The sequence below is a fragment of the Aotus nancymaae genome, unplaced genomic scaffold (assembly GCF_030222135.1).
Source record: "Aotus nancymaae isolate 86718 unplaced genomic scaffold, 86718_ANA_hifiasm-v0.15.2.pri h1tg000040l, whole genome shotgun sequence".
In the NCBI taxonomy this organism is placed as follows: domain Eukaryota; kingdom Metazoa; phylum Chordata; class Mammalia; order Primates; family Aotidae; genus Aotus; species Aotus nancymaae.
The window spans coordinates 45,753,093-45,825,181 of NW_026988454.1; the positions used below are offsets into that span (position 1 = coordinate 45,753,093).

Genomic DNA, 72,089 nt, shown 5'->3' on the forward strand with positions numbered 1-72,089 from the left:
CACCTGCTTTTATTTAATATCCAACTTTTATTTATAAAGTGAAAATGGGCAGGTGATATGAACTATTGGAAAGTTCTTACAATGGGCTAGGGAGTTTATTAATACAATTTTATTTTATCTACCCCCAAAATTTATGAGATGCAATTATTACCTCCATTTTATGGTTTGAGAAACCTTAAATAGCTATGACTTTATGATATAACAAAGAAATAAGGAACTTTCTCATGCCATGCAGCATTCTTTTTGTTACTATTATTGTCAAGCTGATAGAAACTTTCCCAATATGATTGTTTGAATCAATGGTTTCTGAACATTCAGTTTTTATAGCTCTGTGGAAATAATTCAAGCAAGTAATCAAAAAATATTTTGGAAACTGGCTTAATTTTTTATTGGCAAAGTTGGCCATTTTAAAAATTGTAATCTATCACAATTCCATTTTAAAATGTGAAAAAAGGTAAAAGACTAGAACCTCAGAATGAAAGACAGACTGTAAACTAATAAATGTAGTTTTAAGAAAATCAATTACATTACATTGTCCAATGCAGTCTGATTTCAACTGGACTGGTAAAAACCTGTTCTGGTCCTCAAATTGGCATCAGAAAAAAACACTGGTTCAGACTATACATTAGGAAAAAAAAAAAAATTCTAACATCTGACATTCTAATCGCTGCATTTTATAAGGAAAAAAGACCAAATTATTCTACATATCCAAAACTGATTTTAATAATCTTAACCTTGAACTGCTTAAAAGCAGTTTTTCAACATTCAAGAAGAAAATAAAAGCTCTTCCTGGACTGAGTAAGGGGCTAGAAAGAGTCAAAGAAAATGTCGTGTGTGTGCTAACCAGTTTTGCAAAAAGCAGAGGTCTGGAAAAACCACCCACAAATGTTTGAGTTAAATAACAAATGGCATGGGGTGAGGAGATCATCTCAGAGACACAGACACTGATGCCCAACAGCCAAGCTCAGGTGCAATAGCCACTCCTTGTACAGAGGCTAACCTAGACCAATAGATGGCACAAAGACCAGAGCCCTCTCTCAATACCAGCATTATATACCCACGACCATGGATATTAGATAACCCAAGGACAAGAGCAGGAACTGATATTTCATGACATTTTTTCCCTAGAACTATCTTAGATACTTAGAGGAACAGAGGAGAACAAATGCTTTCTGAAAGGCAAACTGTTCAATTATAGAAATATGAAGTTATAATTTAATATATCTAAGGTGGGGCCAACATTTTTAAACCACCCACAAATATTTGAGTTAAATCAATTATTAGAAAGAAGAATTGGAACTTGGTATCTTGCTTTTCCTATTCTGAAGAAATGTTTATGGTGAGATCAGTAAATAGCATAACAGTTTGGCTGGAAGTTAAAAGAGACTCAAAGAGAATTAGCTAATTATTCAGATCACTTATTTTAGTCCCTTACAAACATCAACCAATAGTAGCAGTGAATTTTTAGGATCTTTTCTCTGTCTTAAGAAAATTTTGGAAGAAAAATGGTAGTTTCAATTTCTTATAGGTTCTATTCAGAGAAGGGCATTAAAAACCTTAACCTATTTTTCACCAGAAGGAGAAAGGAAAGAAGAAAATTAAGTTCTGTTTGTTCATCTTTTGTAGTTCAGAATAAAGTATCAGTTACTTTTAAAATTCTATTCTACTTATTTCTCTTGCCTGATTATTCTCCTGCCTAGGACAAAGGAGGCTCTTTAAAAAGATGTCATCATCTGAGAAAAATCTGGGTTAAGGTAAATTGAATGTTGATCCTTAGTTTAGGTTTTGAATTGGCAAGTTTTAAAAACAGAGTAATTTCAAGCAAAAAGAAATGTTTCTAAAGGGCAAAATTTTTTTCTTCATGATAAAAGGGCCTTGAATGTTGTATTAGTTTGTTTTCAAGCTGCTAATAAGATATAACCGAGACTGAGCAATTTACGAAAGAGAGAGGTTTAATGGGCTCGTAGTTCCACACAGCTGGGGAGGTCTCACAATCATGGCGGAAGGTGAAAGGCACATCTCACAAGGCAGCCGACAAAAGAAGAGAACTTATGCAGGGAAACTCCCCTTTATAAAACCATCAGATCTCGTGAGACTTATTTACTATCAGGAGACCAGCACAAGAAAGACCTGCCCATGATTCAATTACCTTCCAGTGGTTCCTTCCCACAACATGTGGGAATCATGGGAGTTACAATTGAAGTTAAGATGTGAGCCAAACCATATCAAATGTTTAGTCTCTAACTTCTCTTTTTCCCTGTTCTGAAATGCTATACTTACTTCAAGGCAAGCACTGACAGACTGTACTACATGATTGTGTTAGAAAAAGAGCATAGGCCCTCAAAGCACAGAATCCTAAGGTAAAATCATTTCTGTATTGGCTGAGCATAACAAATAAAATACTTAGTCTTCTAGAGCTGATTTTAAACATTTATTCTCAACATTATCATAGACGACCCTTCATTCTGCCCCAGAGTTCCCACCGACAAGATGGAAAAGACAAAAACAAATGCAGTCCACAGTGTTTACAACTCTTGGCCAGCAAATTCTGTGTATTAGTTAGATACTGCTGTATAACAAATCATTTCAAAACTTAGTGGCTTAAAACAGCAACCCTTTATTATAGTTCACAAATCTTGGGAAAGCTGGGTGGTCCTTTAAGTCTTTGCTGGGCTCCCTCATGTGTCTTTCATCAGTGAAGTATTGACTATGTGTCAGCTTTGCTGATCTTGTATGCTCTATCCAATGTGCTTCTGTATGTGATGTGTTTATGGCTTTGCTTAGGACAACTGAGGTGGCTTGACTGTGATCCACCCACTCTCTCATTCTCCATTAGGTTAGCCTGGGCTTGTTTATATGGAAGAGGCAGAGATTCCAAGAGACAAGAGGAGAGTGACATTTATGTTACATTCTATTAGTTAAAGCAAGTCACAGGGCCAGCTGGGGAGAAGCTGTAAAGTTACATTTCAAAAGACATGGATATAAGAGAGCCAGGTACAGTGGCTCACACCTGTAATCCCAGTACTTTGGGAGGCCGAGGAGGGCGGATCACAAGGTCAAGAGATCAAGAACATCCTGAGAAAGGGTAGAGAATTGTATTCATTTTTATCATCAACTACAGCATGTGTTTAATATTTGGGAGAGAGGAGCAAGACAATACTCGTGCTGATACTATTAGCCATTGTGCAATGAATATTTATTACATAACAGGTATATGTGATTATGCTTCAAAAATTCTATGAAGTAAGTTTTATCACTCTTATTTTACTAATAGGGAAACTAAGGCAATACAAGATGATATTTGTGTTGGACAAAAAAATAACTGTGGACTATTATGAGTCCTAAGAATCAATTGTTAGAAAAAACAGAAAGAGGTATCTCCCCAGTTTGACTCTAATACTCAAAATAGAAATGCTGTCGCCAATTTCTGGCTCTCAAATAACTGTCTTTGTTTTAATAGACTATTATACTATTGAGCAGTGATATTCATACCTAGGTGTCTTCTTATCTACATAAGTGCTACAGCAAATTTCTACCCATGTACTGTCTTTCATAGATTTTGCCAGAACTTTTTGAGTGAGATTGAACAATGGTACCATTTGCCAGCACCTATTTTTGTTTTTGTGCAAAGTATATTTGCATCAAATATATATTTTTAATTGTTCTTATACTGATTGATTCACTTAGCTTCAATCAGTTCATATTCCGGAGGAATGAGAGAAGAAAGGAGAAGGCACAAAGTTACTGAAAGTTAAGTGGGTGATATATTAAGATAAGAATGCTGTAAACTCACTATCATAAAATATAGACAGTACCATGAAAAGAATTTATCACTGTTATTTAGTAAGAACAAGATTAATTTTTTAGTAGGTCACCTAGTTTGTCTTAAAATTCCATTGTTTGGCACACCATGATTAATTTTACCCTAAGGTTCATGGACACTAAGAATTAGAGATTGAGTGAAAATATCCTTAATTAGAAGTCAGAAGACAATTCTGAACCTGATTCTCCATTCCAAGCCATGTGATTTTTTTTTATAGCAAGCTAATTAATCTTTGAGAGTCTCATTTTCCTCATTTATTATATTGAAATAATGCTACCTGCCCTCCCATCCTAACTGCATTTTTGCAAAATTGAAAGTTGATAATGTGGGGATAGGGCTTTGTAAACTGAAAAGCACTAAACAGATATAAGGCATAGCTGCTGTAACAATGTGACATACACAAAGTTACCCCTGCTGCACTTGCCTCCATTATGAAAGTTTAGGAGGATGCCTTCTTCAAATGTGCACGCAACCTTGTTACTAATTTAGACAGTGTTCTGTCATGTTCATGGTAATAATATAGAGGAACAGATCAAAACATCTATATCATTAGATGTTAATAAAAGTAGAGCCTCCCTTTGTACAGGTCTGTGCTATAGAAATGGAATAGTTATGGATCACAAATAGATATAGATATAGGTATCTGCAAATTTTTGTCTTCTTTTGCAGCAGTTTGAAGAAAAGGGCATCATGGCAGAATTTATGACCTTCTAAGCAAGGTAGAATATAAGCAATTTGATAAAAGCAGAAAATACAGCATGTGATAAATCTAAGAGGGGCAGTTTTGCCCAGAGAATCATCTAAAGTTTCAGGGGTCTTGCTTAGTAGAAGGGAATGTAAGTTTCAGCTAAGAAAAAGTAATCCATCATTGATGATAATATCAATAGTAGCTGTTATGTATGAAGCATGTCCTCTGTATTATCTCTTTTCATGTACTGTCCTGTTTTTTCTTAACAATATCAGTATGGAGTATTATTCTCCCTTTACAAATAAAAAAACAGACTTACAGAGTTTATATATTCTGACCAATGCCATGCAGCTGTTCAGGAACAGGACTTCACCTGTCGCTGAATAGTCACGTGGGATTGGTCAGACTATGTAACCTCTAGAAGTCTGTTACAGTTTGAGGTAGTAACATCTCTACACAAAGATTCAAGGCATATTGAGAAAATATCTATCTTATATTTCCTTTACCAATTCATTCTGATATTATAATACCTAGAGTTATTACATGCCTTATATCTGTATAGTGCTTCTCAGCTACATAGTTCAGTGAAAAGAAAATTCTTCCTCCCATCTGGAGAAGTTTGCCTATAAAGAAAATTAAATGGTTTCAAGTGCAAGTGTTGAAGACTGTTCCTTACCCCAATTGTTTGCACATAATCAGTAATAATGTTTAAGATGTTCTAGAGACACTATTCAGTGCCTTCACTAGGCACTATAGAGAAAAGAAAAGGAATCATATTAATTACTCATTTCTGAGGAAGTATGGCTTTCTTGTTAAGAACACACACAAATAATACCAATGTGAGGCGATGTTTACTAAAAGTCAAAAAGAGAAAGGAAATTTCTAATGAGAGGTCAGAGAAAAGAATCAAGTAGGGAAAGAATGAATTCTAAAGGCTTGGCTGTTTCAACAGCATGACAGCTGACATTTCATGGATGAAGATGGAGGGAAATTATTCCTGGCAAAAAGACGTACTTGGATTATAGAGACAATAAATGGTGGAGCATCCTCATTTTTCAGGTGGAGGAGTAGCAAGCAGTAAAGTTGAAGAGATAGTAGAGGTTCTTAAAGGCTGTGATAAGAAATTTCAGTGGTATTAGTGTACAATGATAGAGTCTGAATGAGAATCTAAAAAGAATAGAACTATGCTTTAAAAGAACTCACCTGTTGGTATGCATGAAGGATAAAAGACCGACATGAGAGGCCTAAGAAATAATTTTTTTTTGAGGGATCAAGCAGGCATTGAATATTTGGGATTTGCTTCTCAGCATAATTGGAGTTGACTAACATGGATTTGGAAGTTACACATGGAATTGACTTTTTGAAGTCTTGGAAGAAAATAATGAAGAAAATAGAAAGGAAATGAAGATGAAAGAGGAAACTATTTGAAATACTTGCATATGGATGTGAGAAGAAAGAGTAGAGGCCATGAAGGAAAAAAGAAGAACGGCTTTTAAAATTCAAAGCACAGGATTCTACATTCTAAGGGCTAAAGTAAAAGACTATATTAATTGTTGTAAAGTGCAGCAGAAGTGCCGTACAAATCAGACTAGAAACTGGATTCTATCTTTAGGACTGGTAGTCTTTGAGGGGATATTTACAGTGCAGCATCAGAGCCAATTTTACTTATTAAAGGATGTACAGAGAGAAGAAAAGAAGGACTTTATGTAAAGAGAGCCAATCCAGCTAATTTGATTTACTAATTAGACATTTTTGGAAGGCTGAAAGATTGAGCACAAGTTATACTTTGCTAAAATCAAATAAATAATATCCAAGACTTCTTTCCTTTAAGCCATGTACATGTAGCCGAAGAGTTCAAGCCTGACTCAGAATCAGATTTGAATTAATAAAAATGCTTATCCAGTGAAACATTAGACATAAACTTGTGGTCTTTCGATATAGGAACAAGAGAATAAAGAAACCAGTCGAGTTCCAAAACCTGCCGTTTTTAATGCTGTTCCACAGAAAGGAAACAAAGAGTAAGCCAGTTTTCCAAAGTAGAAATAAAGGTGGAAGGACTTGCCCTAGGATGGATGTCGCAGGAAGTCCAGCATAAATATGGTAGAATTTATTGAAGAGAAACTTAAAGACTATAACCTAGTGTTTATTACAGATCATAAGTATAACATTTATTTTAAAAAAAAACAAAAAACATTTGTAAGGAATTCATCTTTGCTCATTTGAAGTGCAAAGCCCATAGGAAATTATAGAAAATTGGGGAAATTGCAGGCAGCTGCCATTTGTGGTCTTTAACTGACACTGTTGACCCTCTATAAAGGAATACCCAAATGTAAACTAAGAGAAGCAACTTGCCAAGTTTCTTGTCCTTTTAAAGACAGTAGAGGGAGGCTGCGTGCACTACAGCTTAAGTCCCTAAAATAGACTTGCAGATTATCCAAGAAATTCACAGTGTAAAACAGTTAAGTGAAGCATCAAAACAAAAGCACCAACGTGGCATAAAGATCGGAACCAAGCATCTGCTTGTTAGAGTGTCGTACCCTACCTACATGTGACTCTTCACATGTTTATGCTTCTCAGTTACATGACATCACAAAATCACACCACTGATTGAAAACACACATACACACAGTTTCCTTGATGGTCAAATTGATTATGTGAATAAAGAAAGAAAATTATTTTTAGCAAATGAGCATTCATTTCTCTGCCAACTGAATCATATTTCTTTGTGTCATAAGTACGTGATAGAACACCTAAATCACACTGACTTAAGTATAAATCAAATCTATTCATTAGTAGTTTAAAAATCCAGGTACACATATTTAATTCCATGTGAGATTTTATCCAGTGGCTCAAATGGTAGGCCCCATTCTTTTCCATCTCTCTCTTCTGCCTTTTGTGGTAATGATTTTTATCTTTAGGCTTCAAAATCAGTCTCACTAGCAGTTTTAGGTTCTCTTCGTAGAGAAGGTAGCATAACTTCTGCAGGTCCTGACTTCACCTGTTCATACATGCCTCTCAGGGGAAGAAATGGAGCCGTTTTCTACTGACTGGCCTCACCAAATGTCCTCATATATCATCAACTCTGATGGACTTATTTGTCAATCCAAGGTTTGGATATGCCAATGGCTTAACCAGGATCACTGGAATAGAGAATGGAATAGATAGTGAAATCAGTTTCACCACTATCACTTATCATGAAAATAGAAAAGAGTGCTTCCCCAGAGAACCACTGTAGTGTTATTTTACTTCTTTTTCTTTCAAACAAAAAACAAAAAATGAAAAAGAGGGCATGACTAAGTGACAAAAACACCATGTGTTCGCTGCAGTCTCTCTTAGATTATTTAGTTGAGGGATGGTCAATGTAAGAGTTTATCCCTGACCAGAGACAATTAGTTACTTTCATATTATACAAAGTAGAGATCACAGCAAATTTCAGGCTCACTTAATCTGTCACTCAGATAGTAATAGTGAATCAGAAGAAAAGAAGAGAGTTTGGAAGATGGAGTATTGTTTTCTTGGCATTCACCTAAAAATAAAGTTCCTACCAGCCAAAATAATGCTCTAGTAGGTTTATCTCCCAAGCCAGATACATTTTTTTCTGTTTCTGTGTGCTTTTCAGTACATCCCCATCAGGTTACAGTATTTAGTATATCAGTATACCTTTCAGACTGAGTTTAATTTTTATATCTGGGCTAGATGTCCCTAGCAAGAAAATATTTTTTATAGCATTGGTTATTAAATTAGTTGTCTGGAAAAAGTCAATATCTGGAAAAAGTGACTGGCCTAGGTTTTTACCTGGCCTAATCAACCTTTTACAATCAATACACAAACAGAAAGTATTACTGAATACTTGCTATGACTTGGCTGCCCATCTGATTTTAAGATCTGTATTGCTGAGAGGCTGGCCTATGTGGAACTCAAATGAAAGAAAAGAAATGAAGTCTTTTCTGACTTTTAACCTGTATGCAGCACTCCTGTAAGAAATGTTCTACCTCTACAGTAAGAAGTATGCTGAAAATTTTAGGAAATAGAAGAGCTTATATTTCTAACCAAAACTTTCTCAGACACTTATGAATTCAGCAAAGATTCATGAGGAGGAGGAAAGGATATTTGATAAGTGATGGTAACACTATTCCAAAGTAAAATTAATCTTTAAATATTGATTTTAATTTTAAATAATGCTGTAGGGAAATTGGGGAGGACAACTAATCTCTCTACCATTATAATAACCTGAGCAGAACACTCATTTTGAAAACTTAGTCTCATAAATATTGATTCTTATAAATCATGGGTTCTAGATTTCCTGGAGGAGTATAGAGTTGTTTTATGTCTTCAGTGGTTCAAAAAAATTAGTCCTAATTCTAATACCTGTTACCATCCCTTGATGATGATGCAGTAATGGAAATAGCTTTCTGATATATGTACAAAGTTTAACTATATATAATTCAAATGAGTAATATTTAATGGTAAAAATAGAACAGCACTAATATTCCAAGGTGATTCTTAAAAACCTTAAATAAAGTTAATAATTTTAGCACTTATTGTTTTCAACTTAAATAATATTTAATTTGATACTAGTGGGAGGCAAGAGAGGCTTAGCTATATTTTGATGAGGGCTTTGCAGAGAAGGCCTAAAAAAAATTTTTTTTCTATTATAATAAAAAATAAAGGTTTGTATATAACTAGCAAGATCTCCATGTCTTAAAAACAGTGTTTTGTTTTTTTCTTTATTACTTATCAACCATGGTGGCCTTTGTTTTTAACTGTGCTTATGTCGTATCTTTCCAGGACATGCTTCACTTTTCTATTAGTTTTAGCATCATATTCTACTTGCACATGCATGTTTATAGCAGCATAATTTTCAATTACAGAAATATGAAACCAGACCAAATGCCCATCAATCAATGAGTAGATAAAGAAAATGTGATATATTTATACCATGGAATATTACTCAGCCATAAAAAGGAACAAAATAATGGCATTTGCAGCAACCTGAATGGATTTGGAGACCATTATTCTTTTATTATTATTATTATATTTAAGTTCTGGGGTACATGTGCCCCAGAACGTGCAGATTTGTTACACAGGTTTACACATGCCATGGTAGTTTGTTGCATCCATAATCCCGTCATCTACATTAGGTATTTCTCCTAATGCTATTCCTTTCCTATACAACCCCCATCCCCATACCCCCTGCTATCCATCCCCTAGCACCCCACCCCCTGACAGGCCCCAGTATGTGATGGTCCCCTCCTTATGAGTGAGAACGTGTGGTGTTTGATTTTCTGTTCTTGTATCAGTTTGCTGAGAATGATGGTTTCTAGCTTTATCCATGTCCCTGCAAAGGACATGAACTCATCCCTTTTTATGGCTGCTTAGTATTCCATGGCATATATGTGCCACATTTTCTTTATCCAGTCTGTCATTAATGGGTATTTGGGTTGGTTCCAAGTCTTTGGTATTGTGAACAGTGCAGTAGTAAACATACGTGTGCATGTGTCTATATAATAGAATGATTTATCGTCCTTTGGGTATATACCCACTAATGGGATTGCTGGGTCAAATGGTATTTCTAGTTCTAGATCCTTGAGGAATCGCCACATTGTCTTCCACAATAGTTGAACAAATTTACACTCCCACCAACAGTGCAAAAGCATTCCTATTTCTCCACATCCTCTCTAGCATCTTTTGTCTCCTGATTTTTTTTAATGATTGCCATTCTGACTGGCATGAGATGGTATCTCAGTGTGGTTTTGATTTGCATTTGTCTACTGACCAGTGATGATGAGTTTTTTTCATATGTTTGTTGGCTGTATAAATGTATTATTCTAAGTGAAGTAACTCAGGAACGGAAAACCAAACATTATATGTTCTCACTCATATATGGGAGCTAAGCTATGAGAACACAAAATAATACATTGGACTTTGGGGCCTCAGGGGAAAGGATGTGGGTTGGTAAGGGGTAAAAGACTGCACATGGGGTACAAGACTGCACATGGGGTACAGTGTACACTGCTCAGGTAATGAGTGAACCAAAATCTCAGAAATCACCACTACACTTGTTTGTGTAACCAAATACCATGTTTTCCAAAAACCTATTGAAATACAATTAACTAAAATTTAGCATCATACTCAATTTATGTCCTTATTTTTCCCATATTTTATAAATAATGATTTCATATGGAATCTCTTTCATGCTCTCTATTTTCCTGGTTCCCATCATCAAATTTTTGGTTCTTTCACAATTAAATTTTATTCCAATTATGCCTGGCAAATCCTCTTTAATCTGAAGATTTAATAAAAAATTGGGAATAAAATTGGGATTATAGTAGTAATTTTATATACCTATATCTTATCATATTTATATCGATATATAGGTAGGTATACATATATATGTGTATATATATAGAGAGAGAGAGAAAAATGGAGATTTTATTTTCATAATTAAAAGGCATAATGAGCTTTTGTAATTAAATGCTAACATGAAATAAGCAATTAGTTTAAAGTAAGGACACACTTATTTAAAAACTCACCATTCTCAAAATAATATTCCTAAAAGAATAGTCTATGGCACACTCCCCAATCTCTCTCCAGAGACAGAGTCTTGCTTTTTCTCTCTCACTCAGGCAAGAGGCAGTGGTGTGATCCAGGCTCACTACAACCTCAACCTCACAGGCTTAAGTGATATTTATGCCTCAGCCTCCTAAGTAGTTGGGATTACAGGTATATGCCACCGTGCCTAGCTAATTTTTGTATTTTTAGTAAAGATAGGGTTTCATCATGTTGGTCAGGCTGGTCTCGAACTCCTGACTTAACTGGCCTGCCTGCCTAGGCTTCCCAACTAAAATAATATTCATAAAAAATAATATTCTATCACAAGATCTCACAAATTTCTAATTTGTATCCCCCAATGAAAGATCTGTGTTTTCCTAATGAGTAATGATGTTGAACATCTTTTCATCCATATATGTTTTGGGGAGGTAATGTCAGTTCAAATTTTTTCTCAATTATTAATTGGGTTATCTCTTTATTATTATGTAAGTTCTTTGTATATTCTGGATACTGGTCTCTTACCAGATATATGGTTTACCGATAATTGTTTCCCATTCTGTGTGTTGTCTTTTCATTTTTGTTTTAACAGCAAACTGTAGATAGAATTTTTTTGGTTGCCTCATACATCCAAAAATCTGAATAGTGCAATTAACTATAAATAACTTCAATCTTCTCACTCAAGGAGTTGCACATAAAGTTTAAATAGAAACTTTAAATTGCTCTGGGTTTACATTTTTAAAGACACTCTTTGATTTATTGAGAGAGCATATCAAAAACCAGATCTAAAATGTTAAGGTATAAATTTTAATTATTGGATCTACTCTTCTGCCCTTTGAAAGCCAGTTCTGCATAACAGGATAGCTCATTGCACTCCAACCTACAGCTAAACAATGAGGTAAAACAGACACACTAAATCTTGTGTTAAGTACTGAAAGAAGCATGACAATAATTTAGGGTGAAAAAGTGATCTGTGTCGATATCCTACATAATTCCACTCCTTCCTTCGAGAGAAGCAATTCAATGGCTTAGCTCTTTACCCAAGGTTTAAAATGCATTGCAGTCCACCTCTCTGCCTGCAAGTCCTTCTTCCAGGAAAATGTAAAACTAATTATTTCCATGATGGCCGCTGGCTAGGTGCAGGAGATCTGTGGCTGTCCCTGGGCCCCAGGAGCCTGAGAAAACAAAAAGGATTTCCAGCCAAAGTCCTCTGTAATACTGAGCATCACCTCCACCACTATCATTTTCTTGATGGTATCATTTGCAGCATGCAAGTTCTTAATCTTGATGTAATCCAATTTATCTATTAGGTTTTTTTGTCACTTGTACCTTCATTTCATATCTAAGAAACCATTGCCTAACCCAAGTAAATTAAAATGAACTCCTACGTTTTCTTCTAAGAATGATGTAGTTTTATCTTTTAAATTTTGGTCTGTGATTGATTTTGAATTTTCTGGTGTGTTGTTTAAGGGAAGAGTCCAACTTCATTCTTTGACATGTGAATATTCAGTTGTTTCCAGCATCATTTGTTAATAAGACTATTCTTCCCCTCATGAATTGTCTTGACATCCTTGTCAAAAATGAATTGACTATATATGTAAGAGCTTGTTTCTGGACTCTCAATTATACTCCACTGACCTATAAGTATATTTGTATGCTAGTATATATTGCCTTGATTACTGCAGCTGTGTACAGTAGTAAGTTTTGAAATCAAGAAGTGTGAGTTCTCCAACCTCGTTCTTTTTCAAGAATTTGTGTGTGTGTATGGCTATTCTGGGTCCTTTGCATTTCAATGTTAACTTTATCTTGTCAATTTCTGCAAAAAAAAGTCAGTGGGGCTTTTGATAGAAATTGCATTTCATTATTTCTTCAACAATATTGTGCAATTTTCAGTGTACACATCTTGAACTCAGTTTGTTAAATTTATTCAGAGGAGTTGTATGTTTTTGATGCTAATGTTAGTGGAATTGTATTCTTAATTTCATTTGCAGATTGTCATTGCTAGTGGATAGAAATACAACTGGTTTTTGTATATTTATCTTGTATCCCTCAACTTTGATGAACTCACTTATTAGCTCTAACAGTTTTTAAGTTAATTTCTTAAGGTTTTCTGTCGATAAGATCATGTCTACTATGAATGCAGATAGTTTTACTCCTTCCTTTCCAATTTGGAAACATTTTATTTCTTTTATTTGCCCAATTGTCTTAATTGGTACAATGCTGACTGAAAATGATGAGAGAAGATATTTTTGCTTTGTTTCTTAACTTAAAGGGAAAGCATTTGATCTTTTTATCCTTAATTATGATGTTAGCTGTGGGGATTTTTTCTTTTTTAGACGTTCTTTATCAGGTTAGGAAAGTTTTCTTGTAATTTTAGTTTGTTGAGTGTGTTTTATCATGAAAGAGGGCTGAATTTATTGAAATTTTTTTTCTGCATCTATTGAGATTATCATGTGGTTTTGCTCTTTATTCTATTAATATAACATATCAGATTGATTGATTTCCATATGCTAATTCAATCTTGTATTCATGGGATAAATCCTATTTGGCCATATTGTACAATCCCTTTTTTCTGCTGCTCGATTCAACTTCCCAGAATTTTCTTAATGATTTTTTATCTATATTCATAAAGCATATTGGTCTGTAATTTTATTTTTATGTCTTTGCCTGCTTGTAGTGTCAGAGTAATGAGTAACTCCTGAAATAAATTTGGAAGTGTTCCCTTTTCTTTTTTTGTTTTAAAGAGTTTGTGAAGGATCGGCATTAATTCTATATATATTTGGCAGTTTTCACTAGTTGAATATGTAGATTAATGTTTTTCATCAAATTTAAGTTCTTAGCCATTATTTCTTTAAAAATTTTCTGTCTTTCTCTCTCTTTTCTTCATCTGGTACTTGTATTATGCCTTTGTCGATGTGCTTAATGGTATCAAATATTTCTTTGCCAAACTGTTCATTTTTCTTCATTCCTTTTTCTCTTTGTTCTTTCAAATTGCATCATATCTAAAACTAGAATTAGATATTAATTATTTCTTGTATTTCTTTCTTCTGCCAGCTCAAATCTATTGTTGAGTTCCTCTTGTCCATTTTTTATTTGGTTGTTTTACTTTTTAGGTCCAGAATTTCCATTTGGGCTTTTTAAAATACACAATTTTTATCTTTTTACTTCTATTTTGTAACGTTGTTATTACAACTTTCTTTAATAACTTATGCATGATCTCCTCTTGTTCTTTGTGTATGTTTATAATGGCTATTTTCAAGTCTTTACCTGTTAAGTTCCACATCTAGACCCCTTCAAAAGACTGCCTGCTTTTCTTCTGGTGTATGGGTTACCTTTTTTTTTTTTTTTTTTTTTTTGCATGTCTAATGATTTTTGGCTGAAAAGTTTAAGTGATATATTGTAACAGCTTCTGGATACTGATTCCCACCACACACACACAGTACCACCACCATAGGTTGATTTTGCTGCCATTTGCTTAGTGCTTTATTTATTTGTTTAATAAGTTGGCTGAACTGGTCCTGCGAACATATATATTCCCTCTATGTACAGCATCTGATGTTCCTATCAGATATTCTTTCTAAGTCTATCTTCTAGCCTGGCTGCCTAGAGGTTGCCTCTGGGACAGTATAAGCCATTTACTATTAAAAGCTGTGCTTAGATTCCTTTGGCCAGTTACATTTTTACACTTTACCATTGCATAACTGTGGCTTGGAGGCCACTATCATAGTTTATGTCTCTGCCCCATGTTCAACCAGGGATTAGTAGCTTTGGTTTTACCCCTCTGATAATTCCTGAGAAGGCACAATTTGGGGCATGCAGATAGTCTACACTGCAAAGAATGAGTGTTATTTTATTGTTAAAACTGGCTTCTTAGGAGTTACCCCTAGGTAAGTGTATCTTATAATTCAATCAGTGGTTGATCAGGTTGTGCTTAAGCCCTACTGTCACTGAGGCTCTGCTCTTTGTTGATTGATCTGTATGCTGCTTGAGAATCATTTCCAAGTCTGCTTCACTCCCTGCTCTATTGCTTTTAAATGTGTGATGTCTAGAGTTTTCATACAGCACTTTTTACTGCAGGATTCACTGTAATCCCAGAAGAGGTCTTCTTGGATGTCTCTTTTTCTGGTTTTCTCTGTTAAACTTCTGATTTCTCTGTCATTTTCCATTTTCTAATTGAATCATGGAGCTATGAGAACCCTTTTAATTACTTTACAGCCAAATCTTCTTGAATTTAGACAACTTTTAAAACATGAAATTTTTCATATATTGTTCCACATAAAGTCATTCTCCTCAGGTAGAGCTATAGAGCTCTTTGTCCTTAAGACCTATCTCTGCCTCTGAATAGAATCTCTGTGCTACTGCATAAAAGCTGGAGGCAGAGACAGTGGCCTGCCCCTACAGAGTGACATTTCTGGTGTGCAAGTGAATGTGACACACTCACTGAGGGCATGATATAATGGTCCCTAGTCGTCTTGACTTGCCACTCCCGGCTGAATTCTCTACCTTAGAAGTAAGCTGGAGCAAGAGCTATTTGAGCATCGTTGTGTGATTGGCCTGGCGTGTGTGAGTACAGCTTCTATCCTATGAATGAGGCTTGAGAAGGGGAATGGAGGCCTGGTCCTGTCAGCCACACTTGCCTAGAATAAAGTTTCTATATCACAGGGCTAAGGAAGATGAGAAAAGCTGGCAGCCTATTCCTCACAAGGCCAAAAGATGATGGGGGCTCTTTGTCCTCACAGGTCCCAGAATTAAGGCTCTTGAGGGCAGTTTTCATAAGATGGAAGGGGTGAGAAGAGGAAGGGAGTTATGTTGTGGTTCAAATGTCACAGACTCTACGGCCCTTACCAAGATTTAGTAGATTTTTTTGAATGAATATTTCTCCATATTCTGTATGGCCATAGGACAATATCCAAATACTTCATGTGATTGTTTTTATAATTTTCCCCAGTTAAATTATTGTTTGTTGGGGAGATAGTATACCTTGCCACTCACTCCTCCATTTCAGACTGAGCTTACAAAATACTTTCGATGTTGAAAGTTGAGAACATAAATATTCTAGTAAAAATGTTTTAAAAGAACATTGGTGAGCCTGTTTGGAGAAAAATGATTTATTACAGGTCATAAACCAGAGTTTTCTCTGGCTGTTTGAGTAGAGTTATGCTTTGTTTTAGAACAACACGTAGAATGCCTCTAAAGTATGCTTTTGGTCACTGAAAGTCAGAGGGAAGAGGGACCGGGCAGACTTCACTCTTTCTAACGTTACTCCTATGTTCAGCACCATGATATTAAAGGCAAGGGAGCAATATAACATCCATTTTATCTTTAAGGAAGGGTCTCATCCAGACTTGATAAGGCTAAACACAGACTGTCAAATAACAGGGACCACTGTGTGTGAAACTGCTTAAGCATCCTGAATGCGTTCTTCCCATGCTCTGCAATTTCATTCCAATAACTGGTGACCTTATGGCATCTGATTATCTCGAAAATTTGCTGCTATTTCAATACTAGAAATCAAACTTTTGGTGTGGGGGGGCTTCATTTTATCACCCAAGCTGAGTGCAGTGGCATGATCACAGCTCACTATAGCCTCAATCTCCTAGGCTCAAGCTATCTCCACTCCAGTGTCCTGAGTAGCTGGGACTACAGGCACATACCAAAACACCTAGCTAATTTTTTAATTTTTTGTAGAGACAGGATCTTGATATGTTGGCTAGGCTCATCTTGAACTGCTGGATGCAAGCAATCCTCCTGCCTTGACTTTCCAATGTGCTGGGATCACAGGCATGAGCCATCATGCCTGGCCAGGAATCAAACTACTGAGGTGATGATCTCTAGCTAAGGCCTGGTTGCAAAGAACAATCAGTGTCATATACATTCAGTAGTTCAGAGTTGGGGAGAATTTTTAGGGGATGCTAGCAGGATGCCATAAATTATGGCAAACTTCAGGCCCACTTACCTCCCTGGAACCTGTCTCATTCCTTCATAACAAGTCAGGCTTAAGACATTATCTCATAGATTCACAGGACAGAAAAACTAAAAATTAGTTGAAATGATGTGGTAGATACACAAATAGCTCCCAAAAAATGTCCATATCTCAATCCCCAGAAACTATAAATATGTTACATAGCAAAGAGGAACTAAATCTGCAGGTGGATTTAATGTGCTAATTAACTGGCCTTAAAATAATGAGCTATCTGGATTATCTAGATGTCCCCAATGTAATCAAAATGGTCCTTAAAAGGAGAAAGAGGAAGCAGAAGAGTTTCAAAGTGATATAACATGAAATAGACTTGACAAAGGGTGCAAAATTTCAGTTATACAGGAGGAATTCAAGATCTCTACTGTATATCATGATGATTATACTTAATAACAATATTGTATACTTGAAGATTGCTAAGAGAGTAGATTTGAAGTGTTCCCACCACAAAAGAAAATAATACGTGAGGTAATACATGTGATTAGGCATTCCACAATATACACATATTTCAGAACATCATGTGTTCTGAATACAATTTTTACCTGTCAATTTAAAAACAAAATATACTTTAAAAAAGAAAAGAAAAGACTGGCTTTGAAGACAGAGGGAATCCATAATACAAAGAATGAAGTAGGTTTTAGAAGCCAGAAAAGACATGAAAAGCAATTTCTGGTCAGAGGCTCCAGAAAGAATGTGGCCCTGCTGACACCTCGATTTTAGCCAACTGAGACTCGTGTTGGACTTCTGACTTTTAGACCATAAGATAATAAATTTATGTTGTTTTAAGCCACTAATTTTGTGGTAATGTGTTATAACAGCAATAGAAAACAAAAATAAAGTCACTGAATTCTAAACTCTCATTTTACAAGTGAGGATACAGAAGAGGGAAGAGACCTGGCTAAAAATCCCACACGTAGTGGGATTTGCCCAACACAAATAAGTTTATACACTCCATACACTGTAATTATCTATGTATTTTTTTCATTTCTCCACAGACCAGTGAAAACTTCTTCAAGGGCTGCCACATGTCTTTGGAACTATTTAGTAACTACCTGTTGTAATTTGTCTAATTATGTCCAACATCCTAGATATATATTTGTTTATCCATTCAAATATGGATTAAGCAGTGCGATAACACATTTTATGTTTTCTCCATTCTCTGAGATATGATATATCAAGGAGGGAGAACTTGAAACACTTCAAGGCCATCATGTCTATAAATTTCTCACCCATATTGTGTTTTAGTTTCCGTTTTTCAACATCTACTTTACCTTTAATCCAAAAGCCTTCTTCATTGACAGTGAAGATACAAGCAAAATAGTACCATATGGCTTCATCTGTATACATCACATACATGTCTGTAAAACACATAGGCCCCAGATCACTTTAATTTACTAAATTATTATAGATGAGAGGGATCTGTTAATCTACTAAACAAAGGTGCTACTCTGGATTAAAAGATGAAACCTACAATTTCTACGCTTCAGTATTTATAGGCTGCATTGGCACACTGTAACACTTAAAAATTAAGAGATTTCACATTGGCAGCTCACTTTGAGAATGTGGAGGATCCTTCATTTCCAGGACTCAGATTCTGTAGGGTAATACTGATATTGTTGAGTAACTGCCCCACCTTCTGATGGAACAGGCTCTCTCCAGTTTGTCTCAGTCCCTGATGTTCCCGAGGGTGGTCTAGACAGTGAGGCTGTGTCAGTTGCCTCCCACATGCAGCATATCTACAGCACTACCAGAAATTGAGAATGGTAATATTGACTGACTTTCTTAAAACTGGCCTCCTTTCACTCACTTATGTTATTGGTATAGATCAGCAGCATACTACATACAGGAGGTGTACCCATCTCAAAGAGCCACAGCTTTCAGTTTAGTTCAGTGTAGCTATGTTTACAAGTCCAAGAGATGCTGTGAATTCTATTAAATAAGTCACCTGGTAAACTGGTTTCTGGCCATGACTGCAATGCCAGCTAAATTGTAGTCTTTTCCTGGCACAACCTCAGTGAAATAAGGGTGTGCTTTGTTCCACCCAGGGACTGAATATTTTAAGGGTCATGGATTTGCTTCTGACAGGTGCTAGTTTCAGTCTTCTTGGTGTATGTTATATTCTGGAGGGAGGTTCTGAATGAAAGTTTTAACACTGAAAATAGAGCCTAGGAAAACATGAAAACAATGTGCCCTTGTAGATTTGGATTTCTTCTTCTGGAAAGAATTCTAACATTTCTACCACATTCCCAGCAGGAAAGACTTCTTTTCTTCCTCTTTTTTTCTGCTTACTAACATGGAATGTCAAGCATTCCAGGGAACTGCCAATTTCAGAATCATGATAATTTGTAGTTTCCTTGGTTGGTGAGGTGGGATTGACTAGGATGCCAAAAGAGAAAATAATTCCCTTTGGACTTTGCATTTTTCTCACATGCTTTAAGGAAACACAGGTGCAAAAACTTTGCAGTCAGAAAAAAATACCATTTATATATGTCTGAAGCCAAGACCACCTTCTTTGAAGCAAGGTTACATTATCTGAGGTATGAACTAACTTACATGTGGATAGAACAAAGCTGAGACCCTTGTATTTTTTGTGAGTCATAGTTAACAGTCAAAAGTTCTCTCTCAGTCACAACCCTTCCCTAAGGCCTCTGCAGATGACAGAAATGTTAGCTACTTAGAGCACGTCTATTAAACACATGCCCATCAACTAAGCAGAGGAGGGGATCTCTCTCCTTTCTGCAGCTCCTCGTTTGGTAAGTTTAGATCTTTTATCCAACTGCAACTAACAACTGAGTAAGATGAAACCGGCATGTGTGAAGATCGTGTGAACAACCCTAGACTTTCTCCCTAAGTTTCAGTTTCAGCACAGTGTCCTTTCTGTTTCCCTTCAGGTTCTAGCTCTTAAAATAGTCACACACCAATTCTGATTAACTCATTCAAATGTAAGTTATCCTAGCCTAGAGTCAGAGGTTATGTTATAGTCTTTCATGGGCATCCTCACTTGACAAATATTGTAGATTTTCAAGGAGATTATCTTGTTTTCATTACAATGTTCATTGCACTTACTTTTTCTTAAGAAAAGTAAGTAGACCTTCCGATCAGCATGATCTCCACTCTCTGTGCCTCACACCTAAGCTCTAATCATTGTCCCCAGGTCAGAAACAACTTACATAGTCTTCAATATATGGTGCTGGCTTTCTTGGTTTTCCCTTTGGTGAAAAACTCAAAATAGGTTGTAAATTTGTAAAGTCTTCCAAGTTTTCATATTTAGCAATTCTTTATCCCTTTCCCATTAATGAACACACCTTAATTAGTAAGTTTAATAAAACTAAGAACTCATTTCCAGAAATTCTTCCAGCCTCATACTAGATAGAGCCTTGCATAAGGAGAATTACATAAAATTACACAAAAGGTTAATCTCTTCTTACCTAATCTTCTTTTCTTTTCTCTTTTCTTTTCTTTTTTGTGACAGTCTCACTCTATAGCCTAGGCTGAGTATGTATCACTGAGTATTACTGTAGTGTGATCTCAGCTCACTGTGCCCTCCACCTCTGGGACTTAAGCGATCCTCCCAGTGATCCTCCAACCGCAGCCTCCCCAGTAGTTGGGACTACAGACATATCACTATGCCCAGCTAATTTTTTTATTTTTTGTAAATATACAATTTTGCCATGTTGAGAAGGCTGGACTTGAACTTCTAGGCTCAAGTAATCTGCCTGCCTCAGCCTCCCAAAGTGCTAGGATTACAGGTGTGAGCCACCTCTCCTGGCCTCTTCTTACTAATTTTCTGAATGATGATATTATGATACTTTGTCATGTACCTTCAAACCCAGTTGACTGTTAATAATAATTTCAAATTATGCAAGATCTTTAGGTGTGACCTGCTGAACCAAGTATCTGGAGAGATAGAAGAAATAATTGTGGTAATGGGACTGAATTTTTAACTAAAACATTGGTTATCATAAGCTTGTGAGATAATATAATTATATATGTTATTTTTATGGAAACTACATTTATAGTTTTGGAATATTATACCTGAGAGAAGATATTTGCAGACAGAGCAAACAGAAGTGTAATTATCATTCTTGCCTAATGGGTATATAATAATTTATAGGTGTGCATTGGTAGGATATAAGGATATAAAGATAAGGAAGAAAAATTCCTACCATGAAAAAGCAATTGAAAGGAGACGCAGAATATCAAGATGTATAGAAATAAAATATGTCTTGCACTTTCTTTATGCAAAGGATTGTCCCAGTTACATGATACCTACCAGAAAGTCGAAAAACTCAATAGAAAATCTGTATCAAGCAAAATTAGAAAGAATAGAATTTCGTATTCTTTGTGCTTTTGAAAAACTGGAGCAAACAGTTATAAAGATGAAACATAGCAACTGTTCTTTGATTGAGGAGTCTTGTAACTAAAGTAAGCAATTTGTTCTACCCCTCTTACCTACCCATCTCCAACACACAAACACACACACATCATTTCCAGCTATGTGTGGAATGGGTATTTGGAGTTCTTTGCCTCAAAACATTACGCAATCTCAGGGTTTAGGTCTTAAAAATATCAAAAGTTGTTTTCTCTCTCTCTCTCTTTTTTTCCTCCTATGCTTGCATTTGACTCTTTGCAGCTTATCTTAAGAATTCTAAGACCTTGGTTAAATGTCAAATAAAAAATGATGGTTGCCTAGGAAATGTCCATGAGCTACATAGGTATCTCATTTCAGCTAATTTGATAACAGAATAAACAGCAAGGAATGCAGATGTATGATTTGTTCTATTTTCATTCTCTTGCCTTTGTGATAATGGCAGTCAGTTTATGTATGTACATGGAGCAGCATTTTTCTTTTCCCCTTTTTTTTCTTTTAACAAAGACAGTGAGATACTAAAGTAATTCTGAAAATGTACAGTCCAAGCGATTGTTGAAGTTCTCTTGATATATAACCAAGTTTTGAACATTATCTAGCATAAAGAATAACACAATATTATATGTGTGGGCATTGTAAGGCAAGTATAGTGACAGAACTATTTACTTTACCTTTGATAGATCATTGCAACAATCAGAATGAAGTGCTTGGAAAATGTATTAACTTTTCTCTGTGGGCTCATTCATGCTCAAGTTATTAACCTTCAATGGCAGAGTGGCAAATGTAACGTAACATAATATATGCTTGTTTACTGCTTGCATATTCTAATCTAAATTTGAAATCATCCTTCCAGGACTATATTTCCACAGCTGCTAGTATACAGAAAGGCGTAAGTGCCAAGTCCAAAGGCCTTTTGTGATGATGATAATGTCTCTGAAGCTGTGTGTATTATACCCTTTCTCTTTCTCATCACAGCTCAGATGCCCACAATCATTTACTCTAGCTATTTGCACTTAAATGAGGATAGCCTACGGAATGTGAAATATTATTCTTCCCAAATCTGGACATTCCCACCTCAATTTCTGAAAGCTGAGTCATTACTTTCACCCTGAGACAGTGACTATTTTTCATCGTCAGAGGATATGCCAAAATCACAAATGTAATTTAGTTGATTCACTCTTGTTTATCTTGTCAAGTTAAAGCTCCTTATCAGCCTTGGATGGACACACCACTCTGATAGCATAACTCTACTCATGTAACCATGAGTCCCTTCTAAAAACACCTGATGTAAAAGTCTTCATTCTTTCTGGTACCTGTTTTCCTGTTGGTCAGTACTGAGAGGTTCAGAGCCATTTTCTATCTATAGTTTGTGGTTTCCATCAATCATTAGAAAATAATTTTAAAATTTGATTCAAGGTTGTTTGTGTTTCTGTTCAAGACATTTAAACAACTCTAAGTTACCATATAGGTAATCAAGTAGAATATCTTAATTTGTTCCTGTCCACAGAGGGTTTGTAGTTATCAACCATAATATACTGACACTTTTCACTGTTAGAAAACAGAGAACAACAAATATAAGAAATGGTCACCACCTTGATGAAACTCAAGATCTAGTTTGAGCATGTACAAATTTTTATAAGGTAAATAAAGCATATATAGATTTTAGTATCTATATTACACGAGTTAGTCACATATTGACGATAAGATTGTCTGCCAAAAGATTGACATTAAAGTATAAGTCACAAGAATCAGAAAATAAAAGGAAGGAGAAAAGGAAGAGGCGACAAGAGCTGGAATGGACCAGTGACATTTAATGGAAGATGCAGAACTCATGGCTGACAGTAAAAAGTGGGTTGGGCTTAGCTGTGTCAAGTGCGGTGTTAAAGGCATATACCTTAAATATAACAACATAAGTTAAATGAGCTTGTAGAAAAGTAGACTATTATTTTCAGTAGATTTTTCAGTCAAGCATAGGTTACAATGATAATTGCTGGAAAATGCATATGGGTATGTTAAATGGTATCTTAATGATAGACTGTAGCAAAATATGATACTAAGTGCTAAGAGAGAAAAAAATACGCAGTGTGTTTATGCAGGACATTTACAATTCGTGTGAACTTATAGCCAACAGCATAAAAAAAATGGGCAAACTAATAGCATTATCCTGGACGAAAACAAAACAAACACAAATTTAAAACTATTTTTGATTATATGAGGCATCTCTAGCCATTTTGTGGTCAGAAAATAGAAAATGCAGAGAGAAAGCAAGTAGAAATGCACTATCCTTTCCCTGTTCACCACTTTCGCCAGCGTATGTGTTTAGAAGTAGAAAAAGGGAGATGAGGAAGGGAAAGTAACGGGACGGGTAAGGAGAGAACAGAACTAAAGGACTCTGGGGCCATGGTAACAGGATTGGCAGCAGCACCAGAAAATTTCACACCAAGATCAAGATAGGTTGTTTCTGCAACTGCCTGAAGATTTTTAAATTTTACACTCAATTTTGGTTGATTTCCAATGAGCCCCTACATAATTTTATTCCAGTTTTTTTTAATTAAATCTTCTTAAGTACATTTAATCAAAGGAAATATATATCCATAAATGTCTAAGTTCAAAAATTATTAAGCAATTTGTTCAAAAAAATAATAAATCAAGGGCATAACAAGAAATATATTTCTTAGGGATAAAAGAATTTCCTAAAGCTTACAATAAGCATTTATTTTCACCATATTTTAGGTGAAAGCAAGAAGTGTTTTCAGAAGAAAAAATGAGTCCAGCAGAAATGCATTAAAGGTTTTAATCAATAATCTAAATCTATGGAGAAGTAATACAGTCTTCTTACATAAAATTTGAACTTGCACATAGTTTTTTTAAAAATGTTAATAATTTCATTTTTCCCAATACATTGCAAATCTTGTAAATGTTCATTGGTCTAATTAAAACAAAACAAAACCAAGAAAAAAGTGCAAATGTGCTTTGAAATAGTAGCATCAAAGAATGAAGAAAAAAAAACCTTTCTCTTCATGTTCGTGCACCTCCTCCACACATTTTCATCTGTCATATTGAAATAAATAAGAGAGCAATAGTTTCTTTCTCCTCCAGTGCTGTTTGTGGTTAAGGAAACAATAAAGGATATTGTTACAAATAGGTGGGCAATATAATGAGAAAAAGAAGTGGCCTGTGGTCATAGTTGCAGCTGTGCAGGCAAGACATAAAGTTTTTAAGAGTGTAAGAAAGCAGCTAGAAATACCCATTAAAGAATAAAGAGGTTTTTTGATTGCTGTACAATAAGATTATTTGGAACATATTAGCTACCTCTAAGCTTAAAGTTCTGGTTCTAGTCTTTAAAGTTTATGAGAAATTTTTTGATTTACTTTTTTCTGGAGAGTTTTTGCTTTAGTGTTTTTCTTCTCTGCACCTTTCAATTTTTCTTCTGAAACTGTGTATTTTTTATGGACAGCTTAATGGGGAAAGCATGAATGCATGATATTTGCACAGTATGACCCACACAGAGGGTAGTGGGACATGTACCAGTACAGGGAGGTAGGACAGTGGCCTTCACAACCCCCAAATTACTGCACAATTCAACATTTCAGTCTTGGATTAAGGAATTTAACACATGATCATGAGAATCAATTAAAATGGACTTAACTTAGAATTTGTAGCCATGGTAGTGGTTGATTGTGTGACATTCTGAAATCAAGAATCAGCAGCATCTAGCCTAGGTTTCATAGGGAATAGCATCGCAACAAAAATGGTCAATCATTGGCTATATGACTAGAGTCTCAGAAGACAATGATTTACTGAGCTGTGATTACATCTGCTTCATGAATGACTGCTTGTTCACTTGAGTCAGGAGATAAAGGAATGCATATTATTTTAAAAGTGTACAACCTAGCAATTCCCAGGCTGCAGAACAACACCTGTCTGTGGCCTGTTAGGCACTGGGCCACAGCAGTAGGTGAGTGCCAGGTGAGCGAACATTACCACCTAAGCTCTGCCTCCTGTCAAATCAGTGGCAACATTAGATTCTCATAGGAGTGCAAACCCTATTGTGAACTTCACATGGGAGGGATCTAGGTTACACATTCTTTATGAGGATCTAACTAATGCCTGATGATCTGAGGTAGAAGTTTCATCCCAAAACCATCCCTGCAACCTCTGTCCCTCCCATCCGTGGAAGAACTATCTCCCATGAAACCAGTTCCTGGTGACAAAAATGTCAAGGACCACTGTAATCTAGAATAAGATGCCGGTATCTTGGAACTGATGGCAGCTGCTGACCCTGGAGGAATAACTATACTTTGAATTCTTACTTGTAAAAGGAGCCAGCAATGCTACGTATCATAGGCTTGTTTTAAGGATTAAATAAATGAATAATTTTTGGCAGCGGGGGTGGGGGATGGAGTCTCGCTCTGTTGCCAGGCTGGAGTGTAGTGGCGTGATCTTGGCATTTAATCTTCTTTCTTCAGCTCAGGTTGGTCTCCATTCTCTACAGTCATCACAAGAAATATGATCAAAGAAGTGTTTAGTTTTGATCATATTTGTATTCTCTTACAAATGGCAATGTAACAGAGTAATGATGGGGAAACAGGGTTAGAAGTATATGAGAACTTTCAGATGTGTACATCCCAATGTACATAAGAAATGACTTGACCTTAGTTTTGACACATTTGTCAAAACTAAGAAACCAACAGTGATACATTGCAATTAACCAAACTCCAGATTTTATTCAAATTTTGTCTATTTTTCCACTAATACTCCTTTTCCATTTCAAGATTCAATCAAGGATTCTACATTGCACTTATGAAATGCATATTTTAATGCAAATGAGATGGAATGTTTCTAACAATGTCATATATTAACGAGAATTTATTCCCAATTACTTAAACTGAATCTGTTGCAAAGAAATGAATTAATATAAAATAAGGGATCATTTATCTTTGTAATAAAATCAACTATAGGCTAATTGCTCTTAAAGAAGGGAGTTCATCTCTAGGATATCTTCTAAAGGTAAGAAAAACAAATCATGTCTTAGTCATTTAACTCCATTAACTGACTTCTTCATTCAACAAAATTTTTTGAGTGCCTGCAATACACCAGGCAGTGTGCCATGGGCTGAGGGATAGGGTTGAACAAATGAGTCAAAGTCCTTTTTTCATGTGAAATTTATATATTTTTCATAATCTTAATTAAACAATTGATGCAGAATCCAATTCACCCCACCATGAAGCATAAAAGCCTTGAATCCCTCACTAAACACAACCTCAAATGTTCACTCAGAAGTGGTGATTGAAGTTAGCTGAAAGAGGGAGATATCCACAGTTCACTTTGGCTACTATTGCTCACATATACATGATCCAAGGACTCAGATGAAGGTAAGGGTTCAGGGAAAACCTGTGCATGGCTGCAGACATGTCCATCCCAATCACTCTCGGGTTTCTTCCTTGCTGATGACTGTTAATGATCTTATGCTAGGCACTGTGTTCATAATTTCACATATATTAATTCAAGGAAATCTCACAACCACCATATGAAGTAGATAATATTATTTCTCAATTTATAGATGAGAAGATGATGCAAAGTGATCTGATGCAAAAAAAAATAGGAAGACACACAAAATCCTTTTGTATTTTCACAACATTCTGAATACCAAGGCAGACGTTGCCCTGAGCATAGACAATAAAATCAGCATTTCTGTTGTTTCTGTTTCTGTTTTCTTTTGCTGACTTTAAAATAATTATCCTTTAAAAATTTGGTTGCTTTTTATGTGGCTATACAAAGTTCCTACTGTTTCTTTGGCAATGGAATTTTACAACTATATAAAAAAGTTACCTTTGCCTCAGAAACAGTATTTACTGTGTATACCTAGTTGACTGAAAATTCTCTGCCATCCAGCACCCTAACTGATGAAATAAGCCACCTCAGTATTGTAGGATTCCCCAAAAGAAAGGAGAAAGATGCACACATGCACACACACACAACTTTCTGTGGCCCCAAACACAGTCTCACAGCCCTATCTGCAGGCAACCTGCAATTGCCAAATATGATTTAGTGATTAAAAAATATATACTTTCAGTGATGAAAAAAATACTTGTAAGTCCCACTGAAGTACTGCTTTAGTTTAACTGTAATAAGAAATGACTTAACCTTCTGCTATTCTGAATGTATTTTATGTTCATTACTTAAGATTAGTCTTTCTCCCCACCAAAAAGTAACTGTATTTGTCTTTGAAATTAAGCAAAAAACAAACAAAAAACAAAGCCCAGTGCTGATGACAAATGTACAGCAAATTCACTTCTCCACACTTCGCAAAAACTGAAATCAATTTTCAGAACCATGAAGAGCTGAAAATTCACCTATTTTCAAAGATTTGTTTGTAGACAATGCAGCAACTTTGTTGTCTTTCCTATATTCGAAATCCGAAAACTCCCTTACCCCCATGACCTCCTCTGAATCCACTGAAAAATCCTCAAGGGATGGCGAAAGTACCACGTCTGCCACCACCATGCCCTCTGCCACCACAGAAACCAAGGATTCCTCTGCCTCTGTATCTCCCACGGTCACAGTTTGGACAAATTGGGATTCCAAATGTTTTAGCATTTAATTTTCTTTCTTCAGCCCAGGTTAGTCTCCATTCTCAAAAGTCTTCACAGGAAACATGATCAAAGTAGGATTTAGTTTTGTCCTACTAGCATTTAGGTCCAAGTGGATCTTCACCAGCATTTCCTTCACTGTTTTGGATATCAACTCCTGAGTCACCTTCATCTTCACCATTTATAGGCTTCTCTTCTCAAGTATAGATTTTTTTTTTTTTTTTTTTTTTGACAGAGTTTCGCTCTTGTTACCCAGCCTGGAGTGCAATGGCACGATCTCAGCTCACCCCAACCTCTGCCTCCCATGTTCAAGCAATTCTCCTGCCTCAGCCTCCTGAGTAGCTAGGATTACAGGCATGCGCCACCACGCTCAGCTAATTTTGTATTTTTAGTAGAGACAAGGTTTCTCCATGTTGGTCAGGCTGGTCTTGAACTCCCAACCTCAAGTGATCCACCTACCTCAGCCTCCCAAAGTGCTGGGATTACAGGTGTGAGCCACCTCGCCTGGCCAAGTTTATCTTCTTTTATTATGAAACTCTCTGTCAATCTCTTCCTTGTTGAATTGTGCATTTGCACTTGCAAAGTCAAAGCCTCTCTCAAATTTCATTGGCCCATCTTGCAGATTACCAAATCTTCTCCTGCAACCCTGCTAAACCCCACACCCTAACCCTGGAGCTGAAGGAGCACCTGTAGATACTTGTCTCTTGCTATCATTTCTGAGTTGTTCATTTACTGGTCTTGAAACATGTGTACTTCAACTCACCTGTGCTGTTGATTCTCTGTTGCTTTTTAGCTGGTAGATGGCAAAGGCCTGGCTGATACAGGGCTCCTTCTCCCAACAGGTGCTGGAGCAGGTAAATGGGCCAAGACAGTCTTCACTGCTTGCTCCACGGTTGGGCTTTTCTCAAAGGGCCTGAGGGCTTGAGTGACCTTGAGATAACTGTTTTTAGAGATCTTGTATCCTGTACAAAGCACACTACTTTGGGGTGAGGTACCACTGTTTGATGTTTCTGTTCCAAAGGATGTCAAAGATCTTCCAGCAACACCAACAGCACCAAACCAAACTGCTGCCCAACTGAGGAACTTGGACTGAACTGACCATATGTGGGAATCCTGCCGAAAGGCCCACGAGAACCCACACGCTGGAATGAAGTTCATGAGCCTAGTGAGGACTGCAGGATAGCTGGATCTTGAGGCAAAGAACACTGTGGTTTTGGTGGCTCACAAACAGTGAGGTCTTTAATGTCGCTCCTCTGGAATACAATGTATTCCAGTACTTCATCTCGAGGTGGTATTGGACGATCTATCTTCTGTACCAGAGGAGGGAACTTTGGCAAGGGCTACCGTGGAGTTCTCGGTGTCGACGGTGCAGAGGATGCCCTCGTAGCAGATTTCTGCCTTGGAGATGCGGCTGATCTTGCTGCGGAGGGAAGGTGCTCATTTTTTATAAATCAGCTGCGAGCTCCGGGTACTCGCAGAGAGCTCCGGGTACTCGCAGAGAGGTGGATTCCGCAGATCCCACGAGGCTGTGAAGCGATCCGCAGGCTCCGTTCTGCCTACGGCAGCCGCCTCAGACCTAACATGGTGGCTCCACTGTATCAGCTTTATTTTCATTTCATTAAAAAGAAAATTGAAAACTTCAAAGAACCATCTTGACTTCTAAAATCTGAAAAACGATATCTCTTAGGATTTAAATCTTGGATTGTTTTCTAATATGCCTTAAACAACTGCTGAGCAAACTTAGGTCTAAATGTACATATACTAAATAGCATTGCTGTCTTCACAACTCAGCAAAACCAATAGTAATTAAAGCATCTATTACTGCTTAGGCCCCTGAGGTGGGCTACATCAAAGACAAATACGAATAAGCCAGTCCTTCCCTCAGAGACCTTACACTGTATAATAAGTGCATTTCATTTTATTTTACATATGAGTAACTAAAAAATGTATTGAAATGTATTGAATTAAAGTAAACACATCCTCAAATAGCTAAAATGCAAAGTGGAACAAGGTTGGGTACCACTAGAAACATACAAGCACAATGCTATGGAGAGAGAAAGATAAAAGAAACAGAAGGAATTGTGCCTGGCTAGAAATTGAAGGAAGGCTTCATGTGGAAGGTAGCATTTGAAAATTAAGTAGTATGTTAACAAGTTGAAGCAGATGATAGGGTAGGAAAGTTCTCATAAAAGAAAAAGCATTGATGAAGACAAAAAGTTAGGAAATCACAAAGTTAGTCCTAGGAATACCAACCACACCATTTGGCTGAGATTCACATTACTGTGGGAGGATGAAAGCATGGTAGGCCCATATTTGGATGGACTTGTGTTCCAGGATGAGAATATTGTACTTTATGCGGCAGAAAATGGCAAACTCGTAAGGATTTTTGGTAGAGAATTGACATAGCTAATCCAGTATTTTGGGAAGACTGATTTGTAGGTGTTACCATAGAATTCAGTGTGGGAGAGACAAGAAGTAGGGATGTCAATTACATTTCATTATATTATCCTAGGGGAAAATGACTGCCTGAAACAATGGTAAGAACGAAGAAATAGAAGAGAGAAGATGGATGCAATGATGGGGTGATTGACCTAGGAACTAGAAGAAAATAAGAGACATCTGAGATGCTTAAAGAGACAGTATGACTGAGGAAATGGTTCTATTACTAACAGAGTCTGGAAACTAGTGGGAAAAAAAGCAGGATGCTTTTGAAGAAGATGTGATGAGTTTGTTTTTCAACACATCAGGAAGAAGTACAGAGGGCCATGGCTTAGAAGAGAGGCTGAGCCTGGGCACATGGCAGTAAAGTATGAAAGATTGAAAACAAAGACCCAACCCTGAGAGGAAGACTTATGTTTAGAAATTAGGAAGAGGATGAGGACAAAAGAGATCAAACAAACAAACAAACAAAAAGATGAAGACCAGAGAGGAAGCAGGAGAACCAAGAACAATGTTGCATTGTGAAAAACAAGATAGCTAGAATTTCAAGAAAGCAAAATTAATCCATTGTATAAGAAGTTTTAGGAGTATGAAAGCCAGTTGCCTTATTTAAAATGTCAGCTTGTTTTGTTCCACTATGGTTTGTGGAATACTGATTCGTTTAAACAATTTCCCAGGCAAAATTAAAGAAAAAAATCATTTTGAAAATCTAAAAACAAATTCATTAAAAAACTTTCAGCTGATCTGTGAAACCATTGAGCAATGATTTGATAAAGGTAAACATCACATATGTATTTGAAAACTTCTGGTTATTGATAAAATACTTTGTTGGAAAAATCATTTATTCTCTTAGGGATCTAGAGAAAGTATGTTTGCAATTATTCCATTAAAGGTCTAACTGCAATTTTTCTTCTTCCTGGGGGCTGGAAAGAATAATTTTTGAATTAGAACTTATTTTGATTTCAGCATGGTTCTTTGGTGGCCTTCTATTTCTCTCATCTTAAACTTTTAAAATGCAAGCGTTGCCAAATTAAGCCTTCCTGCCACCAGAAACTTAATAGTCAAAAGAAAATTGAAATTACTCTGAGGGATGAAGTTTCTTCAGACATGAAGCAATTAGCATTTCTTTGAAAGACTCACAATCTAATCACAAACAATATAGGTTTTAAAAAATGAATTAATTAGAAGGGTGAATTAGACTGAGAGCTACCAATTTAAAGCTTTCTATATTGTGCTACAGTTTACTTCCAAACGCCAATCCATGCCAATTTAGAATACCTAAGTAGTCACTTATCTAGCAGTTTACTTTTTGTTATACAAATAGAGATGACAAACAGACACAGATGGGAATTTCTTCATTTTCAGTGTTCATCCCACCCCTACCACACCCAACCTCTTGAACTGTTGATATGACCAGGAGTAAGAGAACAAAAAAAGACATGTTCCTATGTCTTGAGTTGAAACCAGAAATGCATTTTTTATAAATCAGCTGTAGATTTAAAAAAAGCATTATAAATATTCCTTTTCATAGGCACTTTGGATTTAAAAAGATTTTAAGTACTAAGTAATATTGAGAGTCAAACAGGCTATAAAATTTTATCTATTAAAAATATATCTTGAATTCAAACTGATAGAACTGCAAGGAACTTCCTAAAATATAATATACTTGTCCTTTCATATCTTTGGGGAATTGGTTTCAGGACATCCCTGCCATTACCAAAATCCATAGATGCTCAAGTTTGTAACATAAAATGGTGTACTTTATGCATATAACCTACACAATCTTTCTACATACTTTAAATTATCTCTAGATTACTTATAATACCTAATACAAAATAGTTGGCATACTGTATTGCTTAGAAAATAATGACATGAAAATCTCTGTGACCATCCATTGTTTTTCCAAACATTTTCAACCTGCAGTTCTTTGAATGCATCGGTGCAGAACCCACAGATATGGACAGCAGACTGTATGTTCTTGAATTAAAGAATATGAACTGAATATTTGTAGACATGTATAGGTTTGTACATGCATATATGGAAAATTGATCATTGTTTTTATATTAGCAAGTAGCATTTTTATTTATTTATTTATTTTTTGGAGACAGAGTCTTGCTCTGTCACCCAGGCTAGAGTGCAGTGGCACGATCTTGGCTCAACTTCTACCTCCTGACTTCAAGCAATTCTCCTGCCTCAGCTTCCTGAGTAGCTGGGACTACAGGCTCATGCCACCACACCTGGCTAATTTTTGTATTTTTAGTAGAGATGGGGTGTTACCAAGTTGGTCAGGCTGGTCTTGAACTCCCAACCTTGAGTGATCCACCTGCCTTGACCTCCCAAAGTGATGTGATTACAGGCATGAGCCCCTGTGCCTGGCCAGAAAATAGCATATTTTCTTATATCTTTTCTTACATCACTGTGAAAATTAGTACTTATAAAAGAAGTATACTTTATGAAATTGATACAATCGGATAAATTTCATGGAGACTAATACATAATATGAAAATCTTTGGAAAAATTAAGAATATTGTATCTCAGAAGATTATAAATCTTGGGAAACAATGAATTGATTGTAGCAACCAAGGCAAATCTGGTATATGTCCTTTTGCTTTATAGTCATTGAAACCAAGGAAGAGAGGACTACTTTAGTTTTAATTTGTATATATAGTAGCTTGAAAAAGATAAAGAGAAACTTCTTCTACTACTTGAAGTCTTTTCTATTCTGAAACTCATTCGTCAGTGACCTCCAACTCTATTTGACTCATGCTTTTGTCTCATTATTACATTGATTTCTTTGGAGCGCTGTCAACCCTTATTACTAAGACATTCCTCTGCTTACTCATAGTACTGATAAGTATCAAAAGAGAAAATTCAAGAAATGAGAACCGCGTTCTTCTAGCATCCCTTCTTGACACTCTCGACTGTTCTTTGAGGTAAGATATTTTCTCACAGAACATGAGATATGGCATTTAGTTAAGCAGGTCTTATTAAGCTATTAAAAGTGTATTAGAGAAACAATTCTTTCCATTCAACAGAACCAAAAAACCTCTTGTGTGACAAGTCGAGACTTAACTATAAACACTTATTTTAATGGCTTCTTGTTATTATATACTATGCCGCTAAGACAAGCAGCAGAGTGGTACTGATCATAGACTACTAATAGAACACAGCTTATGCTGGTAGCTGCCACAATCACTGTATTTCCTTGAGAGGGTGGGATGGAATTCATTTGTAAGGATTTTTCCAGATCACATAAATCATACTTCCTCAAACCTCATATCCTTAGAAACACACAAACACACACAAACACACACACACACACACACAGGATTTTACTAACAGTGGTCTGTTTAAAATGAACTATAATTTAAAGCTGCATTATGTAATCTCTACATTTATTTCACATGTTCAGACCAGGCCCCCCTGGTCTGTGATCCAAAGCAGGAGGGTGGTTGATGACTATTGATGACTATGGAATCCATTAGCCTTTCTGATTCCATGTGCTTACATTGCAGATTAGCTATGGTTCTGAAACTTCCAGTTTTAATGGAAACCTCTGGGGTGTGTGTGTGTGTGTGTGTGTGTGTGTGTGTGTGTGTGTGTGTACAGGGGAATGGAGCAGAATATTTCAGAGAAAATTTCATCAGCTCTTGTTGGAATTGGCTAAAAACAGTGGGACTTTTCCATCTGTTCTTTGTCTTTCATGTTTTCCCATATCACAGTTTCTCTCTGCACTACTGTAGGCCTTCTCTCTTCCCCATGATCCTTTGCAATAATACTCCCAAATATATCTACCCTTGGAAATTCAAGGAAGTTCCTGCTTTTTTACTGAGTTCCTTCTATAACATGGATGAAAAATAAAAGGAGATCAATTCAAGCTAACTAATTTATACTATCAAGTGGCTTCTCTTCTTATTACAAGCTAATTTTAATAAAAAGGAAGTTTGTAACTAATAACCATTAAACAGAGTTTCTAAGAGTCACCTTTATTTCTCTAAATTATGTGTGTTCCCTAATCAAAAGGAAAATATGTTGGCCCATGGTAACTCTTTTCATAGGCACTGATTCAAAACAGTTCTAAAATTGATTCAAGGAACTTTCAAGGATAAACGTGTAGTAAATTTAGAAGCAATATACTACAATTTGTCTTATACTCCTTCAAGTTCTCATCTTCACAGTGATTTGTGAGAGGGCTTAATAGCACACATTCCAGAGCAGACTTTTCCTGAGATAATGTTCTGATCACCAAAGATTTAAGCCCCATTTTACAGTCATTAATTTGTAAACTTTTGCAATGAATCCATAGTAAATCTAACAAATCTCTTGTTTTGAAACCTTTCCATGGTATCTTCCACAAGTTAAACACATGCATCTTCATTTAAAAGAAAGAAAAAGAATCAAGGAATATCTTCTCTTTTTACACCCATTGTTCCTCCCAGAAATGGAAGTTTCACTCTGACATTTGTGCATTTTCTCTGGGTCTTACCCTTCACATGGAGAAGAGTAGTCCTTTCCCCTCCATCACAGCCATGTGGCTTGGTCAGACATAAAGCGAGATTTGGTCAGAAGAGTGGGAAGACAGATGAGACTAGAAAGTAACTGGTAAAATGTAAGTGTTCACTTCAAGGGGGAAAATTAACTACAGAGGAAAGCTAACAAAAATCAGAAAATAGTTTGAAAAAATGAAAGCCAACACTACACTCTGTAATTTCATGCATTTGCCACACAATCTATAAAATAGAGGCAGGGCTTTTGTTATTTTCTTATTGAAGAGGAAACTATCATAGGTAAGGCTTATGGAGGGATGGGGCCAAAGGGGAAATAAAACTTTCAAAACTGAGCTAAAACTGAAATATAAATATGTGAAATCAATGGTGTAAATTGTTCAAATTATGTTATGGTTTTTGTTTGTTCCACGAGTGTAAACCTCACAAATTTTTCAAGTGGGTTTTCAAACATTTAAACACTATACCTTTTTTTCTCACAAAAACATTTTACTCAGAATTATAAAAATTAGAACCAATTGCAGATAGGACTACCTTAGCACATCCAAACCCACCCGTCTTGTCACGCTCACTTACGAACACTTCTTATGGTCTCTAACATTTTCTAGGAGCATCATGTTAATTCTTTATAACATGATTCAAAATAAAATCAGAGCAAGCCCGGGAATATTGCTTTAGCAAAGCACAACGTATCAGTTGCACTACCTGGGGAGAAACCTATGTGGTCATATACATCCAATCTATTCTCTCTGTTTCAGTTGAACTCCCACAACTAACTTCATCCCAATATTTTAGCCACACTAAGACTATGGGAACAAGCATTCAAAAATGCAGGGTGGTTAGCCAAGTTGCATAATATTAATTCAATAGGTTTAAAATTATTTATTTAACATTTATTTAGAGAAGAAGCTGTGAGTCTCATGGGGGCAGCGTAGGGAATGTTAAAGCCAGGGATGGGGCCTCAGCTTTGCTCTGCACAACCTACTTAACAAATTAAAGCTCATTTTTTAAGTTGAACCCACCCTCTGAGGGAGGCAGTTTAATGATCATCTGTTTTTATTCAAAATACTCCTTGGGGGAAGGAGGCAACTCACCTCACACTCCAAGCGGCTTATCAAAGTATTTCCTTCCAACCAAAGACAAACATGTTCCCTGAGAAGAGAGCTGGTAGATATTTTCTTTCTTCATTTTTTTACATGTCCTGGAATGGTTCAGCAACCAAATAGTTTTATGAATCTTCATGAACACTTCTCTCACATCTTGGCCTTGATTAAGATTTAGGAGAAGACATGCTATATACAGTACTCTCTGCTTAATGTTCCTGCAAATCTAACTTGGTTAATCTCAATTTGCTAGTCTGCAAAATAGGAGCCATTAACCCTTTTTACAGATGAGGAAACTGAGTTTCAGAAGTCAAGATACTAAAGTTTGGGTAATATAATTCATAAATTACACAGCCTAGATCCAAAAATCATGGTTTGAAATAGCACCATTTGCCCATGACCTTTCCCCTATATGCTGCAAAAAAAAAAAAAAAAAAAAAAAAACTATACTAGACAATACGGTCCCCAATTCTAATATGAAAGAAACAAAGCCAGCTTAAGGATGTAGAGCAAAGAGATTTGGATCGTATGGACAGAGGAAACATGAAGATGTTTTGCTTTATTTTGTTTCTTGTTTGTTTTTTGTTTTTCCTAACTGGAATAAGGCGTATAGTGTGGAGAGATTAAAGAAGGAGGGAAATGAGAAGGCTTAGGTTCATCTTTGAAAAATTGAAATACTAAACACTTATTTTGCTATTGTTATCTAACATGTATTCAGCATTTACTTACACAACCTTGATCTAGTATTTTAATCACCATTTCTAAAGCTTCTGGAACCACATGGCAACTGGAACTACACATCAAGTATTCCTCATCTGAGTCCTTAGATATGACAGAATGAGCTCCCAGAGGTCCATAAACATAGAAATTGGAGGCAGAGTTTTACCTGTGAGTGCCTTTCTCTGGGAAGAGGTTCAATAGTTCTTTCAGATCATGAAGAGGATCCATGAGATAAAAGTAGTTAAGGAAAGCAAAACTTCTATAGCTTCATATTGCAGTCCTAAGGAATCTTGCCCTTTCTCATGACTTGTATAACCTCAAGCCTGCACTCTCTTTAGGACTTACACATAAAATTTAATCTCCTAATGAATATCAAACTTAAGAGGTCCTATAGCATTGCAAACAGCATATAAAAATGTGTGCATGTGCATGCACTGCATACACATTCTCCTCTTCATCTCATATCTTATGTGATAACAATACTGTCCTCTTCTCATCCATCCAGGAAAGCTGGTACTCATCTTATTATTCCTGTTCTGCTTCTTTCCATCAAACACCAAACACTGCTAATTATATACCTCATAAGAAACTGTTGAATCCATTCTCTCTTTTGTAGTTCTACGTTGGCTTTTACAACCTCCTTCCTCTGTGATCTCTTTCAGTCATCTACTCCACTTACTTTAAGTGGCTCTTCAAAGATGTTGATACTTCTCATGGCACACAATGTCTACAAGAATTTTTCATCTTTCCCAGTATTTTGCCTATACACTTAATATTCCCTTTTCATAACTACATCTTTTGTAGAATAAATTCCCTCTATATTTTTACTTAAATGCTTGCTCTTTATATTGCACTCATTCTGATTGTAACCAGGTCACAAGATAAAAAGGAGAGCAAAGAGATGTCCGAAAGTAGCTCCCAATTCCCTGATCGGGAGAGGGATGCACTCAGCTCCCTCCCCGTCTGATTCCTCCCTTCCCCCCACCCCATGGTCCGAGGTTCTTGGGCTCCCTGGCCCCAGGAATGAGGAAGAGGCCCTGGCGGGGGTCAGCTTATCAGTCAAGTAAATATTGGACCCAAAGAGTTTTGCAGACAGTGATTTATTAGGCAGAGAGAGAAAGAGAGAGAAGTAGAGAGAGCTCCCACACTGCCATGAGAGAGGAATCTGAAGGGGATATCTGCACAGGCAGAGATGGAAAGACAGCTCCCACATAGTTGTGAGAGTGGAATCTGAGAGAAGGAAATCCCCACAGGAAAGGTGCAGTGGAGTTTTACCTTTGAAGTTATTCCCACCCCCATTCATGTTTTTGTCCAATGAGAGGACATCTTTCAAACGTCCTCTGGAGTGATTGATCTTTGACTCTGATCCCAGATTGGTTACTTGAGCCCACAACAAAGCCCCTCCTTCCAGGGCTTTTGGCGGACTTTCTGAACAAAGGAAGCTCACCTGGAATTTTACCTAGCTGGCAGGAGGAAAAGTTAGACAAAGAACTCTAGGTTCCTAGATGAGGAGGTGGATGGAGGCATGACACTGGGAAGTTCTTGCCTTTGAAACCACGCCCCTTGTGGACCCGGGAAGCGTAGTTAACATAGTCCATCACAGTCTTCCTCTCATCCCCCACAAATTTCTATCAAAATTAATGACTCTTTTTTGAAGCCTCCCTGACTGCCCAAGGATGAATTAAATGCCCCTTCTCTGTGCTTCTGTCTAGAGCAGTGGTTCTCAAACTTTAGTTGCAATAGTATCACCTAGAGGACTTGTTAAAACATAAATTGCTCATTCAAGTTCTGATTCAGTAGGTCTTGAGGTGGAGCCTGAACAGCTGACCAGGTAAAACAGCTATCATGGAGGACTTAGCTCCACATCCACTGTACTGGGTCAACTCCTGGGTCACTCTGGTCCATACAAATCTCCAGCCAAGATGATGGCTCAACAGGTTACTAAGGGGCAATCTCTGCATAAGGTTTGTTCCGTACCATCAGCCACTATTCTCAGAAGGGGTTCTAGAACTTGGACAGCATGTAGGGTTATGAATCACTGCCTACCAAGCACACCTGCTCCAGAGGTATTGATTCATATTACTTTTTTTTTTACTGAAGTACTGGCATTTCATTGCCTGCAGCAAAATTCACTACTCATAGAAATACTTTTACTGACTTGATCTCCAAATTTTTCAATTGACTGACTGTTAGGAGAGAATTATCAAAGCAATTAGAGTTTAACATCTCTGAACTAAAATGATCTGGACATTTTTATTTTCTAGCTTTCAGAAGCAGCAACAAACTGAACAGTTTTTTGATTCCGCAAGTAATTATGAGTGACAGCAAAGAAAAAAATAGTTTTACAGTTATTTGGAAAACTAATTCATATTTGCAAAGATAAAACTGTCCTTTCAAACTATTGAGAAATATGTCTGTATAAAAAGAAATGATTCAAGATTTTCTTCTTCCATTATCGAATAAATGTATCTAAGAACAGTCAGGCAATTTACCTATTTGAGAAACAGATGTGCTAGCAGATTTCTTAAGAAGGACCTCTTCCATAGTGCTGACTTTACTAGGGTCATGATGCACTTTACATTACATAGTTGGAAACAAACAGCAGTAGAACTCATTGTATCTTAATACCTGATTCTCTATTTTGAAATTCTTCGAAAGTCATTTTTCTGTTTCAGTTTAAGAAGTCAGAGAAAAAATTTATGTTGCATATCTTTAAAAGATAACTTTTCCGTGACCCTAGAGAATCACAGGAACACAAAGGAAGATATGTCTTCTTTCTCTACCCCTCCCCCATTTGAAGATACTCCTTTTTCTTAGCATTTATTAAATCAAACATTCTTTCAAAAACTGTCTTCAACATGTTTCAAATTACGTAGCATGTTTAAGACATTACCTACTTCATTCACATGAATAAATAGGCATCTCTTACATGATCTGTTCAGTATCTACTGCCTAATGAATGTTAAACATCCTGGACTCTGCGTTTCCCCTTTGAGTCAAAGGGGGTGCTTGTCATTTGCCCTCTCAAACATGGATTAGAAAAAGAGCCTCAACAGCCCTTTTCTAGCAGTCAGTTTCTGCCAGATCTCTTTTAATCTGAACCACAGTCCATAATTGGCAGTCTCACTGGATGCCTGAAGGTCCTTCTAACTCTATGGGGTATAGTAACTTCTTTCCTGAATCCCCTCATACTTTAGGCAAACTGGAACCAGCAGGCTTCTGTGGACTTCCTAGATGTAACAATGCCTTTATCAAAATCACCTATAATTATGCCCTTGAAGCAGGACATTTCTGTTTTGTTTTCTTTGTATAGTGCCACACACAGATGTTTACTCAATGCTTTCTAGTGATCCAAATCAGCCTGGTAATCTACATTTTTTCAAACTATATTGATGCCAGCATAGATGGCTTTAATTCATGTTTACCTGTTGGGGGAATGACCCAAGATTCTCAATAGTGCATCTTTTAAAATGAATTCTTATCCCCAACCTCCCAACCTCCTTTACATAGAAAGCTAGTACTCAGCACCTCGTTGCAACAGTCAGGGAAAGGAGAAATATCAGAAGATAAAGTCTACTATTACCTGGGTAGGATATATCCTTGGTTTCCACCCAATTTTATACTGTGATTTTCATCATCAGAAGACTTTTGGCAGTTACATGACAGAAAAAAAAAAAAACTTACTGCTTTACATACTGTCAATGTATTTCTTCCCTACGAATACTCATTATACTTCTATAAGTCAGGGTTTAAAATGATCTGCATTTACTCTTAAATTTACTTCATAAATAAAATCTCTTATTTTGTTTTTCATGTTAATATCTCCTAATCATGATTTCTTTTAAAAATTCTTTATTCTAGTTTTTTCAAGACTTCAAAAGTAAAAGAAGGATTATATCTTTCAAAGCAATAAAGAAATGTATCTTACAGAAGGTTGTTAAAGAAATGTAATTATTTGACTTTATCATCATGGAGATAAAATATATATATATATATTTTTTTTTTTTTTTAGGTGATGGGATTCATAAGTCTGAGACTTTTTCTTCCCCTGCCCAATAAAGAAAGTATCAACTTAGTATCTGCCATTGTAAAACAATTCTGATTCTCCAATGTGGGTACCTTGTCTCCCAACCCTTATCAGAGTGAATCATGGAGAAAAATGTTCTCAGAGTAGGAGAAACTATGTGTTCAGCATTTACTTCAGGAGTCTAGAATAGTGATGGTGAGGGATGAGACTAGCGGAAAAACTTTAGGAGAAAGGGCTAAGTGCAGAGGAAATGGGAGAAGAGGTGATTGTGGAAGATTTTGGAGATGAACTCATGAACAGAAGGGAGAAATGTCTTCTGAGGTGGTAAAGTGAGAACTTCACCAGTTTTGATATATTAGCGAATATGGGAAGCCAAGAAATTTAAAAGTAAGTGTAGAGAAGTTCTTTGTGGATATCTTTTAAGTTTTTTTTTTTTTTTTTTTTTTTAGAGAAAGAGAGAGAGAGAATAGGAAGGAGAAAAAAGGAAGAGAAAGAGAGAGAGAGAATGGGGAGGAGGGAGAAGGAAAAGAAAGAGGGAGAGAGAATGGGAGTATTGCTTTCTTGCCCAGGCTAGAATGCAATTTAGTAATGGGTATTGAAAACCTCTTTTATACTGATAATTATACTTAATGATGTAATCAGGAAGGAGTAAGGGAAGAAGATAACAAACAAACAGCCAACCAATATTTAATTTAAACCTATGAAATGCTATGCGATTACTGAGGAGTGATTTACTTCCAATTATATAGTCACCTTTGGAATAGGTGTGAGGTGGTAATGTATGTTTTGTGTATTTGAAGTGGAGAGTACTATAAATATTTATTAAGTTTACTTGTTCCGGGTCTGAGTTCAAGTTCTGAATATCCTTGTTAATTTTCTATCTCGTTGATCTATAGAATCGTTAGCTCTTCTTGTTGCATTGATCCTTTTGCCGTTATGTAATGTCATTCCTCGCCTCTTTTGATCTTTGTTGCTTTAAAGTCTACTTTATCAGAGGTGAGAACTGCATCTGCTGCTTTTTGTTTATTAGTTTATTTTTACTCTCTGTTCAATTGGTAAATCTTCCTCCTTCTCTCTGAGTCTTTGTGTATTGTTTCATGTAAGATGGGCCCGGATGCAGCATACCGATGGGTTTTGGCTTTTTATCCAATTAAAATATATGTAAGTTTAATACCAGCATTTGATGCTAGCTGGCTGTTTTGCCCATTAGTTGATGTGAATTTTTTTGTGTGTGTGTTAAAGTTCTTTGCTTTTTGATATATTTTTGGAAAGGCTGATATTGGTTGTTCCTTTATATGTATAGTGCTTCTTTCAGAAGCTCTTGTAAAGCAGGCCTGGTGGTGGTGAACTCTCTAAGTACTTGTTTGTTCGCAAAAGATTTAATTTTTCCTTCGCACATAAAGCTTAGTTTGGCTGGATAGGAAATTCTGGGTTGAAAGTTCTTTTCTTTAAGGATGTTAAATATTGGTCCCCACTCTTTTCTGGCTTGTAGGGTTTCTGCTGAGAGATCTGCTGTAAGTCTGATAGGTTTCCCTTTATGGGTAACCTGAACTTTCTCTCTAGCTGCCCTTAGTATTTTCTCCTTCATTTCAACCCTAATAAATCTGGCAATTATGTGCCTTGGGGTTGGTCTTCTTGAAGAATATCTTTGTGGTGTTCTCTGTATTACCTGGAGTTGAATATTACCCTGCCTTGCCAGGTTGGGAAAGTTTTCCTGAATGATATCCTGAAGAGTATTTTCCAACTTGGATTCATTCTCTTCATCACATTCAGGTACACCTATCAAACGTAAATTAGGTCTTTTCACATAGTCCCATATTTCCTGTAGACTTTGCTCATTCCTTTTCATCCTTTTTTCTGCATTCTTGTCTTCTCGTTTCATTTCACTGAGCTGGTCCTCGACTTCTGATATCCTTCCTTCTGCTTGATCAATTCGACTGTTTAAACTTGTGCATGCTTCGCGAAGTTCTCGTATTGTGTTTTTCAGCTCCATCAATTCACTTATATTCTTCTCTAAATTGTCCATTCTCGTTAACATTTCGTTAAACCTTTTTTCAAGGTTCTTAGTTTCTTTGCATTGGGTTAGAATAAGTTCTTTTAATTCACAGAAGTTTCTTATCACCCACGTTTGGAAACCTGCTTCTGTTATTGGAATACCGGTGTAATCTATTAAGCCTTGTTCCGTTACTGATGAGGAATTGCAATCCCCTGTAGAGGGAGAGGCATTCTGATTTTGAGTATTCTCTACCTTTTTACGCTGGTTTCTTCCCTTCATTATATATTTGTCCGTCTGTCGTCTTTATAATTACCGACTTTCTAACTGGGTCTCTGACGTCCAACTTGTTGATTCCCTGCGCCGAAATCTGAGCAATCCACTGAGCTGGCCAAAACAGCGGTGTTAAGATTGATGGTGCTTTTCTGCCCGGGAATATCCGGACTCTGCACCAAGAACTGGCGTGCTAAGGCACCAGCAAAACCGCCACGCCGGCCACAAGAGTCGCCCTGGCGACCCGTGGAGCTCCTCCACTGGGAATCTCGTGGTCCGTGAGCAACTAATATTCGTCTGAAAGTGTGGCGTCCTCTCGTTCTTTGCGCTTTCACTGGGAGGTACGTGCCCGAGCTGCTAATCATCAGCCATCTTGGATCTCTCCGAGATAAAATATTAAATGTTTTCACTGAATTATATTCTTGACAATCCGCTGAATTAGAATCAAGAAAAGTTAAGGGAACTTTAGGCTGTTAGTCTCATTTTCTAACACTTATGGACATGCAAAACAATGCCCAATATTTTTACAATTATTTAATTTAGTATCCCCAATAACACTGTTAGATAGGTATTATTATTTGTAAGTTTCAGACAAGAAACTAATGCTCAGATGGTAAGTGCTTATCCAAGGTTTTACAGTAATGTTGCAAATAGGAGTATAGATTACATAGGAATCAATGTCATAGTAGTGGTGATACTGTTAATGCAATATATTCTAGGAAATAAGTTAATATATTATGCCAAAGAATGTAAAACCTGAAAGTAGGTCATTTTTATAGTTAATAAATTTCTTAATTTCTTCCTATTTCTGCCTTTATTAAATTTAAGATCATCCTCCAAGGACTCATGCACTAGAGTCAAAAGTTTGACGTTGTATCACAAAGGAGTCAATTTTTCTAAGTATGAATTTCCCATTGATATGTGTGCATAAGAAGAACACAGTCAGCATTTAAGAGATGTTTTTTAAAAGAAAAAAAAATTATTCTTCACAGAACAGAGCACAGCAGACATAGTGTTTCTGACCATCATAAATTACTTCCTAGCAAGGAAGCACTTGTTCTTCCTTTGTTCTTTTTTTTCTTTTTTTTTTTTTTTTCCTGTAGTAAAGTCAAGTCAGAGTATGTTGAGTCATTTCATAGTGTTCTTTTTTATCTGGGTATTGCTCATCTTACAAGTAATAACTTCTCCCAGCTGCCTTGTTGACTATTTTCTATGTGCCTGCTGTCATATAAGGTGCTTCTGTCTTCACAAAAATTTCATAAGGTCAGTATTATTGTCCACCCATTCTCACTGCAGCAACAACTAATGAAGCAACTGAAATATAAAAGGATTCCCAGTAAGGAAGAATCCTAGGATTTGAACCCAGTCTTCTAAGGTTTATGATTTCAAGTCTGAAAAATTCAAGAAACCTTCTGTAGCTGACCAAATAGAAGACTTTAATACCATTGTTTTACATGCTGAGAATTCAAAAGGAAAGAAATACCTTGTAAATTGTATCAAGGACAAATTGATTAGAAGTAATAGCCATTAGTTGGAAATTGTCCCCCAAGCAGAAGATAGCTGAATATAAATAATGCTGTACTGCTTATACCAACCCAGATTTCATGCACCCATCCTTCTTGCCCACCATGCTTTCACTCTATTCCTATTCCTAATCCCCTCATGAGCTTATATATTTCATGCATCACCTATGCATTTTCCTCTAGATATTAATTATCTTTATCTTATTTCTCTTGTCACAAAATAAACATATATCATATAGGTTTTTTGAACCCCTAATATCTGAGACAGGTCTCAGTCAATTTAGAAAGTTTGTTTTGCTAAGGTTGAGGGTGTGCACCCATGACACAGCCTCAGGAGGTTCTGATGACATATGCTCAAAGTGGTTGGGGCACAGCTTTGTTTCATACTTTATAGTGAGACATGAGACATCAACCAATACATGTAAGATATACGTTGGTTCCATTCAGAAAGGCCAGACAACTAGCAGGGAGGGGACTTTCAGGTCACAGGGAGGTGAGAGGCATATGGTTGCATTCTTCTGAGTTCCTGATTAACCTTTCCAAAGGAGGCAATCAGATACACATTTATCTCAGTCAGCAGAAGGATGACTTTGAATAGAGTAAGTCAACAGTCAAAAGCTATTGGCCCCATTTCAGTCAAGGAAACTTTTCTTTTGAGCTACTGACAGCTTTTAACAATTAAAATATACTCCTGTGAACAATATTTGGAGGATATTTGTTTCTCTCTACCTGATTTCTCCAGAATTTGGAAACAATTGTGAGCATTCTTAATTTATGGCAATATAGTTATTTGCATAAGAGTCTGTTTCCATTTGAACAAAATTTGGTTCACAGGAGTGTACTTTACTTAATTGCTAAAGCTGTTAATAGCTTAAAAGAAAAGTTTCCTTGACCCTAAGCAGTTCCCAACTTGACTTTTCCCTTTAGCTTAGAGATTTGGGGGCCCAAATATTCATTTTTCTTTCACATTTCCCCCCTTTTGTTTTTAAAATCTTTTGAAGAAAGCATTTTAAAAGAAAATGAGTTTCTTGTCTCAGCCTTTGTCTGATCTCTCATGGCTAGGATGGTTTATTTCTAGACAGGTAGGTTCTGAGTTACTAGGAAAGTCCATTTTTAGCAGGTTGTGAACTCTCATATCCTATGAAAACAAAATAGAGGAAGGAAAGTAGAAAAACAACAACAAACAAAAGAACAGTCCTGGAAAATTAATATAGAACACATTACTCTGAAGTCCATACATCAATAGGCAGGTATGAAAATGGCTTATGTATGTAAATAGGTTGCTGTTATTTTCTTCTAAAGTTTAAGTTGTCTAGCTTCAGTTCACAGGGCATTAAGAAAGCACAGCTTATTTTTTAGTGATTTTAAGTTAGAAAAAATGGAGGAAAAAAAGGAAAAGAAAGAAGAAACTAATTGAAAACATTATTTTGAAGATATGTAGCCAGGAAAAATTAGAATTCAGTCCAAACTATAGAAAATAATAAAATTTGAAAAACATTAGACAAGACTAGAATCTAAAAACAGGTGTGCTATAATGTTTGAAACATATTTTTTCTGCCTCTAGTTTCCCATTTTTGCTAAAGACAAATTATGTTAGGACCAATTTGCTTTGTTATACTTGGTTGGATTATTTGTATAAAGTGCAGCAAGAATAATTATTTTTCACATAGGATTTTTAAATTGGCGTTGATGCAACTTTGTTCCATAGAAGGAATGTCAGATAAGACTTTTTAAAAGTGGAGCCCAGCCATGGATTTGTACCATAAAACACCTATGAGTTGGGTGAATTTCGCTCCTCTTGAGGCCCCAAGATAACTTGGGGCTCCTACATCTATCAGAAAGTGACATTCTTTACTTGCCACAGTTCAGGAACCCTGTACAGGAACTGTTTAGAAAAGATATGAGGCCAATTTTCTCACAGGGCTTTTATTGGCTATATAAGTGAAGTTTGATTTCTTAAAGGAAAACACATCATTTCATTCAAAGCCTTGGTAAAATAAGCAGTTTCTCCAGTTGTGTCTTGTTACAAATGAAAACAGACTCTTATTGCACTTATGAACCTAACTACATTGCCATATATTAAGACTAATCATAAATAGTTTCTAAGTTCTAGAGAAATCAGGTAGACAGAAACAAATATGCTCCAACTTTTGTTCACAGAAGTATACTTTACTTAATTGTTAAAAGCTGTAAATAGGACAAAAGAAAAGTTTCCTTAACTCTGAAAAATGAAACAAAGAATCAGAAGCATTTTAAGCAAAAGGTCAAAAAGATTACTTTAGTCTTCTGTTACTTCACTACATGCAGTTAATTCCTGTTTTGCTTGATATTTATGAATATGTCAGCTATCCATGAGTCCTGAAAGTTTTTTCTCTATTTTGATGTTACAATCTCCAAAGTTATCAGAAACTTACATTCAAGAGCACCTGTTAGAGTTTTATAGCTGCTTATAAATCCACCTTCTAAAGAGGACCAAAACAAGACAACAATTATGTATGGATGACAAAAAGTTTTAGGGCAGCCACAGTCAAAGACACTATTGATGAGAAAATTTATTACCTCTGTGGCACACAATAATTTAATGATTATAACTATAATTATTACTGATGACATCCAGTAAGTCATATCAGAATTATAGGAATTTCCCATTATTTTGGAACACATACCAATAACATATTTATATGAATACAGCTCAAAAAAAGCCAAATACTGTTTCATATTTGACGATGCTTCCTATGTGATTTGTATAACATATTAACTAAATGTGTCATTTTTAAACCTTAGGGAATTTAAAATCTTAAAGGATTCATTAGGTCAAAAAGGACATAATTTATAATTTGATTTTGGAACGTTTGTCAAATATCAAAGGTTTAAAACACTTGCATCTCCACAGCTTCTGCACAGCAAAAGAAGTAGTCATTAGAGTGAATTAGCAACCAACAGAATAGGAAAAAATTTCTGCAATCTACCCATCTGACAAAAGGCTAACATCCAGAATCTACAAAGAACTAAAACAGATTTACAAGAAAAAAACAAGCCTATCCAAAAGTGGGTGAAGAATATGAACAGACGCTTTACAAAAGAAGACATACGTAAGGCCAACAAACATATGAAAAAATGCTCATCATCACTGGTCATTAGAGAAATGCAAATCAAAACTACATTGAGGTGCCATCTCATGCCAGTTAGAATGGCGATCATTAAAAAATCGGAAGACAACAGATGCTGGAGAGGATGTGGAGAAATAGGAACACTTTACGCTGTTGGTGGGAGTGTAAATTAGTTCAGCCATTATGGAAGACAGTGTGGTGATTCCTCAAGGACCTAGAAATAGAAATTCCATTTGACCCAGCAATCCCATTACTGGGTATATATCTAAAGGATTGTAAATCGTTCTACTATAAGGACACATGCACATGAATGTTCATTGCAGCATTGTTTACAATAGCAAAGACCTGGAACCAACCCAAATGCCCATCGATGATAGACTAGACAGGGAAAATGTGGCACATATACACCATGGAATATTATGAAGCCATCAAAAACGATGAGTTTGTGTCCTTTGTAGGGACATGGATGAACCTGGAAACCATCATTCTCAGCAAACTGATACAAGAACAGAAAATCAAACACCACATGTTCTCAATCATAGGTGGGTGTTGAATAATGAGAACACATGGACATAGGGAGGGGAGCATCACACACTGGGATCTGTCGGGGAGAGTTGGGGAGAGATAGCATGGGGAGAAATGCCAGATATAGGTAATGGAGAGGATGGCAGCAAATCACACTGCCATGTGTGTACCTATGCAACAATCTTGCATGTTCTTCACATGTACCCTAAAACCTAAAATGCAATAAAAAAATTAAAAAATAAATAAAAATAAAACACTTGCTATCACAAAATAGGATCAGAGGTCATTGTCAAATAAGTCATCCATTTAACCAAAGTGATTACTCAAGGATTTGGAAAAAAAAAAAAAAAAAAAAAAAAAAAAAGCCTTCATTCTTTGAGCTAGGAGACTTAATTTTCCAAAAAATAAACCCTAATAAAAAACAGCATGAAGCCAATTAAATTTTTCAAAATTTTATATAAATAATCTATAAAATTTTAATCTTGACCATAAGATATAACTTCCCTAAGCCCTTTATAAACTTTATAAGCTTTATTAAGGTGTTGGTTAATGCTTCATAAAAACCTTATTAATCTGACACAGGGCCCATAAGTTGGTCTTGCATCAGTGTGCCTTTGACATTAATGGTTACATTTGTAGAGAAACTGAACTTATTTTATTTCTCAAAATCAGCCTTTACAATCTTATCTGCCTACTTCTTCTGTGATACTTCCTGGGCCTTGAGGAGTTGAATAGTTTTAATTTCAAGCCCTATATCTCAGGAATACAGTCTATTTTGATTGGCATCTTCTACTGGGCCTGAAGATGAGGCTTTAATTGCTGTCAGTATTTAAGATTTACCAAGATTTAATGTCCTTTTTAGACCCATGAGTCAAAGCCCTGTAATTCAATGTCACAGGACATTAAAAGCACGTAAAGAAAAATACATGGATGTAATAACCTTAATTTGAGAAAAAAAAATAATTATCTCAGTTTTTTTCTAAGCAAACCAAATTTGATCCATTCTGTAGACACAATTCAGGCTCTTTCACCAGCCACACCTGTCATCACCTAATAAGCCTATGAACAAAGTGGCCTTGGTGGCAAGAATGGAGGTTACACATGGGCTCAGCAACATGAACTTGCACTCACCAGGGCTCACCTGGCTATGACCATGACTGTGTGCTCAATTAGCCAGCAGCAGAGACCAATACCAAGCCCTTGATATGGCACTATTCCTTGAGGTGATCAGCAAGCTACCTGGTGGCAGATTCATTATATTCAACCACTTCCATCTTGGAAAGGGCAGAGGTTTGTTCTCACTGTAATAGACACTTACTCTAGATATGGGTTTGCCTATCCTGCGCAAAATGCTTCTGCCAAGACTACCATCTGTGGACTCATGAAATACCTTATCCACCATCATTGTATTCCACTCCACACAGCATTGCCTCTGACCAAGACACTTACTTTACAGGTAAAGAAGAGCAGCAGTGGGTTCATGGTCATGGAATTCACTGATCTTATCATGTTTCCCATGATCCTGAAGCAGCTGGATTGATAGAATGGTGGAATGGCCCTGTGAAGTCACAATTACAATGCCAACTAGGTGACAATACTTTGCAGGGCTGGGAAAAAATTCTCCAAAAGGCCATGTATGCTCTGAATCACTGTCCAATATATGGTACTGTTTTTCTCAAAGTCAGGATTCACAGGTCCAGAAATCAAAGCGTGTAAGTGGAGTGGAACCACTCACCATCACCCCTAGTGATCTTCTAGCAAAATTTTTGCTTCTTGTTTCCATAACATTACATTCTGCTGGCCTAAAGGTCTTAGTTCCATAGGAAAGAATACTGCCACCCTGAGACACAACAACAATTCCATTAAAGTAGAAGTTTAGATTGCCACCTGGACACTTTGGGTTCCTCCGACCTTTAAGTCAACAGGCTAAGAAGGGAGTTACAGTGTTGGCTGGGGTGATTGACCCAGACTGTCAAGATGAAATCATTCTACTACTCCATAGCAGAGGTAAGGAAGAGTATGCATGGAATACAAGAGATCTGTTAGGCTGTCTCTTAGTATTACCATGCCCTGTGATTAAGGTCAATGGGAAACTACAACAGCCCAATCCAGGAAGGACTACAAATGGCCCAGACCCCTCAGTAATGAAAGTTTGGGTCACTCCACTAGGAAAAAAAATAATTACCTGCTGAGGTACTTGCTAAAGGCAAAGGGAATACAGAATGGGTAGTAGAAGAAGGTAATCATCAATACCAGCTGTGTGACCAGCTGCCAAAATAAGGACTGCAGTTGTCATGAGTTTTTCCTCCTTCTTTTGTTAAAAACATGTTTGTACATTGTACAAAGAAATATCTTCTTGTACTAAGAAAATATCTTAATTTTGTTAACTTTTCCTTCAACATGTGACACAAGATTTATTGACTTCATATCAGCCTTTAAGTATTGTTAACTTTATGTGATAGTATTTGGGTTGGGGATTGGTGCATTCCAGTTGTATGAAGGATAGTTGTTGTGCTAGGTGTAATTATGACCTTATTATTTTCTTTATTTGAAGATTATGATCTCAGGAGATGTGTGTAGGTACAAGTTGACAAGGGGTGGACTTGTGATGGCTAATACTGAGTGTCAACTTGATTGAATTGAAGGATACCATATTGATCCTGTGTGTGTCTGTGAGTGTGTTGCCAAAGGAGATTGGCATTTGAGTCAGTGTGCTGGGGAAGGCAGACCCACCCTTAATCGAGTGGGCACCATCTAATCAGCCACCAGCCAATATAAAGCAGGCAGAAAAATGTGAAGTGACAAGATGGGCCTAGGCTCCCAGCCTACATCTTTCTCTTGTGCTGGATGCTCTCTGTCCTCAAACATCGGACTCCAAGTTCTTCAGTTTTGGTACTCAAGATTGGCTTTCCTTGCAGTAAGCTGGAGACTCAGGAGAGTTGAGTTGGAACTCTCAATTTTACTTCTAGGAACACTGTGATTAATTAGACAATGCCAGAGTGCTACAGGAGTCAGACTATTCTGATTGCTGCTTCACCACTGCTGTCCATTACAAGAGCTATACTCACCTTGCCTTTGATGGTTGAATGCCATCACTTGACCCCTGTCACCTCTGGATTCAATTAATTCCCGTTGTATTTAAATTTTGTAGTTGAGTGACTGCAGTTTCCATCATTAGATCTGACATACAGAGATGAGCAAGTACAGGGCTCTTCAAAGATGCAGGTGCTGCCCTCAAATTTATTTCAGAAAGCATTGGTCAAGGTTGTATCTTCTGGACCCTCCCAGCTGGGAAGAGTAGGTCTAAAGTGACTAATCCACTCCACCATCCCAATCTCACTATGTCTTTGAATCCCTTCCTCTACATTAAACCAAGGGAGATCAGGCATTTCCAGCTTGCTCACAGTTGGCCATCTTTTAATCCATATTTTAGCTAACCAAGCAAATAAACTATTAGAATCTTTTTTAATTCCCTGAGCTGCAACATTAAATGCAGAGTTCCTACTTAGTGGGCCCAAATCAGTAAATTCAGCCTGATCCAACTCTATGTTTTTTCCACCATTATCCCATACCTTTAATACCTATTCCCATGCTTGTTCTCCAGATTACTGTTTATATAAGTTACAGAACTCAAATAGTTCTTTTTGAGTGTAGCACTTCTCCTCATGCATCACATTCTCAACCTCACCTCTAGGGGCCCACCAGGACTTTAGCATAGTTATAGATTTAGAAGCAAACAGAGAAAAAAAAAAAACAGACAATAAAGAAGCAAACAGAGGTGTTGGGGGTGGCTTCTGAGGGTGCCTGGCAACTGCCTCAGGGGAGGTCATCACTGTTGCTTTAGGCAGAGTAGGGTTTATCTCCTCAGATAAAGGTGGAAAGGCTGATGGCAGCACGGGTCTGGGAGAGGATGTTGCCACTACTGGGGATGGGAAAGCTGTTAATTCTGGAAAAAAATAGTCCATCAGCGTTTACAAACTCAGGTTCCCCAGCTTCATCAGGGTCTTCCCACATGTCCCCATTCCAAGTTGCAGGGCCCCATTCTTTTCCAATCAATGCCATCACTTTAATAGTAGACTGGTAAGTCTGTGCATGAATGTCTTGTTGCAGGTCAGCCACTCACATGATAAGAGCTTCTGTCTGTTTTCCACAATTTTAGCTCTTTCTCTTCAGTAGATAAGACTCTCACTCATGGCAATCTCAGCAGGTTTGAAGCTCAGTATCTGCTTTTGAAGCTGGGAGACAGTATCCCTGAGTTCATCATTTTCTTTCATCAGTTTGTCCACTGAACTTAGGAGCAACCAACCAGCTTCATTATGTTTCTTGGTTCTCCATATATGATCAAAGGTATTATGTATAGGGTCACTAAACTCCTTGCCTCTCATGAGCAGTGAATCAGGACTGTCAAATGCATCTATTTTGCCAAACTCTTTAAACACTTCATGCCAAAGACTGTCAGTGTTCTCCATACTATTAGAGGTAGAGTCCTTAGCACTCTTGGATCTAACCATATTAAGCAGCCAACTCCTGAAACTCCAAAACCAATGAAAGAATTCCATCCTTAATATTCTGTTCCTTTAGAACCACTCTTGGTACCAAAATATCTGTATGAGTCAAAATATCTGTATGCCATATATATATATATATATATATATATATATATATATATATATATATATGGCATACATATAAGTAGCATTGCTTTATTTTTATATAATTTTTTTAAATATTTATATTTTAGAGATGAAGTTTGACTTTATTATTGCCCAGGATGGTCTCAAACTTTGGGCCTCAAGTTATCTCCCTGTCGTGTCTTCTGAAAGTGCTGGTATTACAGGCATGAGCCACCATGCCAGGCTGAGAATCCATTCTTCTTTTTCTTCCTTTCTTTTTTGTCTTTTTAAAAATTTTTCCCACATATAGTCATTCCCAACCAGCATGCATTCTTAACAGAACAAGAAATCATGTCAGTTTATAAAGTCAAAGAGAGACTTCTAAAACAAGAATGTTGTTATTGAGGCAGATGACTGGAGGAAATATTTTAAAAAGCCATCCAGCAGGATGCCTTGGTATCCCTGGGTGACTAAATTCCTGGTACCTTAACAGCTTCTGATATTTATTTTCACTGAAAATGAAAATGTAAATGAGAATATCACCTAAAATAAAAGAAAGATCCCACTAAATTCCTTGTACCTTAACAGTTTCTGATGTTTATTTTCACCTAAAATAAAAATGTAAATGAGAATCTCACCTGAAATAAAAGGCCCCAAAATAGGCTGTTTACAAGCTGAGAAACAAGGAGAGCCAGTCTGAGTCCCAAAACTGAAGAACTTGGAGTCCCATGTTCGAAGGCAGGAAGCAACCAGCATGAGAGAAAGATGTAAGCTGGGAGGCTAAGCCTGTCTCGTTGCTTTAAATTTTTCTGCCCGCTATACATTGGCTTGCAGCTGATTAGATGGTGCCCACCTGATTAAAGGTAGATCTACCTTTCCTAGCCCACTGACTCAAATGTTAGTTTCCTTTGGCAACACCCTCACAGTTTGAGACCATCCTGGGCAATAATTAACACCCTCACAGACACACCCAGGATCAATATTACATCCTTCAATTCAATCAAGTTGACAGCCAGTATTAACCATGGAAACAGGATTAATATATATAGCAATCCTTATGTGAAGTGCTTGGAAGCAGAAACATCGAATATTTTGGCTTTTTTCAGGTTTTGGAATATTTGCATATTCATAGTGAGATATTTTGGAAATGGAACCCAAGTCTAAATGTAAAATTTATTTATGTTTTATATGTACTATACACAAAGCTTAAAGGTAATTTTCCACAATATTTTTAATAATTTCACACATGAAACCAAATTTGTGCACACTAAACCTGTTTAGCACCAGTGTTACTATCTCAGTCACTCATAGACAATCTGTGGTTCCTTGGCATCACCATCATTCCTGATGCTGAATTTATACGCTACTGATAAGCAATTATTTTCTTATATTTATTCACACATAATTAGTTAATGGTGAAAAATATGACATACTATTAATACAGTGAAAAAATAATGTGTTTAGTGAAACTAAGCAGCACAGAGGCATCAGCAGAATACCTGTATCAGCTATTAAGCAGCAACAGCCAACAAAGGCAAGCCTTCAGTGTCCATCCATGATGCTGTCTTATTATTAAAAGGTTACTGCATTTAAGGTTAATATTGTTATGTGTGAATTTGATCCTGCCATTATGATACTAGCTGGTTATTTTGCATGTTAGTTGATGCAGTTTCTTTATAACATTGATGGTCTTTACAATTTGATATGTTTTTGCAGTGGCTGGCACCAATTCTTCTTTTCCATGTTTAGTGCTTCCTTCAAGAGCTCTTGAAAAGCAGGCCTGGTGGTGACAAAATCTCTCAGCATTTGCTTGTCTGTAAAGGATTTTATTTCTCCTTCACTTATAAAGCTTAGTTTGGCTGGATATGAAATTCTGAGCTGAAAATTCTTTTCTTTAAGAATGTTGAATATTGGCCCCTACTTCCTCTAGCTTGTAGGGTTTCAGTCAAGAGATCTGCTATTAGTCTAATGGGCTTCCCTTTGTGGGTAACCTGACCTTTCCCTGGTTGCTCCTAGCATTTTTTCCTTCATTTCAACCTTGGTAAAACTGACGATTACGTGTCCAGCAGTTGCTCTTCTCAAGGAGTATTGTTAATGGGCTAAATGCCCCAATTAAAAGACACAGACTGGCAAAGTGGATAAAGAGTCAAAATTCATTGATGTGCTATATTCAACAGACTCATCTCATGTGCAGAGACACACATAGGCTCAAAATAAAAAGCTGAAGAAATATTTACCAAGCAAATGGAAAGCAAAAAAAAGAAAAGCATGGGTTGCAATCCTAGTCTCTGAGAAAACAGACTTTAAACAAACAAAGATCAAAATATACAAAGAAAGGCATTACATAATGGTAAAGGAATCAATGCAACAAGAAGAGCTAGCTATCTTAAATATATGCACACAATACAGGAGCACCCACATTCATAAATCTAGTTCTTACAGACAAAGAGACTTGGACTCCCACACAATAATAGTGGGAGACTTTAACACCCACTATCAATATTAGACAGATCAATGAGACAGAAAATTAACAAGGATATTGAGGACTTGAATTCAGCTCTGGACCAAGCGGACCTAAGAGACATCTACAGAACTCTCCACCCCCAAAACCACAGAATATACATTCTTCTCAGCACCACATCACACATATTCTAAAATTGACCACATAATTAGAAGTAAAACACTCCTCAGCAAATGCAAAAGAAGGAAAATCATAACTAACAGTCTCTCAGACCACAGTGCAATCAAATTAGAACTCAGGATTAAGAAACTCACTCAAAACTGTGCAACTACATGGAAACTGAACAATCTGCTCCTGAATTACTACAGGATAAACAACAAAATAAAGGCAGAAATAAAGATGTTCTTTGAAATCAATGAAAGTGAAGACACAACATACCAGAATCTCTGGGACACATTTAAGGCAGTGTCAAGAGGAAATTTATAGCACTAAATGCCCACAAAAGCCAGAAAAATCAAAAATCGACACCCTAACATCACAAATAGAGAACTAGAGAAGCAAGAGCAAACAAAATCAAAGCTAGCAGAAGACAAAAAATAACTAAGATAAGAGCAGAACTGAAGGAGACAGAGACACAAAAATCCTTCAAAATCAATAATCCAGGAGCTGCTTTTTGAAAAGATCAACAAAATAGATAGACCTCTAGATAGACTAACAAGAAAAGAAAGAGGAATAAAATAGACACAATAAAAAATAATAAAGGGGATATCACCACTGATCCCACAGAAATACAAACTACCATCAGAGAATACTACAAATATCTCTATACAAATAAATCAGAAAATGTAGAAGAGATGGATAAATTCAGGACACTTACACCCTCCCAAGACTAAACCAGGAAGAAGTTGAATCCCTGAATAGACCAGTAACATGTTCTAAAATTGAGGCAGCAATTAATAGCCTACCAATCAAAAAAAGTCCAGGACCAGATGGTTTCTACAGCCGAATTCTACCAGAGGTAGAAAGAGAAGCTAGTACTATTCCCTCTGAAAGTATTCCAAACAATGGGGCAATCCTCCTTAACTCATTTTATGAGGCCAACATCATCCTGATACCAAAACCTGGCAGAAACACAACAAAAAAAAGAAAATTTCAGGCGAATATCCGTGATGAACATCAATGTGAAAATCCTAAATAAAATACTGGCAAATCAAATCTTGCAGTACATCAAAAAGCTCATCCACCACGATCAAGTCAGCTTCATCCCTAGGATGCAAGGCTGGTTCAATATATGCAAATCAATAAACATAATCCATCACATAAACAGAACCAAAGACAAAAACCACATGATTATCTCAATAGATGCAGAGAAGGCCTTCAACAAAATTCAACAGCACTTTATGCTAATAACTCTCAATAAACTAGGTATTGATGGAACGTATCTCAAAATAGTAGGAGCTATTTATGACAAACCCACAGCCAATATCATACTGAATTAACAAAAACTGGAAGCATTCTTTTTGAAAACCAGCACAAGACCAAGATGCCCTCTCTCACCACTCCTATTTAACATAGTATTGAAAGTTCTGGTCAGGGCAATCAGGCAAGAGAAAGAAATAAAGGGTAATTAAATAGGAAGAGAGGAAGTCAAATTGTCTCTATTTGTAGATGACATGATTATATATTGAGGTGACCCAATATTCTCAGCCCCAAATCTCCTTAAGCTGATAAGCAACTTCAGCAAAGTCTCAGGATACAAAATTGATGTGCAAAAACCACAAACATTCCTACACACCAATACCAGACAAACAAAAAGCCAAATCATGAGTGAACTTTCATTCAGAATTGCTAAAAAAAGAATGAAATACCTAGGAATACAACTTACAAGGGATGTGAAGAGCCTCTTCAAGGAGAACTATAAACCACTGCTCAAGAAAATAAGAGAGAACACAAACAAATGGAAAAATATTCCATGCTCATGGTTAGGAGGAATCAATATTGTGAAGATGATCATACTGCCCAAAGTAATTTATAGATTCAATGCTATCCCCATCAAGCTACCATTGACTTTCTTCACAGAGTTGGAAAAACCTACTTTAAATTTCATATGGAACCAAAAAAGAGCCTACATAGCTAAGACAATCCTAAGCAAAAAGAACAAACTGGAGGCATCATGCTACCTGACTTCAAACTATACTACAAGGCTACAGTAATCAAAACAGCATGTTACTGTACCAAAACAGATATATAGACCAATGAAATAGAATAGAGTCCTCAGAAATAATGCCACACATCTAAAACTATCTGATCTTTGACAAACCTGACAAAAACAAGCAATGAGGAAAAGATTCCCTATTTAATAAATGATGTTGGGAAAACTGGCTTAGCCATATGCAGAAAACTGAAACTGGATCTCTTCCTTACATCTTATACAAAAATTAACTCAAGATGGATTAAAGACTTAAACAAAAGATCTAAAACCATAAAAACCCTAGAATAAAACCTAGGCAATACCTTTCAGGACATAGGCATGGGCAAAGACTTCATGACTAAAACACCAAAAGCAATGGCAATAAAAGCCAAAATAGACAAATGAGACCTAATTAAACTAAAGAACTTCTGCACAGCAAAGGAAACTATCATCAGAGTGAAGAGGCAACCAACAGAATGGGAAAAAAAAATTTGTAGTCTGCCCATCTGACAAAGGGCTAATATTCACAGTCTACAAAGTACTTAAAAAATTTACAAGAAAAAAAACAACCTCATCAAAAAGTGGACAAAGGATATTAACCAACACTTCTCAAAAGGAGACATTCATGCAGCCAAAACAAACTTGAGAAAAAAAGCTCATCATCACTGGTCATTAGAGAAATGCAAGTCAAAACCACTGTGAGATACCATCTCACACCAGTTTGAACAGTGATCATTAAAGAGTCAAGAGACAATAGATGCTGGAGAGGATGTGGAGAAGTAGGAATGGTTTTACACTGTTGATGGGAGTGTAAATTAGTTCAACCATTGTGGAAAACAGTGTGGTGATTCCTCAAGGACCTAGAACTAGAAATACCATTTGACCCAGCAATCCCATTACTGGGTATACGCCCAAAGGATTATAAATCATTCTACTATAAAGACACATGCACGTATGTTTATCGCAGCACTGTTCACAATAGCAAAGACTTGGAATCAGTGCCAATCATTGATAAACTAGATAAAGAAAATGTGGCACATATACACCATGGAATACTATGCAGCTATAAAAAAGGTTGACTTCATGTCCTTTGCAGGGCCATGGATGAAGTTGGAAACCATCACTCTTAGCAAACTAATACAAGGACAGAAAATGAAATACCTCATGTTTTCGCTCATAAGTGGGAGTTGAACAATGAGAACACATGGACACAGCTAGAGGACCATCACACACTGGGGCTTGTCAGGGGGTAGAGCCTAGGGGCGGGATAGCAGTAGGAGAAATACCTAATGCAGATGGGGGGATGATGGATGCAGCAAACTACTATGGCACATGTGTACCTATGTAACAAACCTGCACATTCTGCCCATGTATCCCAGAACTCAAAATATAATTTTAAAAAGTCTAAAAAAAATGTTACTGCACACTGCCTTTTATTTTTTAGGTGAAAATAAACATCAGAAGCTGTTAAGGTACCAGGAATTTAGTCAGAATGCATGCTGGGCCTGGTGTGGTGGCCCATGCCTGAAATACCAGCAATTTGTGAAGCCATGACAGGGGGATCACTTGAGGCCCAAAGTGTGAGACCAGCCTGGGCAATAATAAAGCAAGACCTCATCTCTAAAAATATAAATATAAATAAAATAAAATAATAAAAAGAAGGCACACTGCTCCAGTCTTTCAATAAGCTCATAACACGTTTACCACGTCACCTACAGATGTTTTTTCTACAGTGTTAACGTCATTCTCATCATCAGTATTATCACAATCACGTTGATTCAGAACCATTAGGCTATTTCACCACCACTCAGTGAATGAACAACTGAAGCCTCATTTCCGATGTTAAAAACTTCAATATTCACTTCTTCCAGCTTACTGATGAACTCTGAGGGTGTATTTTTTTTCTATATGTAAAGAGGTCAGACATTATTTCCTTCTCACTTGACATACGGAATCCTTCAAAGTCATCACCTTGTTCATCATCATCCCTGAACATGAGTTGCAGGCCGGAGATTGTGCCAGGCATGCACAACTGTGTCTTTGGTCACTGTGAGGCAAGAACTGGCCATAGAATATAAGGCATCCTTTATGCTATTTTTTTTTTTTCTAAATCTTCCACATCCATGCCACTGTTCACTGCCACTTGCATGCTATTCAATAAACTGATTTTGTATTTACTCTTTATAAATCTAAGGATACCTTAATCACATGGCTAAATTAATGAAGTCATAGTTGGGGAGAAGTAATGACATAAACAATATTATTTATGAGAATTTCAGCTGGAGGATGAACAGAATGGTTGTCAAAAAATAACAAAATCTTGCAGTCATTGTCCAGTTCAGCTTCCCTGTAGTAAGCACAAGTTGCTGGAACAAATCGTTTGTAAAACTAATCATAAAAGATGTCCCTGTTGATTCATGCTTTCAACCATTGTGGAAGACAGTGTGGTGATAATAAATTCCCTCTTTGAAAACAGTGAGGCCATAAGTTTTGCCTGTTGTAGAAAATTTATACTTATGTGTGCCTACCGCATTAGTGCATCCCAGCACCATTCTTCTGTCCTTGGCATCCTTAGTTCTGTAGGGGCTCTCATCTGCTGTAGTCAGTGCCTTTCTGGGGCAACAATACCAGAACAAGGATTTTTTCTTAATTTGTTAATTGTTTATCAAGAGGAACTATTTCTTAACCCACATATTTGTTTTATGGTTCAGGAACACAGGTCAGTGACAAACTTCTAGGTAATTCAACCCAAAGAATTACCCTCCTGAGAAATTCAGCACCCCCACTTTTCTTTTTGAGACAGGGTTTCATTCTGTTCCCAGGCTGAAGTGCAGTAGTGCAATCATGGCACACTGTAGACTTGACTTCCCAGACTCAGGCAATCCTTGCAGCTTACATCACAAGTCGTTGGGATCACAGGTACACACCTCTATGCCTGGCTAATTTTTAAAATTTTTTTTAGAGACAGGGTCTCCTTATGTTACCCAGGCTGGTCTTTTTCTCCTGGACTAAAGTGATCCTCCTGCTTCGGCCTCCCAAACTGTTGGGATTATAGGTATGAGCCATTGTGCCTGGTCTGTATATACATATTTTAGTTTTTTGTGGATGTGTGGTGTCACTATGCTGCCCAGGCTTATCTCAAACTCTTGAGCTCAAGCAATCCTCCCACTTCAGCCTTACAAAATGTTGGGATTACAGGTGTGAACTATCACAGCCGGCAAGAAATTCTTTATATTCCAATATCACTTTGTACTCTGAAAAATACCAGCCTTTCTCATCTCCTCAAAATCTTTCATGGAATCATTATTTCTGTGGAAATCCGCACTTGTCTCCTTTCTTGGTTCAGCCACAGCTGCAAGCCTAAGGGATACAACAAATGCTCCAACAATATGAAATCACAGATGCTTGGCAGGAATACCACGCATCTGAAGTTTTGTCAAAGCACTGAAAGCTGTGGTGGTTACTGTCCTTCATAGATACGTTAACTCAACACGAGCATCCTTCCAGGCTCATGGAGAAATGGACCAGAACAGTCATTTATCATCAGCATTATAAAGTTACTCTGGCATCAGATTTTTACCAGTGATGACAATGGCAAATTTGTCGTTGAATTCTTCCACTGCTTCGTGATCAATAGATGCTTTCTCACCACAAATCTTTAAAAATTTAATGTCATGTCTTTTGTTAAATTTCTGCAACCAGCCTGTTGAATATTCATAGTTCCCTTCAATTTTCAGTTCATCATGATAAATCTGCTTGTTTTATTATCTGTATACCACTAAGTGACATGTGTTCATTGCAATGCTGATGCATGCATACTTTCAATGCACAATTGAGATCATCATTTTTAGCTTTAATGCAGTGTTTTTCTACTTTTTCACTACTATTCATCATTGTCACCACAGAATTTCAAAAGTCTCTCCTTCTGTTTCTTCAGGTCACATATGGTGATCCTTTCCACTCCACACTCTTCTGTAAGACATTTCACACTTATGCTACTGTCCAGTTTCGCCAACAACTTAACTTTCTATGTTATAGATGAACATAAATGCTTGCTTCCTTGTTTCTTACCACTATTACTCATAGGGGTATCTGCAGGCCTTTTTGACATTTATCAAAATAATTTTATACTGCAGAGCAGAGACTAAGCAAAAAACAAACAAACAAAAACCCACAGTGAGTAATGCATGTAAGTTTCGGCCCCAAGCAGAGCATTGTGGAGAACCTGCCTTTGGTGCATCCGGTCTGCACATGTAGCATTTTATCACCCTTTGCGTGTGTGCTTACACAGAGGAATTTGGGCATGTGTAGAGAAAACGTGGCAGCCAAAGGGGACTGGGAGGGTCTTTTTTCCCTTGAGGATGCTGAATCAACTGTGTATTGTACACCATGCATTTTGACTATGATCCATCACATAATGTCAAGTGTGAATTTTCCATTTGTAGCATTGTCAGAGATCAAAAAGTTTCAGATTTTGGAACATTTCAAATTTCAGCTTTACAGATTAAGAATGTTCAACCTAAATATGTATAGATTATATAGACATTAAACAGATGTTTTTAAAAATTCCATGATTTTATTACATCAGTAAGACTTCAGAGGAGATATATATACATACATACACACACGTGTGCACGCGCGCACACACACTCGCACACACATACATATATATCTCCTCTGAAGAAACCTAACACAGTATTATATGCCTAATTACTATTTGGTGAACTGAGTTGATCTTTCAAAATGGAAAGGCTTTTTTTTTTTTTTTTTTTTTTTTTTTTGAGACGGAGTTTCTCTCTTGTTACCCAGGCTGGAGTGCAATGGCGCGATCTCGGCTCACCGCAACCTCCGCCTCCTGGATTCAGGCAATTCTCCTGCCTCAGCCTCCTGAGTAGCTGGGATTACAGGCACGCGCCACCGTGCCCAGCTAACTTTTTGTGTTTTTAGTAGAGACGGGGTTTCACCATGTTGACCAGGATGGTCTCGATCTCCTGACCTCGTGATCCACCCGCCTCGATGGAAAGACTTTTTAATAACACTTATCAATTTTGTCTTTGCCCTATTGCCTTCTGAAACACAAAAGATTTTTGACATTTATTATATCCCCAAATAAGTCACACCAGATCCTATTTTCGAATAGATTTAAATGAGCAAAACATCTTTTCAATTCTCTAAGAGTTCTTCAAGAGAGACAATTCTTGATGGATTTTGAACATTCACCTTGGAATAGGTTTAGAGTTTCAAATTGAACTTCTGTCTTTGATCCTCAAATCAGTTTCTGATGGAAAAATGCAGCTCTGGTTTTGACTGGAGTAAGCTAAAATATCAAAATGAATTTTCTGACATTTAGCAGCTGTTTTTTAAAATTCTGTGATTTTATTATGTCAGTAAGACATATGTGGATTAAATTTTCTTATAATACACAAGATTTGAATAATTAAGGGAAACTGGTTTGGGTTTGATTAACTGAAAAACATTCGCAACCCAATGCCTATCTTCTTTCTCCACATCTTTTCCTGAAAGTTTTCTTGAAAACTGCTTTACCCTCATGAACTCAGCATATAGAAGAGTGATGCTATGAATATGAAAGAGGTTGAAATTAGCCCTAGGAGAAGTTGGTTCTGAATTTAATGAACCTTGAACTAATCACTATGCACAATTTCTGAAAGTCTCCTGAGAACTTCATATGACCAAAAAATATTAGGCTGTTTTTGAATTACTTTAAAAGGCTGTAGTAACCAAAACAGCATGGTACTGGTGCCAAAACAGATATATATGCCAATAGAAAAGAACAGAGGCCTCAGAAATAATGCTACATATCTACAACCATATGATCTTTGACAAACCTGACAAAAATAAGCAATAGGGGAAAGGATTCCCTATTTAATAAATGGTGTTGGGAAAACTGGCTAGCCATATTCAGAAAACTGATACTGGACCCCTTCCTTACACCTTATACAAAAATTAACTCAAAGTAGATTAAAGACTTAAACATAAGACCTAAAACCATAAAAACCCTAGAAGAAAATGTAGGCAATACCATTCAGGACATAGGCATGGGCAAAGACTTCATGACTAAAACACCAAAAGCAATGGCAACAAAAGCCAAAATAAACAAATGGGATCTAATTAAACTCCAGAGCTCCTGCACAGCAAAAGAAACTATCATCAGAGTGAGCAGGCAACCTACAGAATGGGAGCAAATTTTGGCACTCTGTCCATCTGACAAAGGGCTAATATCCAGAATTTACAAGGAACTTAAACAAATTTACAAGAAAAAAAACAACCTCATCAAAAAGTGGGTGAAGGATATGAACAGACACTCTCAAAAGAAGTCATTTATGCAGCCAACAAACAAATGAAAAAAGCTCATCATCACTGGTCATTAGAGAAATGCAAGTCAGAACCACTGTGAGATACCATTTCACACCAGTTACAATGGTGATCCTTAAAAAGTCAGGAAACAACAGATGCTGGAGAGAATGTGAAGAAATAGGAACGCTTTTACAGTGTTGGTGAGTGTTTAAATTAGTTCAACCATTGTGGAAGACAGTGTAGTGATTCCTCAAGAATCTAGAACCAGAAATACCATTTGACCCAGCAATCCCATCACTGTGTATATACCCAAAGGCTTATAAATTATTCTACTATAAAGACACATGCACACATATGTTTATTGCAGCACTATTCACAATAGCAAAGATTTGGAACCAACTCAAATGCCCATCAATAATAGACTAGGTAAGGAAAATGTGGCACATATACATCATGGAATACTATGCAGCCTAAAAATGGATGAGTTCTTGTCCTTTGCAGGGACATGGATAAGCAGGAACCCATCATTCTCAGCAAACTAACACCAGAACCAAAAACCAAATGCCGCATGTTCTCACTCATAAGTGGGAGTTGAATAATAAGAACACATGGACACAGGGAGGGGAACATCACACACCTGAGCCTGTCAGGGGGTGGGAAACTAGGGGAGGGATAACATCAGGAGAAATACCTAATGTAGATGATGGGTTGATGGGTGCAGAAAACCACTGTGGCACATGTATACCTATGTAACAAACCTGCACATTCTGCCCATGTATCTCAGAACTTAAAGTATAATAAAAAATAAAATAATTTTTAAAAATGCAAAAGGAAAAAAATTTGCTTTCTGAAATGAAGGTTGGATCTTTATTTCTAAACGTAATATTATTCCTAGATTTATAAACCATTTGATCATTTATTTTGAGGGTATTTTACTCCACGACAAAGAACCTCTACAGTTTCTTTCAAGCATAGGTTACTTTCTAGGAGAGAAAATAAGTACTGTTGTTAAATCCCAGTAAATGTAGCAAATGTAAATTTGAATGTCTTTCTCTGAGATAGTTACGTTACCATGAGAATTGTGAACTCTGATTTTGGAAAACAGAGTTCATCAGGTCTTGACTTTGGAGACAAGATTCACACTACAAACATTTAATGTACGCTTTTTCTCATTTTAATGTACATAAATTATACATCTCTATGAAACTAAAATTGTTACATATGAGGGTTTTTGGTGGGGGGGGCGTGTAATCTATTACATTTCTTTTAAGGGCCTAGAAATTAGTAAAAGTGAAGACATAATTTCACCCATGATCAAGTCAGCAATGAATTGGTGAAAGGTCACATAGGGTAACGGGGAGATTTAGAGGGTCCCAGGGTACACATGACTATGCAAGCTCACCGCCAGACCACTGTGGCCTGCTTGTTGCAGAAACATCCTGTGGTTAGCTGAGTCAATAATTGAAGTTCCCAAAACTTTTTCCCCAACAAAAATAATGAACTTTAATAAAATTGTACTTACTGTTATGTAAAGAATGAAACAGAAAAAGAGAATCAGTGGAAAGGAATGCATTGTTAGACTTACCACTGCACTGCCATCAACAACAAAATATTAGAGTACCTATTATATGAAGGGTCCTTTGGATACAGAGGATACAGTGTAACTTATACCTGTACAGAACTTTCACTTTTGTCTAGGAGACGATATGTTTTTTTCTGTTCCTCTTTCTTTTTTTGTCATTCTCTCTTTTCTTTTCTTTTTTTTAATTTTCTTTCTTTCGTTTTTTTTTTTTTTTGATATGGAGTCTTCCTCTGCAGCCCAGGCTGGAGTGCAGTGGCACGATCTTGGCTCACTGCAAACTCCACCTCCTGGGTCCCAGTTCAGGTTCCTACCTCAGCCTCCCAAGTAGCTGGGATTACAGGCACGAGCCACCATGCCCAGCTGATTTTTATATTTTTTAATAGAGATGGGGTTTCACCATGTTGGCCAGTCTGGTCTTTAACTCCTGACCTTGTGATCCGCCCACCTCAGCCTCCCAAAGTGCTGGGATTACAGGCATGAGCCACCGAGCCCGACCTCTCCCTCTCTCTTTTCTGCGTACATATAGAGAGAGACATATACACAAATATACATGTGTACATATAAAGAATACACACATATTGAAAACCTGACAATTTAAAGCAGCTTATAAGAAATACTCTAAAGTTGTATAAACAATAACCATTCCATAATTTTAGAGAAGGGTCTGTGCCTGTTGTTGTTGTTTTCAGAATAGATCTAGAAGAGAAACAAAAGACACGAGGAGAAAGAAAAAAAAAAGAAGAAATTCCCCAGGATCATATGTTTTTCAGATGTCAATGGTATAGGTGATCAGGGTGTAAACTAAGATATAACTGTGAGAATAAGCACAGAAGGGCATGAATTTTTGAGACGTTTTGGAAATACAAAACTACAGTTTCCACGCTTTTATTGTTCCTTCTCTAGAGCACTTTTCCCAGCCACCCATCTAGAGAATTGCTTCTCAGTTGACAAGGACTAGATTAATTTTTTCCCCAATTCATCATGGGCTAATAGTTTTATAAAATACAATAAAAGTAAATTAGTAGAAACATCGAATAAAAATACTTTCAAAAATAAAGCCCTGATTTTTTATTATCAAATTCATCAAGCCTAAGTTTATCTTTTCGGTAAATATAAGAACAAGTCTAACCTGGATTAAAAAAAATAAAATTAAAAAAAAATGGTAAATGTTCATGAAAAGTGGGCATATAGGCAATAAATAGGGAAAGTTGCTACTCATAACTATTTTGATTTGCTATCATGATTAAATAAAAATTATTAGTGTAATGGTGACTCCCAACAATAAAGCCTTGAAACACACTTTAAACAAACATAATGTGTATTGATACTTAAAGTTTTTAGCATGACAAATGAGCTGCTTTTTGCCTGTTAGTTGATAATCTAGGTTGAATTGATGACCACTCTGCTTGCTGAAGATAATATATATTTCAACTGCTTCTGTGTTTTATTGGTATTACATTAGTAGTAGAGATGGCATCTTAAAGGTACGTTGATATAAATGAAAAAAGGTCCTTCAGTATATATAGAAATTTTCATTTTTAACAGATCCAAAATGAAACAAGGGATATTTTATTTTTAAAATTCATAATTACTTTTTCATTAGTAACCAGTTTCAGTAATTTTTCCTGTAGAGTTACGGTTAAATTTGAATTAGCTTTTAATGAAAGAAATGAATTTTGGATTTTGTACACATTTGGTTTACAGTTGACAAATCAAAATATCCCAAGTTGGAACATGGTTCTATTGTGCATAGGACTCCTAAGTAGCTCACACCACCAGCAACAGGAGTGTGATGATCTCTACTCTTTTCACCTACTTATCTAACACACACATGACAATTATTACAGCCAAGCCAAACTGCTATAAAAGATTCTAACACCTAATCTCAATGTCTGCATTTTTTCCTTTTGTGGACAGAGAATAAATAGCATTTAGACGGCAGCATTCCACAGATCACAAACCTCAGCCCAACTCCTAGCTTCTGTTGGTCTCTGATTCAGCTTCCTATGTAATTCCTTCATAATCCTATCCTGTTTTGTCTTGTAATAATCATTTATTTGTTAATCTTTGCATATTACTTTTCTCCATTAACATATACCTCCATTAGGCTGGGCACAGTGGCTCATGCCTATAATACCAGCAGTTTGAGAGGCCAAGGTGGGAATGTTTCCAGGTTTTGGGGTGCAGGGGAGCACTAAGCTCCCCTGAGAGGATGTTTCTCCAGGCTCTTGGTCTCTCACTCACCCAAGAATGGGAGAGGGGACAACAGCACAGTGCGATCATAAAGTAAATATCAGACCCCAAAGACTTTTTGCAAATAAGTGATTTATTTAGGCAGAAAAAGGGAAAAAGGAGAGAGAAAAAGATGAGAGAGAGAAAGCTTCCACGAAGAGTGTGGAAGGGGACCCAAGTATGGAATCTGAAGGGGTGTGGAAGGAGACTTTTAACCTGGGAGGAATTCCCACCTGCTTCAAGCCTCCTGGCCAATGAGAAGAGTTCCTTTAAACTTCCACTGGAGTGATTGATTTTTTGATTATTTCCCACACTCGTGAAAGTTTAAACAAAGACCGTAAAGTCTCCCAGATGGAGAGAGGGGAAGGGGGCTTTGGGAAGTTCTTGCCCTTGAAACTACACCCCCTTATAGACCCAGGAAGAGAATACATTACCTCAGGAGGATTGCTGGGGTTCAGGAGGTTGAGACTGTTGTGAGCCATGATTGTACCACTGCACTCCAGGCTGGTCAACAGAGTGAGACTCTGTCTCAAATTATTATTACGTTTTTTAAGTACCTTCATTAGAGCAAAGGCAATGCCTATTTTGTTACAATTGTGTTTCTAGCACCTTGCATAGGTGCATTTCAAGCACATGGAGGACTAATTGAATGCTGAATGAATTAATTAGGAATCAGTTTAAAGCCACAAACTCAGTCAACAAAGGATGGCAACAGTGTGGAAGAAGGGGCAAAGAGTGGAAACTAACATATATGAAGACTATCATTTGCCAAGCCTCACTTTCCTTTATCTTGTTACATCCCTATCCTAAACCTGGGAAACAGATGTTATCATTCCTGTTTTACAGATAAGGGAATTAAGGTTCAGAGAGGTTAAGGAACTTTCATGAGGTCACATAGTAAATGACAGAGTTGGAATTTGAAGCATTTGGCTTCAACCACTGACAGCATTTGATGAGTGATCATATGTGTATAATCTGGGAGTCTGAGAAAAGGGGTAATGAATCACACACTAAAAAAAAAGTACAAAACATGAAGGAGGAACATTTTCAGATTAGGAAAGGAGAAAATATGAGTTCAATTTTGACAGGTTGAGTTTTTGATGAAACAATTTGCATAGAAACCTGGAATTGGAGTGAAGTTTCCGAGATAAAGACCCAGGAATGGAGTTGCCATGATATTTACAACTGATTTTAAAACACTCCACATACACAGTGTGATAGTTTATGTAGAATTAGATTAAGCTATAAGCTAGATGCTGCCCATCTCTAATCGTTGACTCTCACTCAAATACCTTGTACTCCAGAGGCACTCCTATTAGTATAAGCAATTTTGTTGTCTGGATATCCATCAAAACCAATTCTTTGCTGATTCTTATAGTAATTCTTAGAAACAGGTATTTATTGGTGTAGAGAGTGATTTTTAAATTATTGCTATGAAACGTGCTTCCAATGAAAGTTAAGCTATGACAATGCATTAGAAACACTCCCTCTCTAACCCTTTGAGTGCCTGAACAGAGGATAAGAAACTAGCAAGACCAATAGCCTATACTCTTAGGGACAATGCCACCAGTGAGTGTCAGCTATGACACTGGGAGGAATCTGATTGTCAGATGCCAATGATAGAGGTGACAGAACCACTACCTCTGGAATCAGACCTGCAGAACAGGTTGCACGAATTGTTTCTTTTGTGATTATATTCTAATAAATATTTAGATAATAAATGTTTTATATGTGTAGCAGAATTTGATCTGGGACTTACTTTTGTAATCACCAGGTAATGATAATAGAGTGTAGCTAACTCCTACTTTCCTCAAAACTTCTGTACCTACAGTAATCTACTAAAAAGAACCTATGAGTTGTGTTTAGGTCCACTTGCAACAAGAGTTGTCCACATCAGTTGATAGATGAAATAATTCAGGAAGAGTATGAAGAATGAGAAGACCAGGTGTGTGCGGTTGCCCACACCTGTAATCCCAGCACTTTGGGAGGCCGAGGTGGGCAGATCACAAGGTCAGGTGCTCGAGACCAGCCTGACCAACATAGTGAAACCCCATCTCTACTAAAAATTAAAAAAAAAAAAAAACACTTTGGGAGGCCGAGGCAGGTGGATCACGAGGTCAAGAGATCGAGACAATCCTGGCCAACATGGTGAAACCCCGTCTCTACTAAAAATACAAAAATTAGCTGGGCGTGGTGGTGTACACCTGTAGTCCCAGCTACATGGGAGGCTGAGGCAAGAGAATTACTTGAACCCGGGAGGCAGAAGTTGCAGTGTGCAGAGATCACGCCACTGCACTCCAGCCTGGTGACAGAGCGAGACTCCATCTCAAAAAAAAAAAGAAAGAAAAAAACAATTAGCCAGATATGGTGGCAGGCGCCTGTAATCCCAGCTACTCAGGAGGCTGAGACAGGAGAATCGCTTGAACTTGAGAAGCAGAGGTTGCAGTGAGCCGAGATTGCGCCATTGCACTCTAACCTGGATGGCAGAGCAAGACTCCATCTCAAAAAAAAAAAAAAAAAAAAAAAGAGAAGACCACAGGGCAGATACCTAAAGACAGTATTTAGAAATCTGGGAGAAAGGAGAGTCTATAAAAAGACTGAAAAGTAATCTGGAGAAAAGGAGGAGGGGGAAAGGCGAAATACGTTGTTGTCAAACTAAAGGACTTAAAAACTTCAAGGGATCGGTAATGAGCAGTTTCAAATGCTTCCGAAAAGTCTAGTAACACCCAGACTGAAATTTTTTAAATGCAGAATTTTAGCTATTAGTACTTGTGTGATGACCTCAGTGATAGCTGAACCAAGGTAAAGGGCAGATGGAAGCACTGAAGCCAGGTTTCAGGACATTGCATACTGAACAGGCAGTAAGCAGATGAAAACAATGAGTGGGACTTGAATAAGTAATGGAGGAGAAAGAAGTAAGGCAAAATAGAGCATAAATATAGAAGGGGCTGAAAATAGAACATAAATATAGAAGGGGCTGCTACTTGTATTTTCTTTTAAGATAAGAGAATCTTGAATATAAGTTGAAGGTGCATCTGAAAGAAAGTCCAATACATGGAGCAAGAACTGAAAGCAGATAGAAGATGGGCCAAGAAGACAGGTGGGGAAATCAACAGAGAATACGAATGGAGATATAGGTAAGACTGAGCTGGAGTGAAGTTACAAGTTCATCCTGACAGCTTTCAGTTTCACTGCAAGGAGGCAGGGCAGAGGGAGGTTTCCTGTGCTAAAATGTAGAGACAAGAAAGAAGAAAATAGGATTTGGGGTAATGGAGATGAGAAAGCATTTCTTTGAAAAGTTGGATTCCTTAATACCTTCATTGATTCATCACACTGATTCTGCCCTTTAAAAGAATGCAAAAACCACAGTTGATTTCTTTATTATTATTAATTTTGAAAGACAGAGTTTCACTCTGTTTCCCAGGCTGGAGTGCAGCGTGCAATCTTGGTTCCCTGTGGCCTCAAACTCTCAGACTCAAGCAATCCTCTCCTCTTAGCCTCCCAAGTAGCTGGGACTACAGGCACATGCCACCATGAGTGGCTAATTTGTTATTATTTATTATTAATAAGGACTTCATAGGGATAACTAATAAAGAATATGTTTACTGCCTGAACTGTCTTATATTCGATTTCCTGAGTATCCAGCTCCCAACCAAAAGCAATTATTAATGTGCTGTTTAGTTTGTATCTTTCCAAAAGTCATAAAAATCTCAGTCCTTTTAAGATCAATGATTATAGTAATATAAACCCTACTAAATCATAAATATTTATACCTTGTCATAATGATATATTATTTATTTAATAAATTTATATATATTATCTAATTTATATGTCTTTTTATTTGTATCTATCTAATTTATATATCTACATGTTTATATCTAATAAATACATATAATTTATATCTAATATAATATATTTATATAATTCTAATTATACAATTATATTATCTAAAATAATATCTATTTATATCTAATTTATATATATCTATATTTATCTATATCTAATCTATATATCTATATCTAATAGATAAATAGATATATATAAAAATTTATTCCTGTAAATTATTTTTATAGAGATGGGATTTTGCTAAATTGCCCAGATTGGTCTCAAACTCCTGGCCTCAAGTGATCCTCTCACCTCAGCCTCCTGAGTAGCTTGGACTACAGGCACACAACACCATGCCTGGCTAATTTTTGTTTTTTTTGGGTAGAGTTGGGGTCTTGCTATATTGCCCAGGCTGGTCTTGATCTCCTGGCCGCAAGAAGTCCTCCCACCTTGGCCTCCCAAAATGCTGGGATTATAGATGTAAGTCAATACACCCAGCCTATTCCTGTAAAATTAGCATACAGAAAAAAAAAACTTTGTATTTAGGTTAGTGAAAAGTTATTTCATTTTTTATTTCTTTTTTTTTTTTTTTTTTTGATACAGTCTTGCTCTGCCACTCAGGCTAAAGTGCATTAGCACTATCTTGGCTCACT

The 72,089-nt window shown here is 36.8% G+C and overlaps 1 pseudogene; it reads right to left on the minus strand.

Annotated features, from left to right (window-relative positions):
• Positions 1–28,513: 28,513 nt before the first annotated feature.
• On the minus strand, positions 28,514–52,279 carry LOC105715679 (protein LSM14 homolog A-like; annotated as a pseudogene).
• Positions 52,280–72,089: the final 19,810 nt, after the last annotated feature.